We start from the raw sequence: 71,877 nt of genomic DNA, 5'->3' as shown, positions 1-71,877 counted from the left end.
CATGTCTAAGACAGGAATAAAGTTCAGTTACTTCAAAAATTATTTCCCACTATTGTAACCAATTTTGTATGTGACGGATGAAAACGTAATAAATTCAGTATAACTTGTTTTTAATGTTTAATAACTGTACCTTAAGTGCTTATAACAAAAATGAGTATAAAGATTGATGAGAAGAGTTTTTACATTTAAAATGTTTAACATTTTGATTTTGTTATTGCAAAATGTTTCCAATTTGGGTGATATTTCTTAAAATTTCAGTGAAATACAATCAGTTTTCTTCTTCTATCAATTGGTTTCTTATTTCTGACCAAATCAAATTATAGTAGGCTAATGTATTATGAAACAATGAGTCAAAGTAAATACCATCAAAGGAGGAATGATGATCTTGTTTTAACCCCAAAATAGTTACAAATTGTAATTACTTAACACGTAGCTGATGTAACAGTACTATTTTCATAGAAACAAAAAGGATTCTCATAACTGATGTCATTGCACAATTGGTATATACCATCCTGGTTCATTGTGAAACTTTTGCTTTAACTTCTATTCAGCTGCAGATAATTGCATGTGTATATTTTACCTTGGTTTTCAAAATCTTTTAACTATACTAAAATGTCCAACCATATTATTAAAGTAAATTTACTACTTAAAAATGGGATTTCTTGTTTTACTACTAGATATAAAATTTTAAATCTAGCCTATGTTATATAACAGTTTACATCTTAAATGCAATTAGTAGAAAATAATGGTCACAATACATCAATCATCTAGGTGAAAAATATAGAAAAGCAAAAAATTTTTAAGTTACTCTAGCAATATTTTTGTTCTTTATTTTTTAATTGAAGTATGGATGATTTACAATATTGTGTTAGTTTCAGGTGTACAGAAAAATGGTTTGTACATATATATGTATATATCTGTATTTTAAAAATTCTTTTCCATTATAGTTTATTACAAGATACTGAATATAGTTCCCCATGCTATACAGTAAATTCTTATTGTTTATCCATTTTAAATGTGGTAGTATGCATCTGTTAATGCCATACTCCTAATTTATCCCTACCTTCCCCTTTTCCTTTGGTAACCATAAGTTTGTTTTCTTTGTAATTCTGTTTCTCTTTCATAAATAAGTTCATTTGTAAAAAATATTTTTAGGTTCCACATATAAGTGATATCATATGATATTTGTCTTTCTCTGTCTGGCTTACTTATCTTAGTATGATAATCTCTAGGTCTATCCATACTGCTGCAAATGGCATTATTTCAGTCTTTTTTATTGCTGAGTAATATTCCATTGTATATGAACACCACAACTTCATAATCTGTTCATCTGTTGATGGACATTTAGGTTGTCTTGGCTATTGTAAATAGCACTGCTGTGAACATTGGGGTATATGTATCTTTTCAAATTAAAGCTTTCATCTTTTCTGGATATATGCCCAGTGGGATTACTGGATCATATGGTAATTCTATTTTTAGTTTTTTAAGGAACATCCACCCTATTTTCCATAGTGGCTGCACCAATTTATGTTCCCAGCAACAGTGTAAAAGGGTTCCCTTTTCTCCGCACTCTCTCCAGCACTTATTATTTGAGACTTTTTGATGATGGCCATTCTGATCTGTGTGATTTGTATTTCTCTAATAATTAGCAATGTTGAACATCTGTTCCTGTGCTTTTGGACCATCTGTACATCTTCTTTGGAGGAATGTCTATTTAGGTCCTCTGTCCATTTTTTGATCAGGTTGTTGGGATTTTGTTACTGAGTTGTATGAGCTGTTTATATATTTTGGAAATTAAGCTTTGGTTGATCACATGGTATGCAAATACTTCCTCCCAACCTGTAGGTTGTCTTTTCGTTTTGTTTATGGTGTCCTTTGCTTTGCAAAAGCTTATAAGCTTGATTAGGTCCCATTTGTTTATTTTTGCTTTTATTTCTATTGTTTTGGGAGACTAATCTAAGAAAACATAGCTACAAATTATGTTAGAGAATATTTTGCCTATGTTCTCTTCTAGGAGTTTTATGGGGTCATGTCTTATATTTAAGTCTCTAAGCCATTTTGAGTTTATTTCCGTGTATGGTGTGAGGGAGTGTTCTAGCTTCAATGATTCACATGTGACTGTCCAGCTTTCCCAACACAACTTGCTGAAGAGACTGTTTAGAAAAGCAAAATTTAATACATTCAAATGAGTAGTAAAATTTTAAAAAATTAAGTATAAAATAAACAAAAGTTTTTAAATGTAAATATAAAAATATGAAAATATCTAGTTTGCAGTAGCAAACAAAATCATTAAAATGTAAGAATAAATCTAAGAAAAATGCTCAAGATCCTTATAGAGAAAGCTTTAATTAAATTGGCAAGTTTATATTCCCAAATAGATGTTACTACCAAAATCTTTCCAAAATTCCACTCGTGATCCAAAAGTTTATTTTCTTTATATTTTTCTGTCATTTCAAATTGTTTGCAATTTGAAGTAAAAGAAGACTTGAATGTTGGAGAGCTGTACTATATTTATTGATGGGAAGGCTCAATTTTGAAGTTATTTCTCCCCTAAATTACTGTGTAATTGTTGCACTAATCAAAATCCCCAGAGGATTTTTTTACTAGAACTGACTCTTAAATTCTTAGATGTGCAAAAACAGCCAAGAAAAGTCTGCCAAGAAAAAGAGAGAAGACAGGCTCTACCATCTACCAGAACAAAATATAAAGTGGTTGAAATTAGAACAGATGGCTTTGGATAGTGGCATTGTGGAAAAGAACATATCTAAAATAAACATATCCAGTGACTGCAGGAACAAAGCAGAGGTGGAAGAGGAACTGGGGGCACTTCAAGTGACTTCCAGACTTAGAAACATCAGCACTGTGGCAGAGCTGACAGGCGGACCACATTGTGGTATGATTCAGCAAGCTGAATTTGCAGTAGAGAATGTGCAAGAGACCTAGTCACAAAGGTTACACTTCTGCAAGTTACCTAGCAGTGTTTTGCATCATCACAGACCAGAATGCCAGCCATAGATAGATAGGTATACATTTGCTGTCAGTAGATTCCAATTTTACCATTTTCACAAAAATTAAATTTTGCTGAATTGTGCCAGTTACAGTAAATCCAAATGAAATCTGTTTTACTAAAAATCCTATCCTTTACAAATTTTGTTTTTAAATGTTAATTGGAATGTCAAACCCCTTTTTGTTTTGCATACAACTAGTACAGTAAAAGTAGGGTGTTTTCTGCCACTTTGCTGTGGCTTTCTTCATTGTCCCGACACCTACAGGAGCCCCGTCTTCTTCCGGCCTGGCACTGGGATACAGCGGGGTCATTACCCAGAGTCATTTTCTGTATCTTCTTTTCTCGGGGGATGGGTGCTGACCAAGCAGTGCTGGACTGTCTCCCTTGGTTGAGGCTGTTAGTTCAGTTAGGGCAGCGTGGAGTCTGGAAGTGAGTGTGAGCTTTGGAGTCGGTCAGTTTCAATCCTTGTCTGGTCATTTCTGGGCTCTGTACTCCTGGGCACGTACGTGTTCCCTCACCCGCAAGGGGAGGGAGTCAAGCTCCCTGGTAGACTCTTACTAAAGCTGTAATGCTAACGTGTCAAGTCCTTGGTGCTGACAGATGTTATTTTCCTTAAATATTGATTTTAAACAAATGGAATGAATTTTTAGAACAGTATGTGGAGGGCTTAAGTACTTCTGAATTCTTGTAAGTTCTTTTTTCTTTTTTTTTTTTTTAAGTCATGGATTCCCTTGTTCCAGGCCTGTTTTTCACAGGAGCTTCTGGATGTAAAGATGAGGGAAAGTCGATCGGAGGGTGGACACCCCAATCACAGAGCGTGGACCAGGCGAGGGGCCAGGGGCTGGGTCAGCACTGAGGCTACCCCTCCTTCTCTCTCTCTTCCTCGAGTCTCTGGGGTGCTGTGGGCAACGCACCCAGGGAGCAGCAACAGGACTGAGGGTTGTGTTTAAAAGAAGAAAGAAAGGCAATACCCTTGAGACTTCTTTTTGATGGAGATTATTAGACTAACTCTTGAGCAAGGAGAGAAGGGAAGAGAGTCCTCCTTTCTCAGTGTGTGAGCCCGCAGCCCTCTGTGCAGGGGGAGTCCCCCGTGACCAGGCCCCCAAGGCCACGTTTCCCCCAGCGGATGTGGCCAGTCACGTAGCTCAGCGTCAACACAGGGACTACCTCCCGCCGGTGCCCAGGTGGGACAGGCCCAGAGTTGGGACAGGGGAGGTTGGAGGTGGGGGGTGTCTATAGATTATACTAAGGGTTTTTTTCAGTATGTTTTTATTGAAGTACAGTCAGTTTACAATGTTGTGTCAATTTCTGGTGTACAGCACAATACTTCAGTCATACAGGAACATCCATATATTCGTTTTCATATTCTTTTTCACCTTAAGTTACTACAAGATATTGAATATGTCTTCCCATGTTTCTTAAAGGCTTGGTGTCGCTCGGGTGTCCTGTTAAGGCATGACCTGAATGGACCTGCCAGGTGTCCAGCTCTGTGCTGCATCAGCCGTGGGCCAGTCTCTGTTTCATTCACACAATGAACACCCACAGCCCACCTCTGTCTCCAGAGAAAAACTAAAACAGAGAAAGTCTTTTTGCAGAGATGAATCTCTGCTGGGCCATGAAATGTATGTGCCTACCGGTGTCTAGATGCCAGGATACATGAGTTTGGATTGAATGATACAGTAAGAGCTAACATTTTATTCTGCTTTAATTATGTGCCAGGCCCTGTGCCAACGTTTTTGTATTACTTGCATAATTTGATCCACGCAGCAACCCATCCCTGGTGTGTGTATTCTCACTCTGAGGATGGGGAAACCAATGCTTGGGTCACGTCCTTGCCTGGGCTCGCAGCACAGGTAAGCAGTGAAGCCAGGATTTGAACTGGGATTTGCCCCACATCCGAGCCTTTTTTAGACTATTCCATGGGGGCCTTGTAGGTCTGGGCCCAGGTGTGTTATTAGTTAATTTAGACCAGACTTTGCTGATACAGTAAGGGAAAAAATGCAAAACCAAATTTAAGGGAAAATCATAAAATACACGATTGGTTACAGGAGGCTGTAACCCACTTTGACCCAGGGAGCCTGACTAGAGTGGTCATCTGAATTCGCCTTCCCTCTCCTCCTCGTTTCAGAGCCCACGTGTTCTCTCATAATGTCATTTAATGTTTGGCAATTCAAACATCCTAGGAGGGATTCTGCCTTCGAATCGCCCTCGGTTCGTATTTCCTCTCTGTAGGCCGCCGTTTACTTTCACTAGGTGCCGAGTCTTTTCTGCCCAGCTCTGGCCCCAGAGTGCTCTGCCCCGTAACCCAGGGCAGACGCAGAGGGAGGCCGCGAACAGGTGAAAGACAAAGAGGGGGCGACGCCGCCTCTGCCAGCTGAGTCCCGTCGTCTTCCCCGTGCCTTCGACTGCCTCCACCACCGTGTTCACGGGGGCCAGTCCCACGTGCAAATTTGTTCTAGAGAGACGAATACAGAAATGCGCAGACGAGACAAACAGAGGACCGTGCACCCCTTTGTCCTCCATTTAGATCATGCCTCTCCTGAAAACTCACTTCAGGGACGTGTACACATAAATTCAAGACACAGAGTCCTCTTTGGTGAGGGACTGAACAGTGCGGCTCAGTCATGAGCCAAAATGTCCTCCTTCCCCGCCTTCCCCTCCAGGTCCATTGTGATCAAAACCATGTAACTAACCCCTGCCTGGTCTCCCTACCTGCCTGGCCCCTTCGTTTGAAGACTCTGACCCCCTCAAGCCACCCCGCCTCACCTCTCTCCCATCACTTCCAGTCCTCAGGGTGAAACATCAGCTCAGTTGAACTGTCAGTCACATCACACCCTCCTGCAGGAAGCCCAGCAGCTTTGTCTGGCGCTGAGAACACTCCGCTCTCTGCTCTGAGGCACATCTCCTGCCCATCGCCCACCCCGGTGTGCCCGGGAGTGCTTACAGTTTCCAGACACGCTGTGACTCCCGTTTCAGGGCCTTTATCCTGGCTGACTCCTCCTCCAGGAATCCCCTTGCCCTCCTATGATTGCTCTAGGTCACAGGACCTCCTGGATGGGGTGAGCCTTAATCATCCCCGACTCCCTCCAAGCAGGAGCTTGACAAAACTTCCCTGGAGAAATGGAGACATGCTGACTCCGTAGGAGTATTTCGTTCCCACGAAACCCGTTTCAGCCAGAACATTTCACGATGGCGGCCCGGGCAGCACCTGGTAAAGGGCAGAGGCTGGGCCTGAGCTCAGCCCCTTCTCTGCCCTGGGGGCTGTGATCTTCTCCTCTGCGGAACATGGAGTGGCGGAGCTGCCGCATCGTGTGGGGGGAAGGTCGGGGAGGTACAGACGGGAAGATGGTGACCCAGCGCCAGGCACGATGGGGAGGACGTCTGCGTCTGTGAAGCTCTCGTTGTCTCTCTTTATAGTCCCTTGGCCTCTCGCAAATCAAAATCCCGCTGGAGAAGTGCTTTCCCTTTTCAGTGGGAAGGGGCCAGGTGCCCACTTCCTCAGTGAAATCGGCCAGTGCTAGAGAGGCCTGTGTTCGGTCAGGGGGGTTGGAGGGTGGGCGGCCACGGCGGGGTAGGCCCTGGGTGCTGGAGGCCTGGAAAGCCCATGGTTTACCACGGAAACCATGACAGGACCTTCAGGTTAACACTCAGCCTTCCCTTCCTCCCCCGGCCGCCCGAGCCCCCCGAAGTGAAAGGACAGAGGCCGCGGCGCCCACAGCTGATGAGCCCACTCTGCGGTTTGACTTTTCCTGCCCTCCCACTCGCTGCAGAGGGGGCCGCGCTGCTGCTACTCAGGGGCCACTTCCCTCGCAGGCCTCAGCACCTCCGCCGGGTCCCCTGGGGCCCTGGCATTAGCATTCACTGGAGGCCCAGAGGGTTCCCGTTTCCCGCTCCCTCCTCCTCTGAACCCAGGGATCGAGTCTACAAGTGCTTTTGAGAAAAAGATCCCGTGGCAGGATCATTTCCCCCAACAACTGCATCTTTTAAGAAGCTATCATCATTCTTACTTTGAAGAGCTTCGGAGAGCATTCTAAGAGCCGTAGATCTGGGAAATGTTTCCTTTTAGCCCAGGCCTTCAGACTGCGCCTCTGCTGTGCAGTGCTTCCCGACCAGCTTCGGCGTTAGAATCGTGCTCATTTTCCTTCCTCCACTCTTCTGGAGATCAGCTCGTCCCGCTGCTCTCTGCCTTCCCAGCGGCCCCAGAAAGGAGCGCCCGCAGAGGTCAGTGACAGTTCCACCGGCCGGACAGGATCTTATTTGACTTAAGCTGAAATATAAAATACTCAACTTGGTTCCCAAAACAAGAAACTGCTATTGCAAATACATACATAAATCTTTCTCGTGGCCGGGCATGGAGGTGGTAGGAATGGATTCCTGTTTTTTATTATCAACAAGCTTTTGTTAAACTTAACCCGGTGCCAGATGCTATGCTAGTCCTGGGTGTACACTGAGGGGCTTTCAATCTAATTGGAAAAACATGAACAACCATTTACCCATTTGTCCTCTGCGGAGCAGCAGTCCAAGTCCCAGTAAACACTTCAGTTGGAGAGCGTTGGCATTAAGACTGGGAAAAGCAGTAACCTCGTTCCCACTGTGGAGACTCACACAGCACAGCAGTCTTTTAGAGGGCCTGGAAAGTCTTGCAATAAAGAATTTCTTTAACTTTCTGTATCAGTCAGCACAGGCTAGATTATGCTGTGGGTAACAAATGGCTCAAACGTCTCAGTGACTTGAGACCATGAGTCCTTGCTCGTGCTGCTCAGCCACGACTCAGCATCAGATCTTCACCCCAGGACACAGGCTCATGGGGCAGGCTCTGTTACGGACACTGCAGTGCATTATGTTAAGGGTGAAGAGACACGGTGCGTGCATGTGTGGTGCGGCTCATAGCTTGAGTTAACGGTAATCTGTGCTTCATGGCAGCCCAGGAGCAGAGGGGATATTTCACCTGGATGTGAGCGGCCCACAGGCCAGAGCTGGCCTGGAATGCCAGACACCGGCATCAAGACAAGATCAAGGGCAGCAGTTGTTTTTTTTTTTTTAAGGGGCGAGTAGGTACTTTTGTCCCTGAAAAAAAATAAATCCAGATGTCATCAATGTAGGGAAGAGAAGGCAGGTGAAATGGGTCCAGGTCAAATCCAGAGGCAGGGAGGTTGGCTAAGTCAGAGAGGAAGGGGCCATTCCCAAAGGCGATTTCCAAAAGACTCTCCACTGGGAATTTGGGAGTCCTTAAGCATAGGGACTAGGGGACTCTGATTTCAACAAGGAGTATGAAGTCAGGTTTTATGCTTATACAAGCAATAAATTCTCCCCTCATCTGCTGAGAGAAGCCTGTACAGACGGGGAGCAGGAACACCCAGTGTTCTCAGTGGGATAGTTTCGAGGTTATCATACCAGAGGATGGAAATTGTCATCATACCCCAGCCCCAGACAAGTCTGACAGAGCAGGGGCTCTGTCTGCAGAGACCCACAAAAGGGATTCCATATAGAGGCAGCTTTGGCTTCCCCTGGGGGAAATCACTGGGGTGCACTCGAGGACCGCATGGCTAGCTTTCCTGGAGTATCGAGAAGTCCCAGCTCATATACACAAGGAACCCTGTACTTTACAGTTCAAATGGCCTTAAGGTTATCGTTGTAAACTCTACGAAGAGGTATGACAGCCTGGCCTGTCTTATCAGAAGATCTAAGGTTTATTCAATCCTGATTAAAACATAATCAGCAAATCAGTAATTATCAGAGAAATGCAAATCAAAACTACAATGAGGCATCACCTCACACCAGTCAGAATGGCCATCATTCAAAAGTCTACAAATGACAAATGCTGGAGAGGCTGTGGAGAAAAGGGAACCCTCCTACACTGCTGGTGGGAATGCAGTTTGGTGCAGCCACTGTGAAAAACAGTATGGAGATTCCTCAAAAGACTAGGAATAGACTTACCATATGACCTAATAATCCCACTCCTGGGCATATATACAGAAGGAACCCTGCTTCAGGAAGACACCTGCACCCCAATGTTCATAGCAGCACTGTTTACAATAGCCAAGACATGGAAAAAGCCTAAATGTCCGTCTACAGATGACTGGATAAAGAAGATGTGGTATGTTTATACAATGGAATACTATTCAGCCATAAAAAGACAACATACACCATTTGCAGCAACATGAATGTCCCTGAAGAATGTCATTCTAAGTGAAGTAAGAAAGAGAAAGAAAAATGCTATATGAGAACACTTATATGTGGAATCTTAAAAAAAAAAGAAGAAGAAGAAGAAGAACATAAATATAAAAGAGAAACAGACTCATAGAATACAAACTTGTGGTTGCCAAGGGGGCGGTGGGTGGGAAGGGACAGACTGGGATTTCAAAATGTGTAGATACTGACAGGCATATGCAGAATAGATACACAAGATTATACTGTATAGCACAGGGAAATATATACAAGATCTTGTGGTAGCTCACAGCAAAAAAAAATGTGACAATGAATATATGTATGTTCATGTATAACTGAAAAATTGTGCTCTACACTGGAATTTGACACAACATTGTAAAATGATTATAACTCAATTAAAAAAAGTTAAAAAAAATCGGCAAGCTAAAAATAGAAGAAAACTCCCTTAAGTTGATAAGGGATCTCTACCAGAAATCTACTATAATCACACTTGAAAGTGAAACATTAGCAGCATTCCTATTAAAGTCAAACAAGGTAAGGGTAACCACTGTTCAATGTCATTAGTAATAACGCAAATGAAATCCATCTACAAAACAAAGTATGCGGCAAGGATGAACTTTCCTAATACCCATTTTCTCCTTCTTCCATTGTGATAAAACTTTGATCCAGGCACATGACCATCCAGAAAAAAATCTCATTCCCCAGACTTTCTTGTAGCTGAACCAGTGGCCATGTGACTAAGTCTGGCCAATAGCATGAAAGAGGAAGTGTCATGTGATAGCTTCTGGAAACTTTCCTTAAGGGTTAGTCATTGTGTGCCCTTCTCCCATCTCCCCTGTCTTCTACCTGCTGTCTGGAAGTGGCTGCTGCCATCTCAGACCTAAGAATGAGGCCAAACCCTAGGGATGGTGAGTGGTGAGCTTCGAGGCCTCTGGACCCCAGAGGACTTTCCAAACAGAGCTGCCATACCAGCCAAGGACCCTCTCTGGGCATTTTATGAAAGAGAAAGAAACATTCTTCTTGTTTTGATCACTGTTACCTGAGATCTCTGTAACTCATTGTTGAAACCAACCCTAACTGCTATGAGGAATAAATGTTTATTGAAATAGTCCCACTCATTTATTTGGACCTTGTCTATGGCTGCTTTCATGCTACAGTGGCAGGGCTGAGCAGTGGCACAAAACCAAAAACATTTACATCTGGCCCTTTACAGAAAAAGTTTGTCAACTCCTGATTTAGAAAGTGCAGAGAAGCAACTGAACCAAAAGCTGAACAAACAGAAATGGCCCTAATTCTACTGGATGGGAGATAAAATTGAGTTGTTATATCTGTTCTGTCCACAGCACCTGGAAGGGTAACTGATCTAAGTAAATAAAGAGTTCCAGTCTCAAGAATCAACTAGGACCCTGAGTCCAACTCAGCGTAAGCTTTACATAAGCTGTCCTGTAGTTATTAAAATTAAAACTGTGGTGTTTATCCAGGGCAATGGTATTATCTGTGCAAAAGGCAAAGGAGTGATTTGGAGTCAGAAGTCCTGGGTGTTTGCCTCAGCGCGACTATGTATTAGCTTTTAGATTTTAGCAAAGTCCTTGCAGCCTTGGTTTCCTCATGAGAATGTCTCCTCGACGGACAGGTTGGGGCTGGGATTAAATGAGATAATATGTGCAAAGCCCACCTTACCAACTCACTTTGGACAAAGGCTGATTCTTTCATAGCGTTTATATACGAGATTGTTAGAAGTTTATGGTATCATGTTTCAAAGTTGGTTTACAGGAAAACCAGCAGTGATTTCAAGCATGTTCACAGACTCCATAGATCTCAAGGTTTGAACAATAACATTCTAGCCTGAAAACAACTAAATTCCAGGCAGACTTAAAGTTCAAGGCTGAAATGATAAGAAGATAAAAAAGATGTGAGGCAAAGGGAGGAAAGAAAGAATGTGAGGGAGAAGTAACCAAAAGAGGGCACAAGTAAGAGAAAGGCCAGCAAGAAAGCCAGCCTTCCCAAGCGGAAGATGGGGACAGGGAACACCGGATGGTTTGGCAGGAAGAAGTTGCACAAGCAGATGGAGAGCCTGGTATCTAGAATGCTGAATTTCAGAAATTTTAGCACCTACTACTGTGATCAGTATTGCTTACTTGTCAACAAAGTGGCAAATATCTCCACGAATAATGAAGAATTCAAATACTCAAAAATTTTAAAAATATATAAAGTCTGATACAATGTTTTTATCTCCAGGAAGCTCCAATGAAGGTGGAGATTTTGTGTATTCCCTAATATGTCAATACTTACTCTATTTCCTGACGCATAACAGGCACATATCAAAAATCGACTGAACAGAGGAAAGTAGATCTTAGCAAAACTTCGCAGAGCTTTGGCCCGACCTGGTTGCTCCTGTTACTGCTGTCCCGTCTTTGACAAATCACAGAAGAGCTGATGCCGAAGTTGCGTGGCTGGTGCGAGTGTTAGAACCAGGAGCCGGACACTGTGTTCCCTATCATGTTACTTAACTATGGTGTGTGTGACCAGGGGCCAAGCAGAGCCCTGCATCAATAATGTGAATACAGATTTTCCTTTCTTCGGATGACTTTGAACTCTTCCAAAGATCACAGTGTACTCACAGATTAATCAGAATTATTGTTAATACTAAATTTTTTTGTTGTCTGAAATTTTATTTACATTTTCTTCATTAAATTGTTTTTATTCCCATTTTTCCCCCTGTAAATTGAAGGGCAAAAAGACAAAGGAAAAGCAGGCAGTGGGATGTTAGAGCTACTCCATACCTGGTAACAAACCCAAATTTGCCTTTCATGAAAATGTGAGGCATTTCTGGAGAAGATAATAAAGGATACTCCACCAAAATATGTCTGACCAAAATTTGCTCTTACCCTGTTTGTTTTTGTTTTTAACTATTCTTTTCTCTATTCACCTTCTGCAACCCTTGAGGAATTTCTCTACTGGATTCTTAAGTTTTAAGTGAGTCTTTGCAAATTTGAAATCTCTGAAAGTGTTACGGTCTTAAGTGTCCATATCCCATTTCTTCTTTCTACCAGAACCCTGGTTTTGTTCAGGTTTCTACTCCTCCCACTCAGCCCGCACTTTGAAGAGGAACCTGGACCACCCTCACTTTGACTGGGGTGGACTTGATTGATCTAAAGATATTCTCTCCTTTTTGCGATTGACTGGCCCTGGAACAGACACGTAGACATGTGACTCCATTCTGGTTAATGAGATGCCAGGTGAGGCATCTGGTTAAAGATGTCTCTAGATGCTCTACCAGAAGTTTCTGGGAAATACCAAACTGCTCCATAGGAGTATTCCCATAAGCAAAGTGATGTCATGGAAAACAACCCTTTCTAAATCTGAATTCAGAATCCAAATCACATTAGGGAACAAACTACCAAAAGGGTCAGTTAGCAAATATAAATAGGAGTATTTTCATGTCAAGAACCGGAGACAATAAAACAATCTGAAGAGCATCTAAATATATGTAAAATATAAGGAAAGAGTGTGGAGGGAAAAGATAGAAAAACCTCTCCCCAAAAACTCGAACAGAAATTATACAGATTAAGCAAAAAGCATGGAAGTGAAGTCTCGAAAGATGGGCTTAGTAGAAAGTTGCATACAGTTGGAGAGAAGATCAGTGAATTAGAATATGGAACTAAGGAAGTCACTTAGAACGTGGTTCAGAAAGATGAAGTGTGAAGTGCAAAGGACACAAGGGTACAAGGAGAGCGCCTAACCTATCTAATCAGGTTCTCAAGAAGATAAAGGAGAAAGATGGAGGGGCAGTGGTCAAGAGATAATGTCTGAGATTTTTTCCAGAAGAAAGGAAAAACATGAGTCTTCAAATTGTATAAGTGGACTGAATTTAGGGCAATGTTATTAAACACTAGACACATAGTAGTAAAACTGGAGTATCAAAGGTAAAGAGAAAGAGAAAACTCTGAACATTATCTTAAAGGAAAACAAAACAGATGAGCTACAGGGAGTAATAATTAAACTGACAATGAACTTCTGATAATAGATGCCAGGGACTATGAATAATCGCTTTTAAATACTCAGGGGAAAGCAGCTGTCATCACAGACACCTAAATTCTAGCTACATTATCATTCAGGGTTAAAAGAGAAATAAAGACAATTTCAGACATACAACTAAGAGCTGAGTGCCCACAGAGTCTTGCTGACAAAAATTACTGAAAGGCACACTTCAGCAAGAAGGATAGTGAATCCAAAAGGAAAGATGAAGAGCCAAAAGACAGTGGTAGCCAGAGAAATCAGTAAAACGTGCTGCTGAGTCTAAACAGTTATGACTGGTACAGATAATGCTAATAGCTAACCGAGTACATGGAACTAAAATCAGGATGAAGCTGATCTAATAGTTGACAATACCATAAAAGATGGAAGAGAAGTTCAGAAGTTAAACCACTCTTAATTTGTTCAAGAAGAGACTAGTAATATAAACCACCTCTAGATTTTGTTAGGAAAATGTAAGGTCAAGTTATGCATGTTAACTTTAATTTCAAAAATACTAATGGATGACTTCTAAAATGATAAAAGCAGAAGGCATGCTTTCCAAACAAGTAGACAAGGAAATGAGGAGGTAAAAGAAAAATTGATCGATTCAACATGAGCCCAGAAGGGAGGGGAAAAAGAAACAAAGCCAGAAGATGCAGACAAGAGACAGGTGATTACTCCTCTAATCCAGTCACAGTCCCACCCAAATATCATGTTGCCTAAAAACTAAATTGTAAGTTGATTTCCAACAATACTGTTCAAAGTCTTAAAGTGGAGGAGGAAAGGGAAGAAGAAATAGGTTAACATATGCACACACTCATATGCACACACAGAGCATGGGCAAAAATATACAGGGCCTCCACGGTCCCCTGCTCTCTAACCGGCTGATCTATGTAACTTCCTTCCTCCACGACTCATTCTGTGCTTCCTTTGTGCCCAGCCGAGGCTTCAGCTTGTTGAAGTCCTCTGTCTGATGCAGTCACTCAACCCTTCATTCTCAAGAGGTCTGAATCTTCAGTGGCCCTCCCTTTTTTTCCAAGTTGCTCTAGTTTTCCACTGGACGTGGAAGTACTAAGGGACAACTCAGAGAATCCACTGGGTTCCAGAGGTAGCCCTCCTGGCCCCCGTTGTGTTGGACAACCAGCTTTCCTCCTGGTGACTAGATGATCCACCCCCACCTGGCAGAAGGAACGGCAGGGAAAAGCACCCCTCTCCTTTCCTCTCACACTGCTCCACACAATACTTCTGGCTTCAGATGTGTGGGTATTTTTCCCACACACCAGACAACTCTCTGTGACACCAGCTGGGTACCTACAATTCAGTTCAATTCTGACACTAACTGGAGTTAGTGCCGACTCCACAGATTAAGGGCTCAGTCCCACAAGGCTGCCCCCACTTCAGATGCCAATCTCAAGGCCCAGGTTGTCACCTGTGCTATAAATCGGATTCCAACAAGCCCCTTTCAGCTCACAGGACTCAGGGAAACACTTACATTCACCGGCTTATTACTTAGTAAAGGAAATGAGAAAGGATACAGATGAGCAGTCAGATCAAGAGGTACATATGGTGACGTCCAGGAGAGCCCTGAGCACAGAAGCTGTGTCTCTGTGGAACTGGAGTGCACCATCCTCCCAGCTTGTAAGTGTGGTCCCCAGCCTGTAAACTATCCAGACCCCATATTTTTGAGATTTTTGTGGCGTCTTCATCACATAGCATGATCAATCATTAACTCAGTCTCTCTCCCCCTCCCCATCCCCATCCCAGAGGGTGAGGGGTGAGCCTGAAAGGTCCATGTTTCTAATCATGGCTTGGTCTTCCCAGGGACCAGCTTCCGTCCTGAAGCTATCCAGGAGTCCGCCAAGAGTTGCTTCATTGGAACAAAAGGCACTCCTATCACCCAGGAAATTCCAGGGAACTCTGTGTCAGGAGCCAGGATCAAAGACCAAAAATTAAAATAAAATATTCTCCTAAGTTCTCTTATCACTTAGGACATTACAAAGATTTCAGGAGCTCTTTTTCTGGAATGGGGGACAGAGACCAAGATGTGTATTTTCTACTGTTTCACAGGTAATCCCCCTTCTTTTCTTTTTGGTTCTGGGGCACATGGAGCCCCAGCTAGTCAGATGGCAGCCTCAACTGCCAATTCAATGGAACCACTGTTGGGTCTCCTGGGGAGGCATTCCTTCCTTATAAGACAAAAGCTCCTAGAAGACCTTAAATTTGGGACAACAGGAAGAAGCAAAAATTCTAGACGTGTGTTATCAAATGTAACGGTGAGATGCCTGAACCATGAGCACCAGCTAAGTCAGGACCAGCAGTACTTGATGAAAGCCAGTGGACTAGCACCATCACATCCATTCACTGGGGAAGGTGAATCCAGTTCATCTTTACGTATTTTTCTCGCCGGCTCCATAGGCATTCCCTGAGTCATTTAAAATTAGCCTCACCTAGTGAAAGCTTGCAAAAAAATCCATCTTTTAATTTGTATCTCTCTAGTCTGAGGGACTGTTAGCCTTGGCCTCTCTGAATTTCTTAACCTTTCCCAAGACAGCACAGCCATCCAGCCGCCATCTTGTCTTGGCAGAGAGAAGACACCCCCACTGGACAGGCCCCTGCTCCTGGAGATAAAGAACAGCGGTGCCGTACTTTCCAAGAGTCTGTGAAAGCAGCCCTCCTGATGCTCTGAGCTGCTTGTCATTGAAGATGCATCACATTGAGTCAAGTCTCCGTGATTTCATAACCCTCGCGGAGTGAAGCAAGACGTCGGGCACCTCAGAGAGCTCCACCACACCGCACATCACATGCATGTCACAGGCCGGACTGCGTGCCTCCCGCTGCTCTAGCCCTTCATGCTTCTCCCATTTGCTCCATGGACGAATGAGCACGTATGACATGTAGCTACAAACAAGAAGACAGTTTCCCATGTCACTTCTGGCTCCCACGTCACTACTTTGCTTATTTTTGGTTTTGTTTTTCAGGGTTTTTTTTTGGAGGGGGAGTGGTAATTAGATTTATTTATTTATTTTTAATGGAGGTACTGGGGATTGAACCCAGGACCTCATGCATGCTAGGCATGCACCCTGCCACTGAGCTGTACCGTCCCCCTCCCATGTCACTACTTTGTAATCACATTTCACAGCTTATGTTCTCATCTCTGTCTTGGCAAAAATAAAAACAAAACAAAAGCCAAGAGCTGATTCAAGTGGATAAACACCCACCTCATCTCCCAGGAGAAAAACCATTAACCATTTCTTGATTTTCTTTTCCCTTTGCCTGAACAAAAAACATAACATCTTGCTGGGCTGAAGTATCCTTTTGTCCTGCTATTACCTGAGTTTGAAGAAAAGGGAGAAATCACTTATTTGGCTTGCAGTTTGCACAGCCACCTAGAGGCAAGCCAAATAACGCAAAGTGACCCAGACCGCGGCCCCCTTGAGAAGGTCATGAAGGGAGTGAGAAAACGCGCTGGTATCGGCAGGGACTGGAGAGGCGAAGGGAGAGCAACCATTGAGTATTGACAGCCTGTCTCCTAAAATTTCTAATTGTCAAAGGCTAAGGCTGTCCCTGGAGTTTGCGCTGAGAAACACGCAGTGTCTCGTATTGCTCTTGACGGCCACGCAGTGAGGGAGAGATGTGTTTCTTGCAAAGATCGGGCCAAAACCAAAAAAGCTTGCTGGGGGAGAAGGCGCTGAAGACAGTGGTTATCGCGGGTCAGGTCTGGTCCTTAATGTGCTCCAGTTCTCACAAAAAGAGGTTTTGGAAGAAGACTTAGGTGTCTGTTTACTTCCAAAGGTCAGTCTGTGAACTCACGGTGAGGGGGGCATCTTTAAGGAGAATGAATTTACACAATGATAAGAAGCATCAAAAACGCATGGCTGCATCTTCATTGGTGCCTACACTGAGGATGTCACCAGCCTCCTGCCCTGAATCTCTGTGTCCCAATAACATGAGGGGCCCTGCTGGAGATGTGAGAGGAGGACTAAACGCACCAGAGTTCTTGTTTATTATTTCAAGCAGAAAATTGTTGCTGCAAATATACATATTTTGGACTGGCGGGTCAGCCTGCCCTGTAGAGTAACTGGACTTTGTCCAGATGGCCAGCACAATGCCTTTTGTTAATCTTTGGAAAAATGAGAGAATTATTACACTGATTGGTCCCTCCCCCCTCTTCTGCCGTCAACCTCTCCCTCCCCACCAACTAGGGGTCCTCCCGATGCCCTGCCATCCTCACAGTTTGCTGTTATGTGTTAGAGCTGCCATGTGCTTCAGGGATGGTTGAAATGTTTGGAAAACATCCTGAGGGTAAATGATATTTATGGGTCCCTTGTTTTGCGCTTGCTGTTTATTCCATTCTTCTTATTCAGTTCAGATCTACTCATCAAGATAAAGTGACCCTTCTCCTAAATCAGGGGACGATGGGGACAACCCCCCTACTCTTGGCTCTCAACTTCATCACTCCCTGCCAAAGCCACGGTTGTTTTCTGCCCACAATTCTTCTAGTAAATTGAAGTTAGGAGCTTCATAGAAAAAAAAGAGCTTGATGAGAGTCCAGAAGTCTAGAAATAGCTTGCTTTTAGGGTGAATGCCTCCTGTGTGTTCAGAATTTGTTTGTCCCCTGCCTTACAACAATCAAGTTATGGTACACCGTGGTGGCCGCTAAGATTGAAGGGGAGACTTTCAAGTTTGTTCTTGTCAAGAAGGAATGTTTCAACACGTCTATGTACTCATGAGACTTTATTCATCCTTCAAAGTGCCCACTAAATTCCGATTCTTCCGTAATTCTTTTCATCATTAAGTGCCTGCTATCTGCCCAGCCTTATGCTTCTCTTCTTGATCTATCATACGGTGCTTTTTATTTATTCCTACAGCAAAGCTGGGGCGCCCCTCAAATGAGGCGGGAGGAAACGTCCTTTTGCTGACTTTGGATACTTTCAACAAAAAGTAATGGAGGAGACAAAACCCCCTCATCTGTTGTTATTGATTTTATTATCAAAACATTTGGCCACTGGGAAAGTCATCGCATCAGCAGGGGGCTGGGTGGTTCCCACTCATCTCTACGAAAGACGCTGCATCCGTGGTGCTGTGCCAAACCTCAGATGCACGTCCATTCCCCTCTTGGAACCAGGGACTTGGGGGAAATCTCAAGGCATCTGTGCTGGTGCGGGTGATGGTACCCAGTCAGATCCACTGACGGCTGCTGCCTCACGTGCCTCGCACCTACAGACCTAGAAGAGTTTGCTGGTGCTCGTTCCTTCTTCCTGGATATCGTCTGGACACTGGATAGAGAGCTAAGCAAATGACAGCTATGGATAGAAAAGAAGGCAGGGGGCCAGGCCTCCAAGTGGGGGCTGCCCGGGGTCTCACGAGGCGGCTGGCTTCTCTGGGAGCATTTCCACTGTAGCGCTGGAGAGTCAAACCAAATTCTCCTTCTCTTTTATCCAGGTCTTCCGAGAGCCACAGAGTCAAGCAGAAGCTGCCTGTCTCTCACTTAGGGGTAGTCTCCTGTGACCCCGAGGAGGCGCGGGACAAGGACGAGGACGGTGATCTTGCCGTCAGTCGAGGAAGCGCCGTCCTCTTCATCGTGGCCTCCGACCCTTGTGTCACCGAGTTTCCGTGAGTGCCGCCAAGTCCAATGCGGGTTTGCAAGACTAAGATCCTCAGGAGGGTCCTTTCATTAACTCACTGCTCTTACAACAAACAGAATGTGAAAATGTCTCCCCCAGAAATCAACAAGGAGGGGTCTGCCTTATGACTAGCAGAAGGCTACCTCAGAGTCATTTCCCGCATTTCATCCAAATTAGTTATTCTTAAAGAAATACAAGAAGTAGGTTGTGAGCAAAGATAAGAGAGGAAGAGAAACAGCTGAATTTGGGGTAATTCACTACCGATCCCAGGACCGGGGCTACCTGTTTGCTAGTTTTATTTCCCTGTAAAGGGTTTATTGCACAACCAATGGTACTTCTTTTCTTGAAAGCACATTTGTGAGCTTGTAGCCCCGGGAGCTGGTGTATCACTGAGGAAGTCTGGCTCAGGAGCGAGTCTCTCCTGACAGGATTCCGAGCACTCGCAGGCTCCTGGGAACAGCAGGGCTGATGGGGGTGTTGATTTCTTTGTTATGCATCACGCCCTGGAGGGCACTTTACGGATCACAGATTCTAATCTATGTAAACGTGCTGTGGGATGCTGACACCAACTCAAGCATTCTTACACTTACTCCTTCTTTGCTTTGGGAGCGGTTGTCCTTGTGAGCTCTGTCAAAGGGACGGAAGCCCCAGAAAGGGCACGCCTTGTTCTTTCCACGTGGGCAGGAAGGTCACATCCACTGTGTCTTCCACATTCTTTGCCCCGTTGACCTACCCAGCCCACACGCAGTGCGGGGTGTCCTTCCATCCACACCTCACGCAGAACCAGCTAGCTCCAACACACAACTCGCTGTTGGCCCAGAGCCTAGGTATAAGAGCCCTCAAAAGATGTGTGTCGAAGCAAACTGAATCTCCCTGCTCTTTCCTGGCGGGTCCTCTGACGCCTTCTTCACCTGCCCTCGCCACCCACACTCACCTGTGCTCTCAGAGGGCCGGCCGGCAGGAGCCAGGTGGCTTAGAGACCCTCGTGAGCAGCGCTCCTGCATTGCCTCCCGCATCGGGTACTTGAGGTCTGAGGGTCACCCTGTGTGTATGCCGTAGCCGGAAACAGAGATTCTGACTAAGGAATTCCAGATACCCCGGGAGACAGCTTGTGTCTGGGACCCTCTCGGTGCGTGTCATCAGCCTAGTCCTTCCTGTCTGGACAGTCCACCTGGGACTCAGGCTCTCCCCGCTGAGAAGCCCTGAGGGGACTTGGGCATGGCCGAGAATCTGAAGCCAAGGAGACCTACATCAGACACCCAGACCTGCCTTCCCTTGTCTGTTTCCCATGGGCCAGTTCCCCTACACCTCCCTGCCTCCGTTTCCTCACCTGGCAGGGAAATGGCTGTATCGGCTGCACAAAATGTCGAGGAGGGATAAAGGAGTTGCTGGCACACATAAACCTGCGGATTGAGAAACAAGGCAGCTTACATGAAATTCCGAGCACTTAGCAGGTGCGTGGTACAAATGCCGGTTGCCAGTTGTTTTTTCTTGGTGGGGAGAATCCAGGTCAGCAAAGCTGGGCTTCATCGCTAAGGTGACTGACAAGATTAGAATTGTCCCTCAGAGTTTCTGATCTCAGTCTCTCAGGGTGACTTTGGGAACTTCCCGACAACCTCTCCACTTGCTTCGGCTTGTTCTGGCAGACCACTTCGTGGCAAAGAGTGGAAAACAGTCTTGTGGTGTAGAGCAGATACACACGCCTGCAGAGGGGCCAAGGGGAGGGTTCAGTCTACACCTGAGGAGTTTGGAGGCACACGTAAGGGCTGAGATGTCACTGGGCATCACTGCAAGGAAACTGGGTTCTGCCAGGTTTGTAGCCGCCGACTTGGGACCTGGGCAGGAATGGCGGGTATCATGTCACCTTCCTTTGCTTGCTACAGTGTTCTAGAAAATCAGTTTCTAGTTTATCCTTGCAGTAGACAACTGTGGTCCTCTGAACTTTATAGGATCAACTCACATATATAAGGTAGGAGCCAAAATTAACGTTTGTGACACACTCCCGGGGAGGATTCTCAGAGTAACACTGACAGTAGCAGCCAGCAGTTCCGTGGTGTGTCCCACGTGCCCCACGCTGTTCTAAGCGCTTCACACACAATCATCCACTTCCTTTCTGTCACAGATGCCCTAGTCTCATGTGAGGTAAGAGTCTTTCATTCAAACTGAGTGTCACAATCGGATTTTTAGAGCTTCCTCTAAGTCATACAAAAAATTGTTTCTTTTACTAATATTGGAAGCCCCACCCCGTCCACTATCAGGTGACCAAGAGATGCCTTGTGTCACACTGGACTAGGCTGTGGTGCCTGAGGATGGCTGTGCCCTTGACCAGTTCCTGCAGTGTCCTCACTGGGATGTCCTAAAGTCTTATTCTGTTCTTTCTGATTTGCCCGGATAAGTTCCATCTACATTATCCGTATAGGCCAACCAGCATAAACAATGCTTCTTTTCATAAAAAGGAAATTCGGGATACCGTGTCGTTATGAGAATTAAATGAAGAAATGTGTGTAAACCTCCTAGCATGGAGCCTGCTGCACATGGTGCTCAACAAAAGTCAGGTTTTTCACACCAGTAAAATGGAAGGACATTCCAGCCAAAGGAAACAGCATATGCAAAGGCTTGAGCGAAAGGCTGGGTGAACTGAGAACTCCGAGAGTATACTGATCAGCTCAGGCTGCATAACAAAGTACCACAGACTGGGGGATTCAAACAACAGAGATTTACTGTCGCACAGATCTGGAGGCTTGAAGTCCAAGATCGAGGTGTCGGCAGGGTGGTTCCTCCTGAGGACTGAGGGAAGAGCTGTTCCCGGTCTCTCTCCTCGGTCTGTAGATGGCCCTCTTCCCCCAGTGTCCTCACAGCCCCTTCCCTCTGTGCACATCTCTGTGTCCAGATTTCCCCTTGTTTATGAGATCACCAGGTATATTGGATTAGGGTCCATCCTAATGACCTCATTTTAACTTGATTATCCCTGTAAATATACTATCTTCAACAAAGGCCACAATCTGAGGTCCTGGGGATGAGGACACCAACATACAAGTTTGAGGGGGCCAGGGGAGGGGGAGCAACTCAACCTGTAACCAAGAGGCTGGTCACTGGATTGGAATGGGATAGCTGGCGGGGGTAGGGGCAGGCCAGAAAACAGAAAAGACAAGATGGTCCTGAGAAGCTGAGGTGGGGTGGGTCCTCAAGGGCGTTAAATGGTAGTCGCTGAACATCAGCATGTCATCAGTCCTGGGCCAAGGAAATTCAAAGGCAGATAAGGTGTGGCCTCTGACCTTAAGGAGCCACCAGTCTGATGAAGACAGAGCTTGGGTAGAGATCATCGAAGTGGTGGGCCAAGTGTGCCAGCGAGGAAGGAGGGGGCACAGAGGGAGCCCCTCCCCCAGCGCTGCCTGGCATGGACCAGAGAGGTTGGGTTGGGGACCCCCCCAAAGTCCTGAGGCAACAGAGAGACCTCAGGGCTGGGCCGGACTGGGCTTGTCCCCGCCGTGGAGGGGAGGACGGCCACCGTGGCCAGGCCTTCCTCCGAGTCGTGCCCGGCTCTCAGGAGTGTGAACTGCTCTGTGCTCCCGCCCCGCTCACAGCACCAGCTCTGCGGAAGGCGTCCCCGGACACTGGGAGGGGAGCGAGGCCGGATCTGGTAGGAGACGGCAGACGTGGAGGTGAGAAGTGAAAAGTGGAGTCAGAACTGATGCATCTCAGGAAATCGGCTGGGATGTCAGGCGGGTCCAGAGAAAGGCAGGATCTTGCTTCCCTGAGGCTGTAGTAAGAAATCGCCACAAACTTGGTGTCTTGAAACAGCAGGCATTTATCCTCTCAGCGTTCTGGAGGCCAGAAGTCCAGGACCGCGGGTCGCAGGGTTGATTCACCTCTGCAGGCTCAGAGGAGGGCCTGTTACAGCTGCCCTGCTGACTGCTGGTGACCCTGTCCGTCCTTGGTGCTCCTGGCTGTGGAGGCATCGATTCAGCCTCTGCCTTTGTCCTCACATGGCCTCCCTTCCGTGTCTCTGTGTGGCTTGCACCTCTGACGAGGATACCCTTCACTGGACTCAGGGCCTCCCCCCAATCTGGGGTGATCTCATTTCAAAATCCTTACCTCAAATACGTTTGCAAAGACTATTTCCAAATGAGGTCACCTTCACAGGTAACGGGGGCTAGGACTTGGATATATTTGGGGTGGGGCTGGGGACACAGTTCAACTCACTACAGGCAGTTAACCAAGTTGGGAGAAACCGGATTTGGGGTTGAGGAGCAGCATCTGAGCTGGGCCTTGCAGGGAGAGGCAAGTGGAAGCTTAGAGAGGAGGGGGAAGGGTATTGCAAGAAAGGGACAAGAGGAGGAAGGCTCAGAGGCACAAAAGCACCGTCCCATACAGAAGAGCACCATGTCAGAGGAGGGGTGGGCTGGATTTGGCATCTGACTGTCTCTCCCTCGCTGTTCCGTTAAGTTCCCTCCGTCACGACCACTGCCAGTGCCACGACCCAGCACTGAGTTCAACCAAGTGACATAAATGTTGAGCAAGGAATACCCCCCTCCCATTCCCACAGCTCGGCCCAGCCCGGGGTTGCTTTGCTCCAGTTCCTTTACAAACATTAGAGCTCAGTCAAAAGTATCCACAGAAATCAGGGTGACCCGGGAAACAAGCATCTCCTGCACCTCGACTTTACTAGGGACTCTGAGAGTGAAAAGGTGTCATTTTTGTTATGAAAATAAACCCTGGTGCCTGAAGGAGAAGACTACAAAAGTTTCATGAGCTTTTAAGGAGAAAGAGAGTAGTAACCCCCACCTGGTAATTGTGATAAGGCGCTTATCTCGGAGTCTGTAAAATGCGTACCCGTAGGAAGCCTACAGCAGGAGCCTGGGATGGGAGGAAAGCAACGACCAGAGGAGCCCGGAAGACTGTCTTGGACTCTCATTTGTCCATGAGTCTGTTCCCTAGAAAGGTCTGAGGAACACTGGCCCGGTAAGGGGCAGAGCGCGGTGCCAGGTGGAAGGGCAGAGCGCGGTGCCGGGTGGAGGGGCACCGCGTGGCCGCGCCGTGACCGGGCTTAGCTGTCAGCCTGAGGGGTTGCTGCTTTATCCTCCAGCGAAGGGGAAGCTGTTGCCTTCAAAATCAGCAAGGTTGACATTTTGTGCCAGGTTCAAGCAAAGCAAAAGGTTAGCAATTACGTGATGCGTGCAGGCAGGGTCGGTCATGGTCACAACACATGCCCCTCGTTCATCTCGGTTAAGGGTAGTTCAGGACTAGGCAGAACACGGGACTATCTAACTACCTGGAGACATAACCAGAGATAGGGCCGGTGCAGTCTTTAGAAAGCTGTGTTTGCGAGACGAGCCAGCAGTCCTAGCAATCAAGATGATCCTTTTCAACTAGTCATTTAGCTGCTAGTCATTTTGTTACCCACTTGTGCTCTTACTGTTCAGAATTTGTTAATTTCTTCTTTAAAACCCACACTGAGTCAGACTGAGTTAACTCTGCCCTGGGCATTTCCATCACTTGACATTGAGCTTCTTAGCAACAGCCGGAGGCGGGACTTTTTGGCAAATGATGTTTATCCATCTTTGAAATGAGACATTCACTGCAAGCAGATTTAAAAGGAAATTCCTGTAAAAGCTTTTTTTTCAATGATAGTCTTTTCTTTCTTTCTTTCTTTTTTTCACTTGCCTATAACTTTCTGGAAAATTCTACCTTGGGCTGAATTTTCTCATTATTGTTTTCAGTGTAAATTTGTTTTGTTTTTTATTAATGGAAAGTTCAGAGGGGAAAAAATCCCTTTGGTAGCTTTCGAATTATGAGAATATGAAAAAATATACTTTTTCCAATTAAAAGAAATCTTTGGCCTTTTTTACCATCAAAACTTTTACATTTGAGGACTATCGTAGACTCTAAGCAGTGGTTCTCAACATTGGCTTCTCTTTGGAACTGCTTGAGAGGCTTTTTAAATTGCAACTACCTGAGTCCAAAGATTCCAGAAAAATTGGCCTGGGTCCAGCCAGGGCCCTGGGAGCATTCAGAGCCCCCCGGTGGCTCTGACACCCAGACAGCCATGAGCACTGCTGTCCTAGGACACAACCACTCCAGTACCCAGCCTCAGAAAAAGATGCAGAGGCCTGGTGATTTCAGAAGGGAAAATCAGTTATTAATAGGGGTAGTTTTCTTCCTGTTAAGAAAAAAAAGTAGTTACACTATGAGTAGCACACAGCTCTGAGAAAGATGCGAAGGAGCTTTAGCTCGAAAGCCTTTATATCCCCCCAAGTGTCGCCAGCAATCATGGGCACAGCTCATGACTTTCTGTGGCTCCAGGAGTGACCGGCTCATCACTAACACTAGTAGTGAGGAATCCTCCATCCGGCTTCAGATGAGGGACTTCTGTCCGGCTTGTAGGCATCCGTGAACAAGAGAGAGACTCCGGGGCACTAGCCAGAAGTTTTCCTCACTCTGTGCCACCTTCTCCCATCATTCAGGGCCTCTTCCTGAGCACTTGTGAATGTTTTCTACACAGTGCCTCTACTGGGGCAGCTGGGAGAGACGTGTCTCTACCGGTCACACTGTTTGTGTGACTTCCACGACAGGCCACAGAGAAAACCAGAGTCAGTACCACGTAGGAACCAGACTCAACACTAGTCTTCTCCCTTCCCATAAAGCGCCCCCAGCGGGACCATGGCCCTGCTTCCCCTGCCTCCGTATTCTGGGCCAAGCCTTGGATGAACCCAGCTAATGATTCTGCCTCCGTTTGCGGACAGTCTGTCACCCTTAGCTGCAGAATAATGGCCACGCAGACTGTGTGCTCACAGATGGTCCCTGCCGGAATTCCTTTCTTCAACAAGCCTTAATTGGTTGCCCCTTCATGTCAGGAAATGTGGAGAGAATGTTGGTTTTTATAAGACACAGCCCCTGCCCTCACAGAGAGACAGAGACAAACCAATGCCTGAGCCGTCCCCGGGGCCTCCTCTTCAGCCTTGTTGGAGCATCAGGGCACCCGAAAGCCATAAGGAAGGGTTTTGATCACCGTGAAGTGTTAATCTGTTGATTTCGAATAGCTACATAATTTTGTACCAAATCAAATAGCATCACGGAGTAGGCTAATGAGAGAGACAAGTGTTGGTGGCAAGTTCACAACAAATACAGCAGGGCAACTTAAAACAAAGCAAGTTTTCTCTCTCAGCTTCAAGTCTGTGAATCAGCAAGAGACCACCATTCTTCCGTTTAGCCACAACTGGAGACCAGTTGAGGGACACCAGGCAGGCTCTCTGGGAAGGCATTTGAAGACCTTCTGCTGTTTGACATGCCACACACGTCCCTGCGTTGCGTCAGAGGAGACTCGGGGCTCCCGAGTGATTCCCAGACATGGCTCTTTTTCAGGGGAAAAAGTAGTTCTTCTATTGAGAAGAAGCAGTACAGGAAATATTTATATGTTTTACTCATTTAATGAGCCCTGAGTGAAATGTATACATCTCTGTGCCCAGGGCTCATTGTTGTGCAAGCTCTCTGAGGCTTCCTTCTTTAGTGTTTTTCAACCCCATCAAGACTAAAACAAACCCAACCAACAAACGAAAGTATGCAGGAAGGTAAACTAACTACAGAATTAAAACCCACAGGAAGATGCCCCGTTCGGGACCCTTGTGGGGCAGGGCAGCGTTCGCTCGTGTTGACTTCTGCCTGTGGGGTTCGCTGTCTACAGGATCTGATGTTTTCATCCGGGCATTTTTGTTGACAATTCCAGTTTTAGGATTTCAATGTAACGTTGTCTCACTGTCTGTTCCTGGGTAGGCTTTTCGTATTTCTTTTTCGAAACCCTGACTTTCCTCCTCCCGCCACCAGCAGGAGGGCGGCACCTCCCGTGGCGATGGCTCCAGCCTCTCTTGGGCAAGGCTGTGGGAAGCCCCCTCTGGCTGGCTTGCAAAAGCATCCACCATGGGAGATGAGCAAAGGTCTGTTAGACTCGTTTGGGAAAAGGTCCCTCAGACGTGAGTATTGAATAGATTGTGTTATACAATCTATTCAAAGCAATACATGATGCTGGACTTAGGCAAACAGCCTCAGTCCTGCTCTCAGATTTCCCAGTTCTCTGCAGAGTTCCCCTTCAGTTAAGAAATGTTTTCCTTATCTATCAGACAGCCTGGCTTGTTATGTGTTATGTGAAATGCCGCCAATGAGAGAAAATGGGAACTAAGTGACTTTCATTTAAGGAAGTCCCAACTGTCTGTCACATTAAGGAGAGTCTAAAAATGAGAAGGAAGAAAAGAGCCGCCAAAAAATGTAATTTTCTCTTTGACGGTTATTTCTGAATAGGAACTTGCACAATCTCACCCAACAAGGTGGGGTTTTTATCCCAATGAACTTGCTCAGAGGGGCATATATTAATGTTTCTCCTGAGAGCCAGGGCCCTCCCTTCAGTGATTCAGGCTTGAGTATCTGCTGCTTCAGAACCACCTGCTTTCCTCTTCCTTTTGTCTTTATCTGTAGGTTTTAACATAAGACAGAGAGCTGATACTAACCCTGTGATGGAGAAACAAATGCAGGCACACTCCCTGTCAATGCAAATACATTTATATGCTGAATACATATCCCTCCACTCACACATAAATTAATATGTTGAAACCCTAACTCGAGCGAATTACCTTAGATCGTGACTGTATTTTGAGGCCTTGTAAGGGGTGGTTAAGTTAAAAGGAGGCCATCAGGATGGGCTGTAATCCAATAAGGACTGGTGTCCTTATAAGAAGAGGAGATTAGGACACACAGAGAGATGCCAGGGATGTGCACACACACACAGGAAAGTCCATGCGAGGATGGTGAGAGGGCAACCGTCTGCAAGCCAAGGACAGAGGCCTCGGGAGAAACCAACCCTGCAGACGCCGTCATCTTGGACTTCCAGCCCCCAGAGCTGCGAGAAATAAACTTCTCTGGTTTAGGCTGCCCAGTCCACGGGATTATGTTTGGGAGCCCTCTCAAACTATTCTGTTGCGTGTGTGTGTGTGTGTGTGTGAGTGTACACACATGTGCATGTAATATGAGGAGGTAATAACATGTGAGTGGTTAGTTGCAAGGCAGAGCCTTCTCGTTTAATTAATTGTAGATGCTGAGTCCCACGAATGTGTTGCCCAGTAGAAGCCCCTTTCAGGGTTGCTGGATGAGAAGTCTGCTACTCCCCGCTCCGCTCTCCCATCCACAGAACCCCCATGGAACACTGGCTCACCTCCTTCACCTTGAAGAACCACAGGACGCTTCCACAAGAGCTGGATTTGAGTTCCAACCATCAGGATTGAGATACATATGTTGTCAGCAGCTAATAACTTGGAAAACTGAAATGATGGGATAGGAGCACGATGCCTGTCCCTTGAGTTTAGGAACCATGTCCCTTTCCAGTCTTGTCAACACCCTGTAAAGCACTTTGCCCATTGTAGGGACTCAGAACATGTTCATTGACTGAACGAGTACAGGTAATACCAGAACTAAAATTACAGAAGTACCCCTGTTCAGCTCCCTGAGCCCTGGGAGAAAGAGAAAGTCATTCTTTTCTGGAATTTGTAAATGTATTATTCAAAGTTTTGGATACTTTAGCCTTCAATTTTGCAGCTGAAAACTTTCATATGTATAATTTGTATCCATAGGCACTGATTTTTTTTTGGCATCTTCCACTGATTGATTTTTATTTTACATCTCTACAGTCTACTTTTAACTTTATTATCATGAAAAAAAATGCATCAGATGCTCACTGTGAGAAACAGCGTGAAGCTACTTTAAAATAAAAACCCTGGCTGAGAAAGAGATTAAATCAGTGCCTTTGAAAGTCAGCACTGGCAGGGCCATGCAAAGCTGTCCTCAGGCCCGTGTGCCAACATCATGAGAACAGCTGGTGGAGCCACTGCTCCTGAGTGACAGCCACCCCAAAACGCAGGCTCTTAAAACAACAGCAATCTCTGATTTTCCGACTGGCGGGGCAGCTCCTTCTGCTGGTTTCACATGAGCTCACACAGATGCAACCGGAGAGTCCCTGAGTTCTGCAAGTGGGTGCTGGCTGGGTGGGGTGCCTGGCTGCTCCTCCATGAGGCCACTCACCCTCCGGGAGGCTGGGCTGGGTGCCCACACCGTCTGGGAGCTTCCTGGTGACTGGAGGCCCACGCTCCAGAACTCACACAGCATCCCTTCTGCTACATTCTACTGGTCAAAGCAAGTCATGAAACCAGCCCAGCGTCAAGGAGTGGGGAAGTAGATGCCACCTCTTGATGGGAGCAGCTGCAAAGAGTTTGTGGCTACATTTAGTCAACCAAAAGATTGCGGCAGATCCAAAGTCACCAAACTCTCTCCCTCTGTGAGCAAAAGGGGGAAGCCAGGAAAGTGGTTCCCCTGCACCAGCGTTCTTCTGAGGAGGGACACTGAGACCAGCTCCCCCTGGGCTGGGAGTGCACCTGCTGTTTCTAAGCTTGTCCGGCGCCTATGGCTGCAGAAAAGGATCCCGTTCAGAGTGAACAGATCCATTTACCCAGAAAGCTGTTGCTGAGGTCCCTGGTTCTCAAGTTTGGCTGCAAAGCGGAATTCTCTGCAGAGTTTTTTAAAGTACTGATGTCTGGACCCTGTCTTGAGAAATTACAATTTCACTGTTGTAAGATGTGGCTTGGGTACTAGGGATTTTAAAAGCTCCCCAGGGGATTCTAGTGTGCAGCTAAGTGTGCAAAGGACTGCTTTTTAAACTTGAAACTGCCTTTTCTCATTTGGCAAGAAAGATTCAACTAACACTTATTTATTCTGTCTGCCTGGTTATTTGTGATGTGTAAGCGAAAGGGATGGTGTTACGTGCGCACACACGCATGCACACACGCGTGCACACGCACACACATGGCATGTTCTGGTGGATGATAACAAAGGAAACTTGCCTTCAAGTCAGACCAGAAGGGTGTTTTCTAGACAGATGAGCTTTCCCAGTGAGAAACAGGCACCCTGTGGGCAAAGCGCTGACTCCAAGGTTCAGAACAGGCCAGTGTAACTTGTGGTCCGTTTGGTTTCCTTAACCCAGAGCCACTGGAGCTGAGTCACCAACAGGTGATTACCACACTTATCTGAAAAATAAAAAATAAAATGAGCAAAGCTTCTGTTAGATCCTGGGATGCTGAGTCAAGCAGTACCTGCCTTATCTCTATAGCTGCCTATTAAAAGGGTCTTAGGATTATTCTGAACACGGACGTTGCACAATGCCTTTGGAGAAGCCCCCACATTTTTTATTTGGAAAAACAGCACTGAGCATAGCAACCAGGAGCAGAGATGCATTCAAACATCTGATAAAAGCAGAAGTATAACTTCTGTCTGGGGGAGTTGTCATTTTACTCATCCTTAAACAATGGACATTGGTGCGCTTCCTATGGGGCCTTACAGGCCTGCAGGGCTGGCTCAGGGTGTTGGAATGAGTTTCTCCGTCGCGAGGGCCTGCAGGCTCACTTCAGGGGCGAGACAAATGCAGAAAAGCCAGCAAAGTGCGAGACTCACGGGATAACCTAGTGGCGGTAACGGTGTCATTAAGTCAAGCAGCCCGGCGCCCAGGAAGCAGGACTGAAGTGCGTCTGCTTTCGACTTTTTCATGACACTTCACCAGGAGGCTCCCCAGACCAGCAGCCTCTGCATCACCTGGGAACAGGCAGCCCGGTCTCAGGCCTCTCTCCAGACCCGCAGAATCAGCAGCTCTGGCGTGAGGCCCACAGTCTGTGTTCAGTGAGCCCTCAAGGTGATGCTGACATGTACTCAAGTCTGAGCACCGCAAACAGCAGATTTGGAAAATGGATGCCCTTTGAGATCTACTGAAGTTCTCACAAAAGATACAGCTCAGAGAAATGGCATTTGGGCTCAGTTTCATGATCAACAGATGTAAAACTTAGGAAAGATACAAGAATTTTTTAAAAATATGTCTCATGATTCCTAGCGTTTTGTGTAACTAAAGGCAGGAAGCAAAACCTTGTGGTTCTTTTTTCTGTAGGAAGAGCCCAGGAACACTGGGCTACAAAGAACAGAACAGGGGCCTGGTCGCTTCCACCCACCCCAGAAAAGGAGGGCTGAGCAATCATGAGTATCAAGTATGTGTACACACAACCAGACCTTCTCCCATGGCCTGGTGTAACTTTGCTCTCATTCTCTCGGTCCGTTTTCTCATCCCCTTTTCTCTGTGGGAGGTAATATCAGGCTCACCAGCACCATCATGGACTCATCTTGACCCCTCTTCTCAAAGACTCTTCACACGAACTCTATGCAGTACCCCAGGATCTAAATCAGAACCGGTCTGGACTAGAGCATCAGAAAGACTCCCATCACCAAGAAAAGGAAGCACCTCTAAGGGGTAAGGGACGTCGTGTTAAGTGGTTGGTAGCTGCCCTGAACACGAGAAGACCCAGCCACCCACCGGGCCCAGAACCCTAATCACAGAGAAGCTCGTTCAGGCCAGGTTGGAGTTTGGATGGAGACCCCCCCCCGCCCCTCCTCCCCGGGTGGGAGCTGCAGGGATGCTGGCCACACTGCCCCACCCGCGGCCACACCACCCTGAACGCCCAGCCCTGGGAGCCAGTGCCGCTTTCAGAGGCCATTCCCAGGAGACTTTCTCAGGAGACACCAAATAAGGCACAATAGCTGAGAAGGGGACCACACACATTCAAAATGACAAATACTTTTCTTTTTACAAATTTAAACAGGGAGGTAAAAGCCCTGGATAATCTTTTTCATATGACAAATGAAAAAAGCATTAAGTTTAAAAAAAAAATCAAAGGAAACTAGAGTAAATATCTCTTTAAAAGGCATTTTGGAAGCATGCGCTAACTAAACATTTTTCCATAGTTTCTACTTTATTTGCTCAGAATTTTTTTTAAAGCCACACATGAATTTCATAGGCTGCTAATAAAGAACCTCATGCTACAGTTAAGTGATGTTCAGGGTCGCTGGCATGCCCTTTTTGACATCGAGTTTTCTTTGTGCAGTTTTTCAGGCCAAAATATGATCAGGAAGGAAGGATCTTTAGTTCTTATAGTGACAGATGCAAGTATACTGGACCCTTGCCTTGCCTGTGACACCGTGGTAGTTATATCATTAGCAATTCAGATTCCAATCTCCTAATCTCAGGATATTTTATTTCTAATTCTTTATCTTGATCTCAGTAAGTGCAGAAGGCAGTTTAAAAAGAACATTTTGTTCTGGCTTTTCTTATTGTTCAAGCCAGCTTTCTGAAAACACAGAATTCTTCAAATATTATTTTATGCTGGGGCTACTTTATATTCCAATACGAAGACAAATTAATTATCACAAAGAACTGAGAGGCGAATTTAAAATATTTTTATTTTATCCATGTTTAAAATGTAACACAGAAACGCAGGTGTTTTTTCTGCAAGACACCATGACACTCACAATATTGAGGGATGATGTGGCCCCAGCAAACACTGGAGACGGTCAGGTAACCCTCGTGTAGTAGCATGAGTTAAAATTTGGCTGGAGGACAGCCCTTTTCCTGCCAGGAAAAAAAAAATGAACTTGAAGGACATGGACTGGACTTCCTTCGCGGGCCCCTGGGCTGGGGGAGGTTGGGGTGTTTCTTCCAGCCCCATCAGACTTGCCTCGAAGTTCCTTAGGGGAGAGGCAGGCAAGGAGATTTTTACTGCTAATTCACTATCACCCCTGTCACCGAATAAAAGGAATTTAGCGGAGCTGAGTGCTTTGTCGGTTAGTGGATCCCATGCCGTCATGTAAAGGTGAGAACTGAGTCCAGTCTGGCTGGAGGACTCAGGGCAGCAGAGGGTTCACAGCAGAGAGAGGCAGAGCCTCAGGCCATCGCTGATTCCACTGTCCCCCCGTCCTTTATTCTACACCCTGGTGTCCAGGCCATCTCAGGCCATGCACAGCATGGAACATGGCCCGGGGGCCGTCTGGCCTCCCTTCACCTGGGAAAGATGAAGCTAGAGGGTCCAGGGTGAAACGTCAGGGGCTTTCCCGCTCCGGGAGGGGGTGAGGCTTTGGTGGGCAGAAGGCGGGAGGTGAGGAGACAGCCTTGGGCCCTCCGAGTTCGCTGAGAGCTGGCATCCCGGGCTCCGTGTCGTCTGGAGCCTACCGCAGGTGATGCCGCCTTACTTCAGGCAAAACTGGAAAGACCAAGGGCCTAGTTCTAGCACACTGGCGTCAGGTGAGCCTGTGGATGACAGCGAGAGGGCTGATGACACATCACGTCCAACATCATGGGCCCCCATGGAGGCCACTGTCATGTCCCGACAAAGAGAAGAGCCTTCTCGACAAAGTGGAGACAGTGAGGCCACATAACACATTTCCACACCGAGAAGCACAGTCAGATTTAAGTGCTTTCATTTAATAACAGAATTTTACTGTGGAAAACAACAAAGTGCAGCAAACGCCTATTCTGTGCCAAGCACTATGCAGGGCCCTCGTACAGACACAGCGTGAAAACTGTCCTCTGCTTTCTGGAGGCGCAGGGTGAGCTGCAATGCAGAACCAAGGAAGGAGCTTGACTTATTCTGGAAGCGTCTGGGGATGCCTCTTAGAGGAGCTGGGGCCGGAGCTGGACTCGGAGGGAAGGGAAGGTTCTGAAAGGCCGATGTCGTGGTGAACGGCCTTCATCACAGCCATGGAGACACGTTCAGGGAAGGACAATAGAATTTGTGGATAAAACAAGACCAAGTTGGAGGGGAGGAGAGTCATAATCAGAGAAAAGGCTGGATTCCTTTTCAATATTTTTTTATTTGTAACTCAAAGAACTTTCTAGATCACTGTATCCATCTATCAGCAGGTAGCCAGGCACTGGGGTGAGGTGGAAGTCCTCGAGGACATTGCGACCTCTCTGGGAAGGCAATCCTCTCTGCAGGAGGTGGTTAATGTCACTCTAATTAAGGAACTCAGGGCCCTGGGTCACTGAGCAGTCCAAGAAGGAGAAAGGTGAGGTGAGCTTGGAAAGGAAAGACAGTTCTCGAGTCGGTGTTCCTACAGGCTAGCAGGGTGGCACAGCACAGTCTATCTGGGAAAGATGCTGAATGACTTACCAGTCTGGTTCATAGCAGTCAGGACTGAGGTGGTCACTGGGCCTTCATGAAGGGGGTGTCCTGAGCCAGCCTGGAGGGGTGGGAAGAAACCCAAGTGCTCTCAGTAACACCATGGAAAGGCACCCTCAGCACAGAAATCACAGACCCTGTCACGGAGTTTATTGTCATGAGATGCTCTGCACAGTAAAAACAAAGCCAGCTCTTGGGAGAAAAATCGGTTGTGACCAGGAGCTAAGTCATAAATGTCCTAGCACGAGAATCATCTTTGCGCATGTGTGTTTCTTCCATCCGACCCCGTCTCATCTAGTTCTGCTTGCTAGCAAAAGCCACTGAAGTTTCTCCACATTTTGAAATCCCTTGTCATGCAGGGTAGGAACTTGCTTTGCAAAAGAAATTGTAGGAGGCAAGACCATAGAGAGAGAAAACGATCCTTCCATCTTGGTGTCTGGTTTTTGATATGGCTGCTTCCACACTCACAAATGTTTTCACTATTGTTCAGAAAACTGTAGTCAGTTTATTCTGAGATTTTTCAGAATCAGGTACAGGAACTGTCCGCTGCTACTCCACAGCGGGAACCACATGCCGAACAGGGCAGCACTAATGCTAGGAGAATGTCCCCTCCGTTCTACAGCTGGAGGCTTTCCATCACTTACAAAACTTACCTACTGATCAGATGATGCCTGTCAGAATCTCCCAGGAGCATCAGAAATGGCTCTTCCCTCTCAGTTCTTCCATCAGTGGTCCAGTCTATAAGAAAAGCCAAAAGATATTACTGCTTTAAAAGATGCCAGGGCCCTAACTCACTCTTCTCTCTTGCCATATTTACTACTAACTTCGCTTAAGTTCGGCACAGTAGGTTGATGGAAGAATTATAGATACATGAAAGGTGCTACTCTGTCTATGTAAAGGTCTCTGCCGGTCACTGAACTACGTGCTATGCATTTTTTAAAGATGCTGAAACTTGTATTCTATTTATTATTATTAATGAAATTGACAGAAAGAGATTTTGAAGTTTCAGGACAATTGCCCAAATCTGACTCTCTCTGCTAGGTCCGCGCTCCCCATAAGGATCCATGTGGATTCATCAGGCCCGTATTGGTGTACCAGGTCCCGACATCGTGTTTTCATTTATAAATGAAATCACTTAAGGGATCATCCTTAAGAGAAATCATGGAAAGAGCACTGGAATTAGTATTAAAAGACCTAGGTTCAAACCCAGCAGAGTGGCCTTGGGCAAATTAACTGCCACATGGAGCCCCAGCTGTGCCATCCGTAACATAGGGAGAGTGACATACTTGGTGTTGTTCTGATAATGACGTGAAATGAAGTGTTTGAAAATGCCTGGGACAACCTCAGGCACACAGTAGGTGTTAGGTAAGTCAGTCTCACCACCTCCTCTTTACCCTTGAAATCTTAGCATACAGAGCTAGTGACGGATGCCAAGAAGGGGGATGGTGTTTAAAGGAACACTACCTACTTAGAAGTGTTTCTGTTTGTTTGTTATGGGGTTGGTGGGGGGTGGGGCGCAGCAGCGGTTGAGTAGAAAGAGCTGAAAGTCGTATCTCCCAGAACAGAATGGGCTTTAAAACAGAAAAGTTTTTCAAGACAGGCTTCACTTCGACATAACCAGGAGCCTTCTGCTGACTTAGGGAATGGCTAACTAGTAGTAGTGATGCCCTCAGAAAGAGAGGACTTCAAGGACGATCTGAAACGGAAAATTAGGTGAGGGGTTGCCGCAGAGATAAAAACAGCAGAGTGTGGACAGGACGTTAAATCAGTTGCTTGCTTAAAACCCATTCGGCCCTAAAATTCAATGCCAGTGAATAGCCACATCTAGTCCTGTAATTCAGCCTCAAAAAAAAAAAAAAAAAGAAAGAAAGAAAGAAGAGGAGAAGGAGAGGAAGAAGAAAATAAATGAGATTAGAGAGAATTTTTAATTCAATATAGCTTGTATCATTTGCATTTTCTTCCTGTTACAAAGTCCAAATGTCTTGCAACATAAATAACAAACATTCAACCCGTTATTCAGCTTTTCAAAACAATTGTTACTGAAATGAACATGTTTATATGTCTATTTTTTATTGTATTTCATGATAAATTTAAAGACGGGTTAAAGATCGTTTAAAATGATCCTCTACATGAAAAAAATGTATAGTTCCCCGCAAAATCCAAATCTCACTTAAAAGTTCAAAAAGTTTTAGAATGACATGTCCAGAGGCACTTTCCTTATATCCAGCTAACTTCCTCATTTGCCCCCATGGCCATGTATTGATGGCTGAGTTTACAGTGAGGGGTGTTTGTGTCACTAGGAGGACTAAGAACTGTAGTGAAGTGACCGCCATAAAGAACATGAGGCTTGGAAGTGGAGGAAAGAGGGTGAGGACCGCTTGGGGGCAGCTGCAGGCACAGGGCCATCGTGAAAAACACGGAAAATCACATTGCAGCAGATTTAAAGGAGCAGGGAAGAGTCCCTTCTTCACTCTAAGACTATCAAAACAATCAGTAAACAGTATGCAGTGTGGAGTGACGGACTGTCAGACAATGCACCTTGGCAATGATTTGCATTGAGAATGGCCGTGGCCGTAAGTAGGGTGAGGATAATGGGTAAATGAGACAAGTATGTAGAATTTGTTTCACCTGCAAAGATGTAGATCATCAGTTTCCAAAATTTTGGGGCCTCAGGAACCCTTTACAAAATTATTGACAATTCTAAAGTGCTTTAATTTATCTAAGTTACATCTACCAATATGTATCTTAGGAGAAATTAGAACTGAGAAATGTTTAAAACACAAGAAGTGCAAGCCTGCAGTCTCATAGCCGTCAGAACAGCCCACATCATGTGGCCTCTGGAAAACTCCACTATATACTCTTGAGAGAATAGGGCCCAAGGGCAAACAGCATCTCAGTATTGTTGTAAAATAGTCTGACCTCGTGGACCCTCCGGCAAGCCTCCTAAATGCCCTTTTTCATAATAATCAAAATCAGAGTTCATTTTGGAGGTTTTTTAGGGGAGAGGGAAGGTGAAAGAGCAGTAACATCTACAGATGAGGCGGGGATGTTGCAGGAAGTCGGGCAGTTTTAAGAGAGGGCGCTTCCAGCTGGAAACCTGGACACTGGATCTGTCCTGAGATCATCCACTGAGACACTGAGCTACGGGGCAAGTTTTAACAGTGCTGTGGGTCAGTTTCTCAGCACATGCTTAGTCATGACCTCCTTTCAGTATAAAAACAATAGCGCTATCAACATGAAAAAGGCTTAGAATTAGAGGTGCTGATAATGAATTAGGTCACGATATATGTACAGACTTTTTGTTGAAGAATAACATATGTTCAGAAAGGTGCACACAAGACTAGAAGCACCCAGATCAAGAGAGAGAGCATTACAAAGCCTCTCTCTGACCCCTGGGAGCCACTACCCACCCTCCAGGGAAACTGCCGTCCTGGCTTCTACTAGCACAGGCTACTTTTGCTGTTTCGGGTCTTCGCACGCAAGATGCATTCTTTACGTCTGGCCTCCTTTACTCCACGTTATTTTGTGAGACCCCACCATATCGTTGAATGTACTTAGAGACTCTCCATTCTCACAAGACTCCACTGTATGGAAGTGTCACATTAATGTATCCATCCTTCTGTTGAGGTCTTTGGGTCCTGCAGAGCCTCGAGCCATAGAGAAGACCAGAGATTTGCTCTTCTCCAGGAAAAGGGATCCACAGATGAAATTCACCATCTCCTTTCTACTCTCAAATGATCTGATCAAAGGAATTTCTGTTTTCCTCCCATGCCAGGATTGGAGTTGATCTACAACTTAAGCACTGAGTTAGAGAAAGAAGAGGTTAGGCGGCTGATAGCCCGCTTAGTGGGCTATCTTCCTAATTTCAAAGGAAACAGACCAGGTTTTTGATGGTGACTATTTTTCAAAAGAGGCAGCATGATATGGGTTTTTTGGAGGGACTACATCCTGCACCCAAAGGGCGCTAAACAATTTTATGGTGACCTATGAACAGAGTAGGTGGTGAGTGGGAAGGGAGACAGCACCCAAACAGGATACCAAAAAGGGGGGGGGGCACCTGAAATTACCACTTTAGAATATAAAGCAATGTTTACGTACAGATTAACACAATCTCTTACTCACACATCCCACCTGTGACATTGATCCAGAGCCCTCACCTATGGCCACATGTCATCTTTTCCACTCTTAGTAGATTACAGATGTTTTGCTTTGAAGTGGAAGAAGAAGAAAAAAAAAAAAAAAAGAAAAGAACCAGAGCTGCCCTAAAAGGAATGAGGAAGTGAGAGCGCTCCAGCGTCTGGCTGGCTGTGTCCGTGTGACAGCCCGTGATGTTCTTTCCGGTCTCGGTAATATTCTGAATTTCCACCTGCCCGCCCCCTCTCCCTTATAACGCAGAACACGTGAAGCTAGAGCAGTTCAGTCTTCTGTCTAAAGGTGAATTCGTCGAAGCAGAGTGTCATGCTGTTTCTCCCATTTTCCACAGCTCCCAGGAGGTAAAAGATCTCTGGCTGGAGGCCCTCCGAGGGTAAGTACCAAAAATTAACATGACGAGAAAGTAAGCTTTCTAGCGGGACACCGGGCTTTAAGATCACACCCAACAGAAAACAGCTGTACCGTGGAACACGCAATAGATAGTGTTATAAAGAACAAACTCGGAGAGCTTTGCTTTAACGTGAAGCCTGCACTTTGGGGGTATAGGAATTCTGTAAATGTTATCTTTGTTTTATGTCTCCTGTAAGCAGCATCCTAGGAATAAGTTCTTTCCTTTTCGGGTTAGATGGGAAAATCCATGCAAAGCACTTATACAGACAGTACCCTGATACATAGTGAGCTGTCCAAAAAATGTCAGTCGTATTTATTCAAATTATCTCCTGACAGGAATATAATAAATGAATAACAAAGTTTGGCATAATGAAGATAAGAGGCTTAAAACATTTAGCAATGTGTGCATTGTGGTGCTGCTCTTAATAGCATAAGCTATTTGGTAATATGTAACTGACTTTAAATGAAAACTTTTCTACCTCATAGTTTCAAACTGTGTGTTTTGTCAGAGTGGCACTGAAATTGGCCAGGGCCTTATGTGTCTCTCTCCTAACGCTTTCCCATATGATTTCTCGTAGACAGAGCCAAGGCCACACGGGAGCAAAATTCATCACCAGACAGTCAGCCCCAACTCTGATGAAGTTGACCAGCAGCTGCAATGCTGTAGGTGCCCTCCTGATATTTAGAAATTCATGCTTTCTCAAGGCAGGAGTCAAAAATGTTTACCCAATGTATTTTTTTCTCTTTCAGTCAAAAACACTAAATGCCACTAATATGGAGACATTAATTGAATGTCACTCAGAGGTAAGAAAGCAATTTTTAAATCTTTTTATCTGCACTGTGAGAAGATGGAACACTTTGTTTTAATTGACTATCGCTTGTTGAGTTTATCAGATTAGAAAATTAATATAATAAATGTATAAATTAAGCACTAATATTGTTGAGATCCTATATGATAAGCCAGACTGTAATATTGTTTCTAGAAGCTAGAATAAATTAATAGACCCTATGGACTAATCTTTAATATGAATAAAATGTTGAAGGTGTATTTTGTGGGGAAGACTGGGCGGATTTCTTCAATCATTACTTTTAACTAAGATAAATAATATTTCTAGGGTGATATCAAGGAACATCCTCTGTTGGCATCATGTCAGAGTGAAGACAGCCTTTGCCACCTAATTGGTGAGTTTTGAAAGCATACTGATCTTATATGTAAATGCCTACAGCAAATGTTTTTGGTTTGCAAAACCGCAGTGCTTTACTAGGAATCTTTTCTAGAAGTGTTCTTTTAAAGACCGCAGAGCATTAACACTTACATGGCAGGAAGGCTCCAGCTCACTGGAGAGCAAGTGCTCCGATAGAAAAACTCCTCCCCAAGCCAATGCCCCAGCAATCCAGAGGGGGTCTTCCTGGGGCTACAGACCTCCTAGCCATTTATGTCTTGACAATTAAAGTGTGCATATGTGTGAAAAATACACAGTGCCTTTTCCATTTTCTTCCTTCTCTAATGGAGAAAATGATTCTAAGAGTCCATGAAGCAACTGTTGCTAATCGCAAATCCCAAAGAACCCACCGTTCACTCTTCATTTTTCCCACAAGTCATTGCATTATAATGTCACACTGACCCAGTTCTCCTGAACTATAAGAACAATCCAGTTCTCTGTCCCTCCTCTTCCACTTTCACTATAAGATGTATAGAAACATGTGGCAATGCATTTAGAAAATACAGCTTTTTATAACTAGAGAAAGAAGGAAACTTGTGAGATGTTCTACCCATTGCACACACGTCTTCAGGATTCTGCAAGGATAGGATATCTTGGTACAGTTTTACTGACAATTTTCCAGTTGCTGGGTCTAGTTTCAAACCTTCCCGCAGGAATTCGTGGCTGCCCTGCCCGGGAAAATCCTGCCAGTGGCTGCAGACAGGCTGAAGGTGTAGCTCCCTCTAGTGGCGGGTGCTAGCGTGGCCACAGAGGTTTAAGGGCCCGCCCAGAGCAGAGCCTTCAAAATGGTCTTGAGCAAGTCACTTCCTCTCCCTGTATAAGTTTCATTTTCTTCGCTAATCAAAGGAGGAAATCAAAATACTCTATTTCACATGAGAAATGTTCACTGTGGCTATTTAGGTTAAGATGGTTGTTTATGACCTGTTTAGTTGGGTTTTGTTAATTTTCTGTAGCAAACAGCTGGTGAAGAGTAAAAACAGGAAAGGTGGAGACTTTGAGGAGCCCTGGTGTTGATGCTGAGGGGCTGGTTGCCCTGGTAACAATGTGGTTGTTTTTCGGGTCAGTTTGTCTAGATTAAGATTCACACCCTTTGCTTCCTCAGTTTTGCAAAATTATTTCCCCCACTCAGCAAACCATAGAGGACAGTATCTGTTGTCTTATCCGGACCTTCTGTGCAGTCAGTATTTTAACCTAATTTCTCTTTGCCTTGTTTTCTCGGCTGTAGAAATTAAGAAGAGAAAGAAGGTGCTGTCCTGGCTCTTTCTCATGAGAAGGCTTTCCTCTTCGTCAGACTTTCCTGGGGCTTCGGAGCCAGAGTCGAAGGCGTCGCTATTTGACCAGCCCCTGTCGGCCATCTGCAGCAACGACGACACGCTCCCCAGACCCATCCAGGTGGGCGCACGGTTACTCGTGACCCCACCTCCGCCAGCCGGGAAAACCCTTGGGAAATCTGATGTCTCTCTCATGCCAGACTTGTTGGGGCCGTTCTTGAGTTTTTTCCACTTTGGGACATGCTGTTTCCACTTACGAGTGCAGTGGGGAGAACACCTGGCTACTTACATTCTGGGAAGCAGTTGTATTTGCCTGTGAGCTCAGGGTGATGGGCCCTCCATCCTTCTGACTTCATAGAGTTAGGAATGCTGAAAATGTGTAGCTTCTGAAAAGTCAACAGACAGAGACTTACAGAGTTTCTGATCAGAGATCCAATGTTTATATGGAATGACTTGAAAGGGAGGCCTGAAATAGTTCTAGAATGTGCAAATTCGAGTTTTCACAATTTACGAATGGCAGGGTAGAGGAAGACAGTTGACAGCAACTGGACTGAAAGGGGAACTGGCGTTAATAGCCTCTTGTTAAGACTGTCTTAGTATCCTGGAGAACTCACTGTTATGAAGAGGACTGTACTGTATGACAGTAAAGTCAGCCACCGTCACGCCCACTGTCTTAGTTCCCCTTGTCCTACCTAAACATAGATTTCTCCTGTATTAGTAGCAGCAAAGTGTGTCTTCAAACCAAGGGTAACCATCTCCTGTTTCTGCTCCCCTTCCCTTCAGGATATCCTCACTATTCTGTGCCTTAAAGGCCCTTCCACTGAAGGGATATTCAGGAAAGCAGCCAACGAGAAAGCCCGCAAGGAGCTCAAGGAGGAGCTCAACTCCGGAGGCGCGGTGGACCTCAAAAGCCTCCCTGTGCACCTCCTGGCCGTGGTCTTCAAGGTGAGTTCCCGGCGTTGGTGCCAGATAACCTGCTGACGGGCTCTGACACACCAGCTCTCAGGAAGTAAGAGGTGGGCTCTTCGCCCTGCAAAGCAAAGGAAGCTGACCTTGGACTTTAATATTTTCAGTTAAGCCCTTTATTATTTATTTATTTATATACATCAGCATCTCTGTTTCTGTGACCCCAGATTCCAGCAGAAAGTGATGCATTAAATTTCCTCCAAATTGTGATAAGAAAAAGCACTTGGACCGTCACATGGCCTAGTCCATTCCCCTTAATCTGGTGGCCCCTTGGCTGATGGCCTTACTGGGCCTGTAGTTAGGAAGTTGCTGAGAGACAAGCAGGTGAGAGAGATTCTCCGGACTAAGCGAATGCAGGAAGGAAGCGGTCGCAGCCTGCGGGAGGATGAGCAGAGTCCCTGAGATGCAACAGACAAGGTGAAAGTTAAGGTGGCAGCACGTTATGTAACACGAACCGTCCCTGTCCATCCTCCAGGACTTCCTCAGAAGTATCCCGCTGAAGCTCCTGTCCTGTGACCTGTTTGAGGAGTGGATGGGCGCCCTGGAGAAGCAGAGTGAGGAGGACAGGATTGAGGCCCTGAAGCAGTAAGTTCACGGTCCCCTTCCTTTGATTCTTCACATAACTGTCAGAGTGTTGTACCAATACTGCAGTGTGTAGGGAAGTAGAGGAAATGTCCATCTACTCCCAGAGGGAAAATCAAGAGGTACCCTGGAAGTTTCTAGAAAATACTTTTAGCCAAACGAAAGGAAGCACCTCTTCAAAAGGCAGAAAGCAAACTTTGGTGCTCACAAACTCCAAGAGGTGGGGGAGTCAAAAAATATGTCATAGGTAAAGCCTCAAAGCAGGCTAGCCATCCAGGTGCAGGAATCTGGGGTGTCCTTAACCTGTACGTGCTGGTGTCACGCAAAGCAATGGTTCTCCCATAAAACATCCCTGAAAGCATAACAAACAATCTAGGATCAACTGTTCATTAAATTCCATGGCATTTCATACTCCTCTAATTAACGAAGATGAAAACAATATAAAAACAAATTCCAATGAGAGCAAAAAATAATTACATACGGAAATGAAAGCATGCCGTGTTAGTGACTAGAGAATCTTAGACACCTAACTTTAAAATTTCAGCATTTTTGCCAAATCCTGAGAAAGTCTGTGTATTAAGATCGTCTCACGCTGCTAAGGATTTTCAAAGAAATACATGTTGAATTGAAGACATTAGAGTGTCTGTCCCCAAACTAAAAATCTGAAGATTATCACAATAAGTTTCTACTTAAAGACACAAAAGCTCTTTCATAACGATAACTTCTTATGAGAAATTAATGGCTCTTCTGTAAGAGCCATCATTTCATTTTTTAAAAATGAGAGGCTTTACAAGCCTAATTTATTAGTAGTGGTACCAGTGTTGCCATGTAAGTGCCCCTTGACCATGTTTTTGAACCTGCTCTTATAGCCAATTTATTTTCTATCAAGTTTTCTCAAAATGGTGTAGAAAATGTGTCATTTTCGTTTGATGAACACAATTCATAAAAATTCATACATCTAAGTGGTAGAGCAAGTGCTTAGCATGCACGAGGTCCTGGGTTCAATCCCCAGCACCTCCGTTAAAACAAAAAAAGCAAATGACTGTTCTTAAAAAATCAGTCTTGCAGTGTTAGAAGCAGAGACATTCTCCATGGCTAAATGGAGAGGATTTTTTCAAAATGTATTAAACTATGGAGGTTATTGCAGGAGTTAATGCTTCATAATCTAAGATCTCTATATATAATAAAGGACTATGTTACTGGCATCCTCATCATAAAGACCATTTTCTGCGGGCTTGAAGGTTTTGTGGTTAACTTGTTCGTTCCCTGTCAGTGGCCACTGGAAGTGTCTGAATGAACATTTTGCAACATTTCTTGTGAAAATGCACCTTTCTCATTTTGAAGGAAGTCTGGGTTAGGCAGAAACTTTCAACTTGCTACACTGAAGCCGAGCAGGCCAGGAGCTTCCTCTAACACGAGCCTCCCCCGAATCCCGTTCCAGGGTTGCAGCGAAGCTCCCGCGGCCCAACCTCCTGCTGCTCAAGCACCTGGTCTCTGTGCTCCACCTGATCAGCAGGAACTCTGAGGTCAACAGGATGGATGCCAGCAACCTGGCCATCTGCATCGGACCCAACATGCTGACCCCAGACAACGACCAGCACCTGTCGTTCGAAGCCCAGAGAGACGTGAACAATAAGGTTGGCTCCTGGCTAGTTCTGAGAAATTCCCAATGTCTGGTCTCATTACCTGTTTGCAAAAGCCAAGCAGTAAAACACCTCTGACTTTCTTGCACGCACTCAAGACCACCATGAAAGTGCACAATGCGAGTGCTTTCGTCATGGTTCTCTCTTGGATGCCTGCATTTGACAAAACTGAATAAAATGAGGCCTGTGTCCTCTGTCCTCCCAGACAGAGGACAAGTGCTGCCCGTCTCACGTGACTGTTCCCCCGGGTGCAAAGGCCCTTGCGGTTTTTTTTTTTTCTGTTTCTTGTATCACACTCTGTCAGTCCAATACCAATTTGGGAAACTTCTTACTGAAATAAAAATGTTAGTTACTTTAACGTAAAAGATATTTTTTAATTCTCGAATTAAAAGTGCACATCTCAAAAAGAATTTTAATATAGATGATAGTTGCCAATTTTCTGGATGCTCTTTTCAGACACATAAAGATCTCTTATGCTCATTTGGCACCTCCCTAATGACCCCCACTATGCCCCCATTCTTAACCAACCCCCCACTTCTAAAAAAAAAGATCTCTTTAAGCTGACGACCTGTTCATTTTTCCTCACAGGTTAAGATGCTGGTGGAATTTCTCATCGATAACTGCTTGGAGATATTTGGGGAGACCATTCCAGCACATTCCAGCACTGCTTCTGACGATTCCCTGGAACACACTGACGGTTCAGGTACAGAGTGTGCTGTGGATTGATTTTGACGGTGGGGTCAAGTTCATGCCCGTCTACCAGTCCATGCCAGTAGTGGAAGGCATCTCTGGTAGCTGAAGCAGAAATTACCTTCACAAATCACCAAGTCAGGGTAGACTCCAGTCTGGAGGGAAGCTCTTAAACATGGAAACTTTTCTCTCAAATTTTCCTGCAATATCACCTCAGGCTGCAGATCCCTGTTCAGCCTCAGCCAGGAACTTACCCTTCCTTCTGTAAAATCATGAGAACTGCTGATTTTACTAAGTAACCTTAAGCTAGAGGGTTGGGGTGAGAAACTTCTGTTTCCACACGATGGAATATGGGTCCATGAAAATAGGGGTGGGCTCAATTAAATAGCCATCGAAAGGACCAGTCTTTACATTTCAGATCAGTCCGTTTTCAGTGAAATACTGCTTTCTCGCTTTTCTCTCCCTCTCTCTCCTTTTATTTTCCAACTTCTCTTCTCCACCTCAAAATAGTAGCTGTGGAAATGAAATTTTAACGTGGCCAGTGTCTTTCACAGCAAGCCTCAAAGCAGCATCACCTAATCACCCAGCGCCTCGCTTGACACCAGCAGGGTGGACTTTACTACAACTGATTTCTAAAAGTAACTGAACAAAAACTCAGCTGTCCCTTTACTTCCCCAGACATGTCAACCCTGCTGAACGACTCGGCCTACGACAGCAACGATCCCGACCCCGACGTGGACTCCTCCCCCGGCAGGCGGCCCCCGGGGCCCTCAGACCCGGCCGCCGGCCTGGAGCCCAGAGGCCGGCAGCACACCGGGGAGCCCATTGCCAGCACGGTGGCCAGACTGAAGGGCTCCCTCAGTCAGGTGGACCGGAGGTACTCGGACCCCAGCATGGCATCCATCCCCAAGCACCTCGAGGGCTGGAAAACAAACCAAAAATTAACGCGAAGTGAGGATGACTTCACCCTGGCCCGGGCAGCCTCCTGTTTTGCAAGTGAGGAAGCTGAGGACCCATTTTCTGAGGAGGTGTTTCCTGCAGCTCAAGGCAAAATCCAGAGGCCCCAGGACCTGAGGGTGCAGGACTCGACTCAGGTTTTGGGGTTACCGCGTAGACCGGCGCCCCAGGCCGCCTCCAGTGGCTCTCTGGACACTTCCTCCGACGGCTCGCCCGTGACTTCTCCTTCCAGTCCCAAAAGAAACTTCTTCTTCACCAGACACCAGTCTTTCACAAAGGCTGAGAAAAGTAAGCCCAGCAGAGAAATCAAAAGGCACTCCACGTCGTTCTCCTTTGCCTCTCACAGAAGAGTGCTGACCAAAACCCCCAGCTCTGAGGCTGTGAGAGCCAAGGCCGTCACCAGGGACCAAGTAAATAGAGGGTTGAAAAAAGAAAGCCAGCTCGCTGGCCGAATTGTCCAGGAGAGCGCCTCTGAAATCCACGGCCAAACAGCTGGAGACGTTCACTCAGGGTCCTGCGCCCTTTCGGTGGAGGACGTGTTCCCTCAGAGGAGCCCGGGAAGCCCGCCCTCCTACGAGGAGGCCATGCGGCGCCAGGCCTTGGAGCTCGCGGCCGTCGGGGCCCAGACAGTGGGCAGCATGAGGGCCAGGATGCTCAGCCTGGACTCAGGCTTGCCACCTCCTCTCCCTTCCCACCGTGGAGGGGATGCAAGAAACACGTGCAGTCAAGAGCTGCTGGGCGGGCACCGACGGTGGCCCAGGACTGGGAGCTGGACGGAGAGCGGGACTATCTGTGCTTCTGTAGAAACAACAGGGCAGGTGACTGTCCCCGGGATGCCGGAGCTGCAGCTGCCGAGAACTGTGTTGGAGCCTCGCCAGCAGGGCGAGCAGGACTCCCTGCTCCGACGGTGTCATCACCCCGTCTTTGAGGCCGAGCAGCTCCGATACGCTAAAGAATCCTACGTTTAGGCTGGCGGGCCTGACGCCAGGACACAGCTCCCGGCATCTCTGAGTGCGTGACTGTGTCATGTGAACCGCTTTTGGACTCTGTTTTCCAAAAAGTCATGAATAAGCTCCTTCAGAAAGTTGGGTAGAGGCCTCCTGAGAAAGGATAGCACACAACTACACGGCGCCCTCGGGCAGCGTCTGCGCGCACCTGTGTGTGTGTGATGTGTAGCAGACGTAGAAAACACAGCCTAAACATGGCATTGGGTGCAAAGCTCTACATAAATATGTGTATATATTTGTTGGTAAACTTTCGGTCAACTGCATTGCTGTTCTCCGCTTCCTGGGGCATTTTTCTATTGGTTAGTGTTTAAAAATAATGTTTTCTTTTCTTATGTTGCCCCAAATAACATGCCAATTTTCATATTTTCCACAAACTCCATTTAGGGGAAAATGTTTAAGTCTCTGTTAGAAATTTACTCTCATAAGCAGCCTTGTAATAACTAATCACCACAGTCAGAAAGAAACAGATGACCAGGAATAGAGTTCAGTGTTTGGAGTTATCAAAGGCATTACAAACTCCAGGAAAAGAAAAGGCTGTTGTTAAAATGTATGAAAAAGACTTCAATGTGATCTTTAGTCATCTAATTTTAGATTTGGGTAGGTTAGTGAAAATGCATTACATTGTGCATTATTAACTGATTTCTAGCACTTTGAGTTTCTCTGTCTTCAGTGACATCGTCTCCAATGGTGTGGAGGAAGTGACTTTATATGCATTGAAAGTCATATATAAGACTTCCATATAATCTCACTACAATAAATTGCCTTCCTTATATCAAAGTGAAAATGTTCCTTCTTTACTGACATGTTGCCTCCTCTCCCTCAGTTCATAGAATCCCATCAAGAAAATCATTCACACACTGATTCATCCAGCAAGCATTTCTTGAACATATATTCATTATTCTGGACTAATAGGCATAACGAGATGGAGACCCTGTGATTGGGAAGAAGAGACAATCCCTGTTGTCCAGAAATTCACACCACCATAAAGATGGACCCTCTTTAAGCCAATTTTTGGGCAAATGATCCCTCAGAGACCAGAAAATTTAGTATGCAAATATAATATTTCCTGGTTTTTAGTGAATTTAAGTTTTCAGTACTTTTAAAAACCTTTTTATGATTAGTTTGCTTGATTATTAGCAAACGTAGTAGAAATATGTCATATATTAGAATTGTAACGCTCAATGATTAAGATATTTATCCAGTGTCTTGGATACACTGGACTTAAGTTTTCCTTACTTTATCAAGTTCTTTCATAAAACACTGCACGTTTTTGATTTGAAGTATTTTTGTGGTGGGAAGCTACCAGACAGCGAAGACCGATTCTCTTCAGAGGTGGTCTATTAGTAATGTGGTATAAAGCTTAAAACCTTGTAACCCAGATTGCTCATGGCAGCATTTTCAGACCCAATAATATCATTAAAATACTTTAATAAGAACCATGGATAATCCATAAATTTCAAGGGGCAGACACCCCATACCCCTCTGATAACTTAAGAAAAACAATTCTTCTCCAGAGTTGGGTACCAATAGTAAAAGTTGCAGATTTTTAGCACCTATCAGTGCTAAGCATTGTGCTCAGTATTTCAGGACTGAAAGAAAAAAATCCTCATCATGTCTTCGGTAACTTCTTATTGAGAATCAGAGAGTTCTCATCAGAAAGTGACTAAGATCGTAAGCTAGGAAGCCTCCAATCTATTCCACATTATCAGTGACCTGACCTCCATGTGACCCAACTCAGATCACGAAAACCCTACCCCAAGCTTCCTTATTTTACCAAAGAAGGAGTGAGACTGAAAGTCTTCTCTTACATGTAAATAGTACAGTTTGTTGGCAAACGTTTATGAGTTTCTTGCAGTCAAGCAAATGCCATTATCGCTACTGCCTTTGAACCGTGGAGGAAAAGGCAGGGCAATGATTTCAGACACTGCACGGCACGGTATTCCCACTTCTAACCACGTGGTCCGCCAGCCTTTTAAAATAGGCTCACCCAACCTGGTTCCCAAGTCGGCTAGTGCTGCCATAACAAAGCATCACAAATGAGTAGCAACAGAAATGTTCCATCTCATGGTTCTAGAGCCTAGAACTGCAATCAAGGTGGTGGCAGAGGGCCCAAGCTTGCAGTGAGATCTGGGAGATATTAAAAATGATACTATGGACAAGGATGCTCACACACCAGAGTTCTGTTCTCCATGGACCTCCTAAGAGCCACACGGTCACAAACTGGACAGTGACAGTGGGCCTGACAGTCCAATGCAAGGTGTATGGTAAAACCAGGTTGGAAGTCAAGGCGTAGGCAGGGGCTTCAACCTAAAATCCAGGTCTGATCCCCAGCTTCTAAGCCGTTGGGCACCCCCAGCAGCCACGCATTACCCTGACCGGCCTAGGTTCGGAGGGATCCTGATCATTTTACCAAGGGAAGAGGCAGGGGAGCACATACAGTTAAGTGCTTATTGGTGAATGTCCAGAATTCACTGTCCTGAAATCTGACTGAACAGACTGGAATTTCTTCCTCTTGGGGAAGGTGCAAGATTTTCTCTCCTCCTACAAAGAGGGGGAGGGGTGGGTTTCTGAAAGCCATTGCCAGCATCCCGCGCGGTACACTGATTACCTGCAATCATGCACTGTACCCACCTCCACCTCAACCCCACCCAGGACTTGGTCCAGAACCTGTGGATGTTAACCAACCTGGGTGCTCGCCCTGGAGCTGAGCAAAACCACAATCCCTTTGGAGCTCAAACTCAGCAAATATAATGCCTGTGTTACCCTGGGGTCCCAGTGTGTTGAAGTGGCGGCCATGGCTTGTAAACTAATAAAACAGATGATGGTTAATGGCCACGGATCTTCCAAGGGCCCTGCATGAGAGCATCTGAAGGGTGAGCAGCACTGTTTATCCTAACACACTATTAAAATAATAAATTCTAACTGAATTTCCCTGATTGGGATCTCAGTGGAAGGACTGCCAGCACATGCTTTCCTCCTAAAGGGTCAAGTGGATGGAAACCCACATCAGATGGGATCTCACATATTTTGAGTTTCTTTTTTAATTGAATTATGTAAGATCTTAACTCTTTATCTACAAAGGGAGAATTACTGAGGAATCAGAGTATAAACATTTTGTTAGAGACAAAAGTGAATCACTTTTTGGCAATATTTTAAATGTGAACTGATGGCCCTGCGTCTTGTCCACTCCAGAGTACAAATCAAACGTGAATGAGGAACCACCAGTGGGGTGAAGTGGGACCCTCCTCCTACCATAGACTACAAAGAGGGAGCGTGGTGAGACCAGCACGCCTGCAGAATGCAACGGCTCACCGGAAAAAGGAAACACAGAATGATAACATCTCTGTAGGAAAAGAAAGCGAATGTGTCGGTACAAGAAAGAGGGTGCGATCCACATCCACAGGGCCTGAGGCCACACCCCACATGTGCTGCCGTGGACCAGGTGCCATGCTGTCTGAGCATCAGCTTCTCCACCTGTAAATTGAGGATAATCATAACACGGCATCAGTTGTGGAATGCATGTAAGAAAAACTCCAAGAAACAGAGAGCAGGGACGTGCGCTCTCTCTGTGTTAAAGGAACAGGTGGCAGCCCAGGGCTGGCATGGTAGCTCCCAGACACCCTCGGCCCCAGTTCCTTCACACCCGAGGCCACTTCGTGGGCATGTGACCTGTGCAGTCACATAGGGCTCCATGCTTCGAAGTCATAAAACATGTCAAGTTTTCCTAAGTTAATTTATAAACTTAAGGTGTTCACAATAAAAGAACCAACAGGAGGTTTTCGAAGTTTTTTTTTTTGGTGGTTGTTGTTACTTATTGGAACTAAACAAACTGAATCTGAAAGTCATATTTCAAAAAGCAGTAAGCTAATAGGAAAGGGAAGTGTAGAACAGAGGAGCAGTGAAGAAGGCAAGCCCTGCTGATTTTACACCATGCTCGGTATAGGAACAGGTGGGTCCCAGAGCAGGACTAGACAGCAAACCAACAGAACAGAATAGAAAGCCCAAGAGCAGAGGCGAATGCATACGGGGCCTTAGTGTATGAAGGCGGCATTTCACCACAGTGGGGAATCTAAAGATAATTCAATAAATGGCATCGGTTATAAGTAAGTGGCCATCTGGGGGGGAAAAAAGGTGGAACCATATCTCACAATCTATGCCAGGATAAATTCTAGACGGATCCAAGATTTAAATGTGGAAAGTAAAAGAACGCTACTGTATAGCACAGAGGACTAAATTCAATAGCTTGTAATAACCTATAATGAAAAAGAATATGAAAAAAATGTGTATAACTGAATCACTATGCTGTACACCAGAAACCAACACATTGTAAATCAACTATACTTCAATTAAAAAAAAAAAGCATCTGTATGAAAAAAAATACCACAAACAAAATCAAAAGACAAATGACAAACTTGGGAAAGTATTTGCATCTTACATAACAGAAAGGGCTAATTTCCATAATATATACAGTACCTGTAAATAGATAAAGAGGAACCCAATTTAAAATGTGCAAACGATGTGGTCAGCCAATACACAGGAAAACAAGTGGCCTTTAAATTTTTGAAAAGATGTTCAAACTCACTCATTTTTTAAAGGCAAACTAAAACTACACCAAGACACTATTTCTCCCATCAGATAGGCAAAAATCTAAAACTTTAATAACAGCGTGTTGGTGAGGCTGTGGAGAAACTAGTGATTCATTCATTTTTTGAAAGTGGAAATTGATATGACCCTGGAGGACAGTTTGGCAATAACTATTAAAATTACAAATGCATAAATCATTTTTCTAACCAATCCTCTTTCTAGGAATGTACTTTACAAATAAGTTCTCAGGCACGCAAAATTATATGTGAATGAGGATATTTGCTTTAGCCTTGCTTATAATGACACAAATGTGTATGGTTAGAGAATAATTAAATTATGATTAATTAAATTATGGTGCATCCATTCAGCTATAAAAATTCCTGTGCAGCTATAAAAAAGAAATGAGAAAGCTTTTCAGCTATTGACACAGAAAGATCTCCAAGATACACCAAGTGGAAAAAAAGCTACATGTAACAGGTCACTGTGCGTAGTACGCTATAATTTATCTTGGAAAAAAAAAGAAATGCATAATAGTGGTTTAACATGTTTTGGGTGGGGATCAGAACTGAGATGATGGGGCCAAGAATAAATAGAAGACATTTCAATAATACATTTCTGGTTTTGGTGCTTGAAATATGTAACTATATTACCTATTCATATATTCAATATAATAACAACTAACATTAAAGGCTTTATTTTATGCCAACCACGTGTAAATGACCTGAGAAATACCATCTGGGGTTCACCATCTGGATACAGTTGGAAAAGTAGGTCAAAGACAGATTTTTGTAGGGTCTTAGTGCTTAAATGGTCTCCAAACTAGGATTCAAAGTAAGACAGTGGGAGCCACCCAAGGCCTTTGATGAAAGTGTGTTTAAGGTGATTAACTGTCAGGATTACTAGGATGGCTTGGAGGCAGGGCAATTTGAGGTAGAACAGCTGTTTTCAGAGGTTACGACCCAACATTAGGAAGCAATCATGCTTGGTCCATAGGAAACCAGGCAGGGAAGCAGCCGTGGGAACGGAGAGCGACAACGTTTCCAGACAGTGAAGCGTGGACAGCGTATGGTCAGTGGAGAGAGGCGGGAGGGCACTCCAGGAGGACAGAACGGGATGGGTGGCAGTGGGAATAAGCATGGTGTCTGCAGGGAACAGTGACGACTCCAATTCTGGGAGGACAGCCATGGCTTACAGGGTGTAGTCTGCACAGACAGGCTGCCTGAATTAAAATCTTGAATCTACCACCTGCCATTTAACCTGGGACAAATTACTTACTCTCTCTGTGCCTACATTTTCCCATCTGCAAAATGGGGATGACAATACGACCTAGTCCATAGGGCTGATGGGTGGACTTCACGAGATAATATGCGTAAAGTACTTGACCATACCTGAAATGTATCTAGTGCCATAAACTCTAGTTTTCTCTGTGAACATAAAATGTGGGTTATTTCTCATAAATTTGTTTGTTATGTTATTTGTTTCCCATCAACTCAAGTAAAGAACCCTATATAAATTCAGACTCACAAAGAACATTTTTAAATTTCTCAATGTTATTTTTTTTTTTTTTTGCTATTAGAACAACAAATGCTTTTCAGAAATGTAACCAAGGCAGTTCAAGCCCTCGATGTACATAGTTGGTCTTAGGAATTATGAAAGTTGATAATTTAACTTTGTTTAGATAACAGATGCTGGTGAGCTCATGTTTGAGTAAGGTCTTGTCCCTTGAGTTAGCTTCCACTTTTTTTACAGTGGAATTTTAACATGATAGTCATATACAATGTGAAAATAATTTTGCATGTCAGTAATTTCAAGACGGTAAAATGTCCTCTTAGAGAAAAATATCACATTTCAATTAAAAGGGTTCTTAGACCCAATTCCAACATGTATGTGTAGAGGTTGCCCCACACCAACTAGCAATTCTTGGAACACCAGCTGGGTGTGCCACAATTCAACTCAATTCTAATGCTATCTATCTGGAGAGGACCTCAGATTCCACAGTTTGAGGGTTCAGTCCTACAAGGCGGCCCTCACCCCACCCCCACCCCTGTGGCATTCAGATGCCAGTTCCAGGTCCAGGTTGTTCCCTGTGCTTCTGACTGGCTGGTTATAAATCAGAGGCTCCCAAGGACCCCTCCTCGGGTTTCATTAATTTGCTAGAGCAGCTCACGGAACCCATAGAAATATTTCACTTGCTACAGCACTGGTGTGTCATAGAAAGATGTAAGTCAGGAACAGCCAGATGGAAGAAATGCACAGGGCAAGGCATGGAGAAGGTGCAGGGAGCTTCCACGTCCTCTCCAGGTGCCATTCTCCCTGCATCTCCAATATTCATCAACATGGAAGCTCTCTGAACCTGTCCTTTTGGGGTTTTATGGAGGCTTCATCACATAGGCATGATTAATTAAACCAACTGACCACTGGTAATTGATTCCATCTCCAGCCCTCCTTCCAATCACTTGGTTGGTTCTTCTGCCAACCAGCCCCCATTCTTAGGTGGGATCCAAAAGTCACCTCATTAACATAACCAAAGACACCTCTATCACTTAGGAAATTCCAAGGGTTTTGAGGGCTGTGAACTAGGAACTGTAGATGAAAACCAAATATATATGAGAAACATATTTTGGTCATCTGAATGTCTAAATATATATTTCTCATAAATCACAATATCACACAATGAACTAGTTTTTCAGCCCAATAAAAAAGTAAGAAAAATGTGAATATAATTTAATCTATTATAATATACTAATATAATAATAATAAGCTGAAAAGTAATATTGACAAATTTACACACTAATTCTAAAGACATTAACTCAGCACAGTCTCTGCATTTTCTGCTTCTCCCTAGACTTTTTTACATATTTTTTTATCCATTTACATAGTTTAAGCAGTTTCCAAAGGACATACCCTGGTCATCTCAGAAACTGATAGGAATCACGCATCCAAAATGCCTTAATTACGTCCCCTAACGGTATACGGTCTAAGTCATTTGAACTTTCTATTTCAACGTATATAATTCAAATCAATTCTGTCACAGTTAGGGAAGAGAAAGGAAAACAAGGAAGCTACTTTAAAAGATTAAAGTTTTTCACAGGTGAAAACGAGATATGTCTTAAATACTGTAGGGAAGTGTTTTGACGGCACTGGTTGGGACAAGACTAAGGGCCTGGGTTACAACACGTCGATTCTCAGGACACTTGTTTCCCTTCTGTTTTTTCCTCTTCTTCATTCCTGAATTCCATGCACAGCAGCATGATGTAATTGGAAGAGAAAATAGTCATGGCTGAGAAAGTCTGATCCTAATGACACCATGTGAATGTCATCTTTAGAGAGTGTTTAAGCATCTTTGTGTCTTTGGTCTTTCATCAGGGTAAGAAGCAGTTTTATTCTCGCACAGGCTTATTTTTTAAGTTCAATAACTCCTTTAAAGATAGAATTGTTTTTCTATTCGACAAACATTACAGCAGAGCCAGGCAGCAAAGCAATCTGTAAAACGGGGCATTTGGCCCCAAAAGAGATTCCTCTCTGCTAAGCTGGTGTTGCTAAATTCAGCAGTTCTTGCCTAAGAATTTTCACAGGTGTTCATTTGCATGCGTGCAATTCCTCCTGTTACATCAGTTTTTAAACAAATTGTTTGAGTCATGTTTCAAATCTTATTTGTGAACATTGGTGTCTGACTCTCCATCCCCATAACAGAGGTAGGAATGTTTCCAATTTCCTGGCCATTCCTAGCTATTAAAGAGTTAGAAAACAGGCAAAAATTAAATTACAATCCACTGGTCCAAGCCCATATCAAATACCCAGGCTTTAAAAATGTCTTTTTTTTCCATTTTAGAATTTACATATATGTACTGTTCATTGTTTCTAAGAACAGTTTAGAGCTTTAGCTTTTCAAACTTACATAGTTATCAAAAGAATAAAGCCAGCCACAAAGTAAGAATCAACAGAATGCAGTAATCCAATCATAAAGGACAGTCAGATACGCTTACACATATTCAAGAAATCAATCACCTAAGTTATAATTAGTTCATTTACATCCTTTTTCTTTTTTAGATTCCACATATAAGCAATTAAAAATGTCTTCTTAATTAATACCCTTGCCTCAACTGTCTTCCCCATGCAACTGATACAGCACACAATGATCCGAAGCCTCATCCTCCAAACCTCATTTCATCATGTTTATCAAACCCTTCAGATTCCACTCTCCTGCCTGGCCCGTTAAAAGGGTGTCTATTTGCTCTGGAGTCCCCTCCATCGCCACTATCGTTACTCCCTGATGGGGCCCCTCATAGCCCTGCTGTGAAGCATAGCAGGTGAGGCCCTCCATCATCTGGCCCTGCCTCTTCTGGATGCCCCTCCAGGTGCCCCTGGACCACATGCCATTACCGCACCTGCAGATCCCTCGCGCATGCAGAGCTCATTCTCACAGCCTTTGCTCATTCCAGCACCGCTACCGCTCTCTACCTGGCCCGCGCTCCTCCCCTCCGCTGCAGCACAGATCCCTTCTTATCTCAAGAGTCATCTTTGCTATGGAGCATTCACTGAGCCCACCTGCTCTCTGATGTAAAACCGACCCTTACTCTTCTGTACCCCATGTTTTAATGCCCTTTTTTTTTTTTCATGTTTCTCTCCCTCTAGTAGATTGTAACTTCTCTGAGGACAAAGCAGCATTGCATTTATGTCCTCCCTGTCCTAAAACACTTCCTGGTATATGCTAAATGTTCCTTACGTGTTTGGTGAGTTCATGAAAGAACAGACAAATGAATGTGAACACTTTAATTCAACCAGGAAAACATAACAGTGGTTCCTTACGCAGAACGCATCTGCTTACACCTTAGCTTAACACAAAACTTTCTCCAAACTAGAATTTCTCCAAACTACAATCACTCATCTTTCTAGGACTTCCTTCAGTATTCATCAGTTTCAAGGGCTCCACAATTTAATCCTTTCCCTTTGACCCTTCTATTCCGCCAGATTCTAGATTCCAAACTCCTCGTAAGATTTAAGGCATTACTTTTCTTTTCCTTTAAGCCTTTACTTAGCTCCTTCTCGGTGCCAGGTGCTATAACTAGATAGAGGGTTTTTATTTATTTATTTTACTTTTATCTCATTTAATTCTCACAACTTTATAAGGTGAATATTAATATCTATGTTTTATAGATGAGGAAATTAAGTTACTTGCACAAGAATGAAGTCGGCATTTGAACATGAATATTCGGAAAACACACTTTTCTCCATTCCAGCCTAGGGGGTTGAAGGGCAAATACTCTAGGCTGGATACTAGTTTTATGTTCCTTCTGAAATAAATCTGCTATAAATAAATCTGTAATAGAGCTTCACAGACCTGAACTATTTTTAAAACCACAGAGTAGTTCCTCACTTTAAGATAAAAACCACATATATGCAAAAGTGATTTTATTATGCAGGTCCCTTTTCCCTGTGTTTTGAAACTATAAGACACTCAAGCACAGTGGGAGCAGGAGGGTGGTCACGGGGCTGCCCCCAAGGAAAGAAATCATGGACTCGGGGCCTTATCACCACCTGCCAGATTCATTCCCAAAAATGTATTCAGGTCTCAGATCCTTTGGCAAAAACAACTCATTTTGAAGAATAGGAAGAGTGAGGGGGTTTTGGTATCTTTTTAAAAGAAATTTCCATCTGCTGGCTTTAAACTGTACTTTTTATTCAAAAGTACAGCACATTTTTGTATTTAAACTTCCTGGGAAGCTGAGAGCCACTTTCTCACACTCTGAGTCATGCTTTTACTCTGACTGGGTAAACAGCTAGCATCCTCAAACTCTTACTAGACAGAGTCCCTGAAACCTTTTAGATCAAAAGGAAGTGATCAGTAAATAGCTTCTCTGATTCTGAGTTCTTCTGTAGGAAATGGAAAAACAGAGAAGTTACAATGCTAAATATTAGCATCAGATTCAAGGAACAACTTTGCAGAAGAACAAGAATTAATCTGAATCTTGGGCTCTTTCAAGCCAGACACAGGTTTTGAGATGCCTTCTATCATTTTGGAGAAAAAGGATGTAAACTTACAAATATATATTTAAGAATGAACACAAATATTTATGTAGAATGAGAAACAAATCACAAATTATAAATTTAATGAAGTTCACGTGAAATAAGTTATAAATTTAATGAAGCAGTGGTTTGACAACAAAATCCCTCCCCAAAATTACATAATATTTTGATTAACAACTTCTTAACACATTTCATGAATGCTCTTTTTGCTGTATGCCCTTCTTAATAAGATTTTGTTTGGATACCCTTTTAAATCACTTTCTCCTGTAAATAAATATGAGACTTTCTGTAAAAAGATAGAAGTTATATCTGGGATTTTTAGTTTGATTAAACTGGGATTCTCATCAACATTAATAGTTTAGAGTAATTTATTTCAGCTTCTCAACTCATTATTGGTAATGTCATGCAAATTTTTAAGATTGTTGTCAAATTTGAAGAAATTTCTTTCAAGTTTCTTATACAGGAGCTGAAAAATCTGGAAAATTCTCCCACAAGCTACCTTCTCAAACCTTGTTTCTCCTCCACTACTCACATACTGTCAGTGTTAGGCTCTGTAAAACATGTTCTCCTGTGTTCTTAGTCGTGTCACAAGTTGGGTGAGTGGGCACACTGGCCAGTGGGAATATCTCTGGGAGCCCCTTGTACCCCAGGAGAGCTGACCCATTCAAGGAAGTAACTGCAAACCACGTAAATACATCTCACTGAACCCAAATTAAGTCAGCTTTCCCTTAGCCCAGTCCCCAGATCCCCATGGCCACTCCAAAGCCATCTAAGGTGGGTAGGGGGGTCAGAATGGAAAAAGACAACAGTCTTAACTAATTGTAGTTAAAAATATCTTCTGCATATCTTACAAAGCCGCATGACCACGTGGATCCATTTTTGACCTTGACCCTTCCCAAAGCTTCAGGAGGGATCTGGGTAAGCAGAGGTTCTTGGCTCAAGCAGCCTTTGCTTCACAGTAAAAGCTACCTCTGGGCTTTTAGCTTTTTATGCCCTTGGTCTCCCACTAACAATCAGGGAAAAACATGCATGAGCTCTTAGGTTACTTCAGTCTTTCACCCCTCCCATCACTGTGACCAAGGCTGCCAGCTAAATGGTGGAGGCTGAAGGCAGAGCTTACAAGGCACAGATACCGGACACCAGTTGTTAGGTGATTTCAGGTGTATTCGTTCCATCTGTGTCTCACAGCAACACAGAGAAATGCGTTCAGGTTAGGTCACAGGCTCAGAATTACTAAGTAGCAGAGCTCCCTGAAGTCCTCACTCTTTCTACTTTCAATGGCTGCTTCCTACAGGCGTTCTTCCCTCCCATAAGTGACACCCACTCATGACAGAAAATAGAGTATAGAGAAGTAGGAATATTTTTAAATTACCTATAGTTGCATTACCTAGGTGCAACTACAGTAAGATTTTGGTATAGTTCCACATTTTATGGAACCTAGAAATTGAAATTAAATAAATCTATTTTTGCTCAAAGAAACATAAATTCCTTGTCAAAAATATGAAAGTGAAAAATACGAAGAAACTAAAAACGATCTACATCAGTTTTCTAGGGCTGCTATAACAAAGTCCCATAAACTGGGTGGCTTAAACACCAGGAATTTATTGTCCCACGCTTGTGGAGGCTAGAAGTCCAAGATCGTGGAGTGACTTAGGTTGCTTCCTCCTGGGGGCAGCAAAGGAGTCTATTCCGGCCTGGCCTCTGGCCTCTGGGAGCTCCCTGGCAGTCTCTGGCATCCCTTGGTTTGTAGAAGCATCACATCAGTCTGTCTTTATCCTCACAGGGCTTTGTCCCTGTGTGGGGGTCTGTGTTGAAATTCTTCTTAAAAGGACACCAATCATACTGGATTAGGAGCCCACTCCACTCCAGTATGACACTGTTCTAATTAAACTAATTGTATCTGCAGAGACCCTATTTCAAAGGTGCTGAAGGTCAGGAATTTAACATATGAATTTGTGGGAGGGACACAATTCAACCTATAACACCATTCCAAAACCAACAAGCCAAAGAAAACTCATGCTAACAATTCATTATTAGGTAGTTTCTAAAATAGGGCCACGAATTTTTTGACACTCCTTCCAATGAAAGTGGAATCTATGTCCTCTTTCCTGGAGTCTGTGCAAGTTAGAAACTGCCCTGCTCAGCGGTCCTAGTATTCAAGGCACCACAACCCAGACAGGAGAGTGGAAGTGTTTCCAGATGTTTCCAGCCCCAGCTATCAAGTCATCCCCAGTTTGAGTCTTACTAGCTGTGGTCCCAGACCTTGTGGAAGAGAGACAAACCATCCCCACTGCACTCTGTTCCAAATCCTGACCCACAAAAACTGGAAGGATGAGAAAATGGTTATTATTTAAGCCACTCATTCCTGGGGGGACTAGTTACACAGCAATGGTAACTAGAAATATGATTCTCAGTCTTTTTTTTTCTGTGCCTTTAAGACTACATCTCCTACTGAAATGAGTCACTAACTTCTTTGATCAAAAGGAAATGATAAATTGTGTATCTGATTCTGAGATTTTAAGAAATAGAAAAACTGATAAGCTACATTTCTAAACATCAGCATCGTATGTCTATAATGAACATGCTGTTTCCAACCATAGGTAACACAGGGACATTCACGGGTTCCAAGTGGAAGAAGAGATAAAGCGAAGCTTCAGGATTAAACAGTGGCTAATACACGGTTTGCTAGTTTTGGCCAGGCAAAAGGAATTTTAAAAATGCAGAAAATATGTGAGGCTCTTGGACATGAAAATGATCAATAAGCTGCACTACCCAGCTCTTGTTCAGAGAAAAGGGGAGTGTTTAGTTCTCAACATTGTATCTCAACAGCTAAGCCAATAATGGCAGGTGCTGGAAACCAAATCAGTTTTGAGCAGTCATCAGACATGCCATTCCTTCCGAAACCTGGGGTAAACCACGTGGGACAAGAAATACACTTCCTGGGAAATGGGAGTTGCTTCAGCAGGAACAGCTTAGGAAGTTCTCACCCTCAGCCTGCAGAACTGACCATACCACATGGAGGTCAACCCAACAGCTGCATTTTGGTGCAAAGTGGATACGGTTGGTCGGGTAAGCCCTTGTGGATCATTAATTTCCTCATTATTGAGTTTTTCATTTTGATTTTTTTTTAAATGAGGGACAGGATGGTCCATGGTGCAAGGCATTGCAAATCTGAAAGTCAATAATATTGCCTTGTAAGATAATGGATTTTAGGCAGGTATGAGGTTGTTTCCAATATTTTCCCCTGAAAACTCTATTAGATGTGTTTAATTGTCCTCTGATCTTGGGTGTTGCAGAAAAGCCTAAGGTCAGTGGGATTTTTATTCCTGCAAGGCAATTTGCTTCTTTTGCCTGAATGCTCATAGGATCTGTTTTCTATATTCTTAATAATCTAAAAATATTGCCATTAGTTGTCCTTGGATTGTGGTGAACACTCTTGATCTGTGTACTCAAGTACTTTTTCAACTCAGGAAACACCTGTTAAATTAAGTCTTTAGTTGTTACTTGTTTCCCCATAGGAAGATGAGACTTAGGTTGACCTGTTATCTGCTCTCCTACATACCTGTCATCTCCCACACTGGGTCAATATTTTTAATCCTTTCCTCTAGTTCCGGGAACATTTTTCAAGATGGTTCTTTAAATCACTGATTTGAACAACATTCTCCATAATGTGGATTTGAATTCTGCTACTACATTTTTAATCTCCTTTTAATCACTTATTTCTTGATTCTCTGTACTTCATATTCTAATTCACAATAAGCTCTCAGTTCCTCACAATTCTAGGCATCCTCTCAGCTCTTGGGCTTCACACACGGTATTCTTTTCCCCCTCACTTCTTCTGGCAAACTCCTACAATTTCATACGGCCTGAGCTCCAGGATCCTCTTTATAACATCAACTTATTAAAGAAAAAAAATAATAATGCAAGACTGTCTGTTTTTTTCAGAACACTTGGTTTTTTTTTAAATTTGAAAGTCAGAATTAATTGACAATGGCTGTCATAAATTTGAAATTCATATTCTCTTCACCAAAATCAAGGTAATTTATAGCATCAACTTCTTCAGCTCTAGCTTCTCACCTTCTCAATCTATGGGATGTGTCATGGGGATGCCCTTCAAACTTCCTATCAAGATGTTCCCTATGAGGTGGAGAAAGCAACCAAAGAGAATACATTGTTATCAAATGTTACCAAACTTGGGTCTGCCCACCCACGTGCAGTAAAGCTAATCTACTGACAATCCGGTGTCAGCAGACCTCGAGTGAAGGAAGGTGCAGTGCTTATTGTCTGGCGCCAGACAAGGAGTCTGGGACAGCTAGTGCTCAAAAAGCCCGAGCTCCCTGATGGGTTTCAGCAAAGCATTTTTAAAGTCCAGGTGAGGGAGGGTAGTCTCAGGGTATGTGATCAGCATGTGCCTAATTCTCTGATTGGCTGATGGTGAGGTAACAGGAGTTGTCACAGGGGTTAACATCATCAATCCTAAGGCTCCCTAGGTCTGGGGGCTACATGCTCACGGTCATCAAGCAGTTAACTTCCTCCATTTGGTGGGGGTTTAGCATCTGTCAAACAACTCAGGAAATGTGCATCAGATATTATCTAGGTATTTCAGAGAGGAGCTAAAGCAGAAGATGGAGGAGGGGTCTGTTCTAGAAAGGCCCCTTGGGTCCTGCTGGGTTATATCAGGCAGAAGGAAAGAGGAAAGCAAGGGGTCGGCACATTGCTGTCATTCAAATCCCTGATTCCAGTGATGCCTGAAGCCCTCCCATCCCCCAAGCTGGCATTCCTGAACCTTCAAAACATTCCCTTCCTACAAAGGAACCAAGAACATACAATGGAATAAACACAGTCTCTTCAGTAAATGGTGTTGGGAAAACTGGACAGCAGTATGTAAATCAGTGAAGCTAGAACACTCCCTCACACCATATACAAAAATCAACTCAAAATGGATTAAAGACTTGAACATAAGACAAGATACAATAAACCTCCTAGAAGAAAACATAGGTAAAACATTATCTCACATACATCTCAGCAATGTTCTCCTACGGCAGTCTACCCAAGAAATAGAAATAAAAGCAAAAATAAACAAATGGGACCTAATTAAACTTATAAGCTTTTGCATAGCAAAGGAAACCGTAAGTAAAACAAAATGACAACCTATGGAATGGGAGAAAATATTTGCAAAATATGAAACTGACAAAGGCTTGATCTCCAGAATATATAAACAGCTCATACGACTTAATAAGAAAAAAACAAACAACTCAATCCAAAAACGGGCAGAAGACCTAAACAAGCAATTCTCCAATGAAGACATATGAATGACCAACAGGCACATGAAAAAAATGTTCAATACCACTAATTATCAGAGAAATGGAAATCAAAACTACAATGAGGTATCACCTCACAGCAGTCAGAATGGCCATCATTCAAAAGTCCACAAATAGTAAACGCTGGAGAGGGTGTAGAGAAGAGGGAACCCTCCTACACTGTTGGTGGGAATGCAGTTTGGTGCAGCCACTGTGGAAAACAGTATGGAGATTCCTCAAAAGACTGAAAATAGACTTACCATACGACCCAGTAATCCCACTGTTGGGCATATATCCAGAAGGAACCCTAATTCAAAAAGACATCAGCAACCCAATGTTCATAGCAGCACTATTTACAACAGCCAACATATGGAAACAACCTAAATATCCATCGACAGATGACTAGATAAAGAAGTTGTGCTATATTTATACAATGGAATACTATTCAGCCATAAAAATGACAACATAATGCCATTTGCAGCAACATGGATGTCCCTGGAGAAAGTCATTCTAAGTGAAGTAAGCCAGAAAGAAAGAAAAATACCATATGATATCACTCATATGTGGAATCTTAAAAAAAAGAAAAGAAAAGAAGACAAATGAACTTAAATATAAAACAGAAACAAACTCACAGACATGGAATACAAACTTGTGGTTGCTGGGGGGGAAGGTGGTTGGGAAGGGATAGACTGGGAGTTTGACATCTGTAGATACTGACAAGTACATATACAATAAACAAGTTTATACTGTATAGCACAGGTAAATATACACAAGATCTTATAGTAGCTTACGGTGAAAAAGAATATGAAAATGAATATATGTATATTCATGTATGACTGAAAAATTGTGCTGTACACCAGAAATTGACACATTATAAACTGACTATAATTCAATAAAATTTTAAAAAATTTCCTTCTTGCCAAGCAAGTTCAAACTGGCTTTCTACCAGTCTTCACTAATACAACTGCTTAACATAGTGCCTATATTGCTATAAAGTTAGGCGTAAATAATTTTTACAAAAAAAGTTTCAATCTTGTATTTATATTGCACTCCACAATTTTCTAAATGCTGTTGAACACATTTCTTTTGATATGTAAAAATAACTGGGTGGGGTGAGTAAAGTGGCATCTACTCGGTTATTTCAAAGTAATAATGAAAGACAAAGAATCAATAAAACAGAGAATCATTTAAATTTTCCCTGAGGTCACACAGCTAGTGAGTGCATAATTGGAGTTAAACCTGAGTCTTCTAACTCCAAATCCAGTGCTCAAATCCAGAACCCTTGCCTTGTGCTCAATGTCCCTTTAGGCCTACGCACATATGCTGAATCTTCTAGAGAGTCTGGCTTTTGAAAGGAAATCTTCCCACAATGTAAACAACTACCATCTAATCAGTCTATTTGTAAATGTTATTTTTAAAAAAACAGTATTTCCTTAATACAAGGTATACTTGTTGTTGGAAGTAGTTCACTTACCAAAAGCTAATAAAGCATTAGTGACACCTTGTGGCAAAAATGTATTAACTCATGAGCTATGACCACCTGTTTTCAGTTAATAGACTTGTCCAAAGGCCTTATGTACTTCACTAAGTAGTTAAGACAACAGCAAAACTTCTGGAAAGAATCAGCTATGTTTACAGACTCTACTTCCCACAACTAAAACTGTCCTCACTTGGTCTGCTTGGTCTCAGTCCCTACCGCTACACAGAAACAGCTATGATTGTCAAGTTCACAGACGACTTCCACGTTGGCAAACCCCCTGGTTATTTCTCAGTTCTCATCTTACTTAACTTCTCGTAATATTTGACCAGGTTGACCCCAGGGCTCCTGAAATTTTGGTTTCAGCAAGACCACACGGTTTCCTTTTTAAAGTCTTCAAAGCTGTCTACATGCTCATGAGTACCAAATTTATATCTCAAGATGAACCTTTCCACTGACCTCCAGACTCCCATTTCTAACCTGCCAGCTTGACATACCCATCTGATGCCCAAAACATCTCAAAGTGAGCACGCCCAAAACGAATCCTTGATTACCTACTTCTCCCACTCAGTCAACTGCATCTCAATCAATGACATGATTATCATGTCATTTTGCTCCAGCCAAAAACTTAGCAGTCATCCTTTATTCCTCCCTTCCACCTAATCCACCAGTAAGTGATCTAAAAAGTCATTCTCCAAAATATCCCCAATGCACCCTTTTCTCCATTTTCCCGACTGTCATCCTGACTCAAGCCACATTGTCTCTCCAAGCTGCAGTTCTTCCCCGACTGGTTCCTCGCTCCTACCTTGAGCTCCATTCTTCACACAGCAATGGGTGATCTTTGGAAAAGAGAACTCAGATCATGTCACTCCCTGCCTTAAAACCTTTGAATGGCTCCCCACACTCCAAAGTCCTCCCTGATCCTACAAGGTTCCACATGACTGACTCCTAGCTACCTCTGAGACCTCACTTCCAACCACTCTTGCCCTTGCTCCTGCCTCCGGGGCCAGGCGCCATCTACTCCCCTCTGCCTGTGCTGCTCTGCCCCAAACTTGATGTGGTTGGTTCCTTCTTACATCATCTAGGTCTCAAGGAGAGTTATCACCTCCTTAGGCCTTACCTTTGAACTAATCGGAAGCAGCTGCTCAGGCACTCCTCATCATAACACCCAGATTTGTCTTCATCATAGCTTTTGTCACTCTCTGAAATTTTCTTCTTTCTTTCTTTTTCGTTAATTTACCAGTTATCCGCCTCCCTTCACTAGAATGAAAGCTCTTTCTATCCCCAGGTCTCACTGAAGTGCCTGGTACAAGGAAGGTGCCTGATGTCTGTTAAATAATGAACTGTCTTAAGTTCTCTTTTACATCCTTTTATACTTATGCTTAGAAGTATTTCAGAAAGCACAGCCATTTGCTCACCTTTTAAAAACTCTAAAAAGATAAGCTGCTTCCTTTTCTTTTCCTTGGATAAACTATACACCTGTGCTGCTCATTCATCCATTCATCCATTCACTTCACAACCTATTAGAGCATAACATCAAGCTATGTGGCAGGACTACGAACACAAACAGGACACAGTATCTACCCTCAAGGAACTCGTGGCCTAGTTGTGGAGGCAAACACGTTAACAAATCCTTATAAATACCGTCTGATAGTCAAAGATAGAAATATGGTTCAGGACTACGTAGAAACTAACAAAATCTGAGACTAGAAAGACAGGCAGTAACCAGACAGTGGAGGCTCACAGCCCATTTAAAGAGCCTGAACTCATTAGGACAAAGTGGTGAAATATCTGAGGAGGGAACTAGCATGACCAGAGTTCCACTTCGGTTAGACCAGTCTGTGGTTGCACAGAAGACCCAACTTAAGTTGGATGGGTCTGGTCAAAGGCTGGTAAGAACAGTAAGGATGCAAAGAAGAGGACTCAGAGTCCATAACATTTAGGAGGTGAAGTGGGCAGGACTTAGTGATTATTTGGGAAATGGAGATGAGAGAAAGAGAGGGAGAACGGAGTGGGAGGAATACAGAGAGCGAGAAAAAAAGAAACACGAAGCAGAAGAGGGGGAGAGTGGGAAGATAACAAGCACCATAAGCTGATACTTGAGTGCACAGCTTCTAGAATCAGACAGATGAGGGTTTAACTCTTGGTTCTCTTACTTACTTGCTGTATGACTTTGGTCACATGAACTTCTTTACGCTTCACTTCCCTTGTAAGTTAAACAGAAACACTATAAGAACCAACCTAAAAGGGCCATTGGAAGAACTAAATGAAATCGTGTGTGTAAAGTGCTTAGCACAGTACCTGCTATATCAGAAACCTCCATGAATTAATTATTAAGAGATTTTAAAACTACAGATCCTCCGCAACTTACAAGAGGGTTATAGTCCAAAAAACCCATCATAAGTTGAAAATAACCTAAGTTGAAAGTGCATTTACTATACATAACTTAAAGAACATCATACTTTATGCCAGCCTACCTTAAAGGTGCTCAGAACACTCACATTAGCTTACAGTTGGGCAAAATCATCTCACACAAAGCCTATTTTACAATAAATTATTGCACATCTCATGCAATTTGTTGAATACTGTACTGAAAGTGAAAAACAGAATAGTTGTCTGGATATAGAAGGCTGTATCAGTTGGTGACCCTTCTGATGGAGGGGCTGACTGGAGCTGCGGGCACTGCCTCTGCCCGGCATCGGAGAGAGGACAGTATCACATACTGCCAGCCAGGGAAGACATCGAAATTCAAAATTTGAAGCAAGGTTTCTACTGGATGCTTTCACACCATTGTAAAGTCAAAAATTCGTGAGTCAAACCTTGTAGTTGGGGTCCATCTGTACTATCAATCTACCTGAATCTGTGATCACATATCTGCCTTTTCTCCTACTGCTATGGATAAACCATCCACACTTCTAGGCAAGACCACTCCCTCTACCCGTGCACAAGAGCCCCCTTCTCACCTACATCATTACATCAATTCCTCCCTCGCTTACCCATTCTTCCCTCAGCTGAATCACTCCTTTAAACATATACATACACAGTTACTTCTCCCCTTAAAAATTAGAAAACCTTCTCTTCACCCAAATTCCTTCTAGCTATCACCCTAGTTCTTCCTTTTCCTTTGCAGCAAACCTCCCTGAGTCACAAATTTCTCTCCTCCAATTCTCTTCAGAATCCATTATAACTGACCTTTCTCCTCCGTAACGCGACTGAAGGTGTGCCTTTCAGATCACCAACGACGTCTGTGTTGCTAGAGCCAATGCTCACATCCTGCTTGACCTCTGAATAGGGTTAGACATTGCTGAGGACTCCTTTCTCCTTGAAACACTTTCATCACTGGACTCCCAGGTGACCAGACTTTCTGCAATTTTCTTCCATTTCTCTGGCCACCTTTTTCAGTTTTCTTTGCTTACTCCTTACATTTCTAACCTCTAAATATGCACAAGGGCTCATCTCTCTACTCTGTACACTCCCTTGATAATCTCAGCAAGTCTCATGGCTTTAAATGCCATCTATATGCTATCGAGTGAAAAATCTGTCTCTCTATTCAGGACCAAGCCTCTGAAACCATGAGACTCCCATACCCGACTATCTACTCAATATCTCTACATTTACACGGTTAATATGTCTCTCAAGCTTCATGTGCCCAAAACTGAGCTTCCAATGCTGCCCCCTAAATCTGCTCCTCCCCAGTGTTCCCAGTATCAGTAAATGGAAACTCCATTCTTGGCATAGCTTCTAGCTATGACTTAGTAGCTTGAATCAGACCAACCCTTTGACAGGACTATCTGTTGCTGAAAAGAAAAATAAAACAAAAAATAAGAGTAAAACAAAAACCAAGAAAAGCTAAAAATGAAAATAAGAAACAAAATAAAAGAAAAACCACATGGAGGCACTAGAGGGCAACCAAGCCAGTGAGGACACAAGGGACTGGGATCCCAGGGAGAAAGAGAACACATAGTAATACAGAATTTCTCCATCGCTTTTTCTCCTCAGGCATTTGCTGAGTTTCTGAGCAGAGAACTTGGTGCAGAAGAAAGCAGTGACTTCAAAGTGTCAAGAGTCTTTCAGATCTAGCAAGATAAAAATTAGAGCTGAGAACTTTAGATAGGACTTGAAGGGACAAGACACCAGAGATATGGGTACCACAGAGTAGTCTGACCATTTGTTTGACGTTTATCCTTGAGACATTTGCTGACTCCTCAGCTGTAAGGGCACTAGAAATCAAGATACCAAGCAGCTGCTAAGTGGTTAAAAAGGTAAGACCTTTCCAGAATCTCACAGAGCTGGGAGTACAAAAATTAAGTTCAAGTTCCCCCAAAGATGGGGACCTGTTAAAACTCCAGGTTTTTTGTTGAGATTCCTAAAGGCCTATGCTCTTTAATTAGGGCAAACCAGAAAACCAGAAAGAGATCAGGCCTCCCAAAGCCTGAATCTTTGATTCAAGGCCATAGGCTCCCACTCTAACCACCAGTTGAATAAAATTAAGTCCTCTTAAGAAAGAGAACATCAACCAGAGCCTCTCTGCTACTTTTCCTACACAAAAATCAAAAATCTTAACGTGATTTGGACTCCTTTCTTTCTCTAGTGCCCCACTACGAATCCATCTGTTTCTACACACACCAAACACAATGTAACTGTCATTTTCTCCTTTAGCCCTTTTAGAAATTACCTCAACATTAAGTGATCAGACCAAAAAACATCTTCATGCAGTATTTTTACCTCTAGCATTTACTATACGCTTTAAGTTAGTGTCTATACAATGCCTACATCTGCTTTAGACCATAAGCTTCAAAGCACAGGAGGGATCTAGCTCTTAATAGAACGGCTCATCATTTACCAGACACAGTTCCAAGTATTTTACATTTATTAATGCTTTTAATCCTCATATGACAAACTCTAATAAAGGATAAATTCTATTAATCTCATTTGTAGAGCAACAAGATGAAGCGCAAAAACATTAACCTGCCAGAGGTGATGGACTAGCACATTGCAGAACCTGGATTTAAATCCAAGCAGCACTTAGCTGAACTGAAGAATGCAAATGCAAATAACTGATTACTCAGGGATACAAAACACTTCACTTACACAGACCAGTATTTTTACATTACTAATACTAAAACCAATGCATTTGCCTTTCTAAGGGCAGACCCTCCCCATGCTGCTTCATTCTTCAGGTCATAGGGGGCCTAAAACAAAGCGCCCAAGCTTTCCCAAAATTAGATGTCTGTGGGGCGTCCCTTCACGCTCCGGGCGCCCGAGGGTCCCCTGAAGGACAAACAGAGCGGTAGCAGAGAAGGAAGCCAGGAAATGCAGACCTGCTGCGCAGGGCGGCGGCAGGAGGCCTCTGGGGCAGGAGAGGTGGCGGTGCTGGGAGACACCAGGGAAGCCCTTGTCCGGCCCTGGCACGCAACAGAGCTGGGAGCCCAGATGCCACGCGTGTGCGTTCGTTAAGAGGACGGTCCGGAGTAGAGGCGTGGCGGCAGCGGCGGGAAAAACAGCTGAGGACGGCCCCTAAGGAACGGGGCCTGGGAGAACAGCGCCTACACTGGCCCCACAAAGCCACACTCCAAAGCGGGACTGCTGACCACCGCCGTCCCACCGCAAACCTGCGCCGCCATACCCGCCTTCTTCACGCGCAGGCGCATCTACAACGGAGGGGCGGTTGGGCGGAGTCAAGGGCCGGAAGTGGCTCTTCGCACTGGCCATCCCAGAAAACCCGACAACCGGAACAGCCAGGAGGTCCCGCCCCCAGACGGAACACTGGGTTGCTGGGCAACCGCTGGGGGCGCCGGCGCCGGCGCCGGGCTCGCTGCTGCGTGGAGCAAGCCGAGTGTAGCTCCCACCTCCTGCCCTGGCAACCTCCCTTCCCGCCCGCCTCCCTTCTTGCCGCCTCTCCTTGCGTCGCGGAATCCCTGCCTTTGGCACTACTTGCACCTCTCCGGCTTCCACGACGCTTTAGTGCCCACCTGCTTAGAAGCCAGGCGTCACCGAAAGCGAAGCGGTCCGAACCCGGTCGTGGCCTCCAGGTTGACGGACCGCACCTCTCCGGCCATGGCCACCTACACCTACACCAGCCGGCCCCGGGCCCTGCCCTGCCAGCGCCGCCGTTACCGGGACAACCTGTTGCAGCCGTGAGTGAGCAAAGCAACCCCAGTGTGTTCTCCACCCACTCCACCATCGCGGGCCGCGGGATCCTGGCCCCTTCGCCCTGGGAAAACCTGCCTATGCTGCTTTCCTTCTCTGCGAAATAAAATTTCCTCCCTAAAGAACTCTCCCTTGGTGTAGAAGAATGAAGCAAGACAGGGCATTAGTGAACTTTTAGTGATAATGATAATGGCATGATTGATAACCGTCCATGGAACCTACTTTTTTCACTAATTTTGAGGCAAATAACGGTTATTGTTGACTAACCATGTGCCAAGTACCTTCTAGGGGCATTTACATATATTTTCTTATTTAGTCCACAGTGCTGTGAAGTGGGTTTTATAACTCCACAATGCACATGAGGAAACTGAGGTACAAAGGTGTCACACACAATAGCATGTCCAAAATGGGAGCCAAGTAAAGCAGTCTTCGGTTTCCACAGCAGTCTTCAGGCAGGAATCAGGTTATCCATCCTTTCTGGGCCCCAGATTGTACTTTTACATGCACGAGTATTTGCAAATATTCAAATATCCGTATTTAGGAAGGACCTTAAATGTTTTGGTTCTCTTAAAGTTCTTTCCATAAGCCTCAAATTTTGGAAAAAGAACTTTCCGAGAATATAGGCTCCATGGAAGCAGGAACCTTTGTGGCTTTTGTTCACTTAAGATTGTGTCTGACACATAGTTAGCACTCTACACAAATTGTTGAATTTATGATTGAATGTCAGCAATGTAACTTTTTAAAATTGTATTTGTTTTTCGTTTTCATATTCTTTTTCATTATAGGTTACTACAAGATGCTGAATATATAGTTTCCTGTGCTATACAGAAGAAACTTGTTGTTTATCTGTTTTATATATACTAGTTAATATTTGTAAACCTGAGGCTTCCTAATTTATCCCTTCCCACCCCCATTCCCCCAGTAACCATAACTTTGTTTACTATGTCTTTGAGTCTGTTTCTGTTTTGTAGATAAGCTCATTAGTATCTTCTTTTTACTTTTTTTAGATTCCACATATGAGTGATATCATATGGTATTTTTCTTTCTCTTTCTGGCTTACTTCACTTAGAATGACAATCTCCAGGTCCATCCATGTTGCTGCAAATGGCATTATTTTATTACTTTTTATGGTTGAGTAGTGTTCCATTGTATAAATATACCACAGCTTCTTTATCATCTGTCAATAGACATTTAAGTTGTTTCCTTGTCTTGGCTATTGTATACAGTGCTACTAGGAACATTGGGGTGCATGTATCTTTTCAAATTAGAATTCCCTACAGATAAATGACCAGGAGTAGGATTGCTGGATAAAATGGTAAATCTGTTTTTAGTTTTTTGAGGAATCCCTGTAACTGTTTTCCAAAATGGCTGCACCAAACTACATTCCCGCCAACAGAGTAGAAGGGTTCCCTTTTCTCTACACCCTCTCCAGCATTTATTGTTTATGGACTTTTTAATGATGGCCATTCTAACTGGTGTGAGGTGATACTTTACTGTAGTTTTGATTTGGATTTCTCTGATAATTAGCAATATTGAGCATTTTTTCATGTGCCTATTGGCCATTTGTATATCTTCATTGGAAAATTACTCATTTAGGTCTTCTGCCCATTTTTGAA

The 71,877-nt window shown here is 44.3% G+C and overlaps 2 protein-coding genes and 1 long non-coding RNA gene across 3 annotated transcripts in view; all 3 read left to right on the top strand.

Moving 5' to 3' along the window:
* The first annotated feature begins 38,094 nt into the window (after positions 1-38,094).
* Positions 38,095-47,484, top strand: TAGAP (T cell activation RhoGTPase activating protein). Its single transcript, XM_006197694.4, has 10 exons — positions 38,095-38,367; positions 38,963-39,047; positions 39,135-39,188; positions 39,500-39,566; positions 40,833-40,999; positions 41,662-41,823; positions 42,320-42,429; positions 43,868-44,063; positions 44,658-44,772; positions 45,438-47,484. Exons 2-10 carry the CDS (start codon positions 39,021-39,023, stop codon positions 46,682-46,684), a joined length of 2,145 nt encoding a protein of 714 aa, XP_006197756.1. The 5' UTR covers positions 38,095-38,367; positions 38,963-39,020; the 3' UTR covers positions 46,685-47,484.
* A 1,386-nt stretch (positions 47,485-48,870) lies between these two features.
* Positions 48,871-50,497, top strand: LOC140697776 (uncharacterized). Its single transcript, XR_012075102.1, has 2 exons — positions 48,871-49,596; positions 49,916-50,497. It is a non-coding gene; the product is annotated as an uncharacterized lncRNA (long non-coding RNA).
* An 18,840-nt stretch (positions 50,498-69,337) lies between these two features.
* RSPH3 (radial spoke head 3) overlaps positions 69,338-71,877 on the top strand; it is a 20,679-nt gene continuing 18,139 nt past the window's right edge. Inside the window, exons 1-2 of the mRNA XM_072965941.1 lie at positions 69,338-69,555; positions 69,655-70,248. Coding sequence (XP_072822042.1) covers positions 69,338-69,555; positions 69,655-70,248 — 812 coding nt within the window. The remainder of the gene's footprint in view (positions 69,556-69,654; positions 70,249-71,877) is intronic.

The sequence above is a fragment of the Vicugna pacos genome, chromosome 8, assembly GCF_048564905.1.
Source record: "Vicugna pacos chromosome 8, VicPac4, whole genome shotgun sequence".
Classification (NCBI taxonomy): domain Eukaryota; kingdom Metazoa; phylum Chordata; class Mammalia; order Artiodactyla; family Camelidae; genus Vicugna; species Vicugna pacos.
The sequence above is the reverse complement of the archived record's forward strand: the minus strand, read 5'-3'. Positions and strand labels throughout refer to the sequence as shown.

Excerpts from the sequence above, each read along its gene's own strand:
- TAGAP (XM_006197694.4), top strand. The coding sequence starts at position 39,021 with ATGAAGTTGACCAGCAGCTGCAATGCT. Across the intron at positions 41,824-42,319 it reads TCCTGGCCGTGGTCTTCAAG|GACTTCCTCAGAAGTATCCC; the intron begins GTGAGTTCCCGG and ends TCCATCCTCCAG. Across the intron at positions 44,064-44,657 it reads AGAGAGACGTGAACAATAAG|GTTAAGATGCTGGTGGAATT; the intron begins GTTGGCTCCTGG and ends TTTTCCTCACAG.